At 35.4% G+C, this 72089-nt stretch overlaps 2 protein-coding genes across 2 annotated transcripts; one reads left to right on the top strand and one right to left on the bottom strand.

The window, feature by feature from the left end:
- Window positions 1-26643: 26643 nt before the first annotated feature.
- LOC113229261 (solute carrier family 46 member 3-like) lies at window positions 26644-43659 on the top strand. The gene is made up of 7 exons (XM_026462804.1): window positions 26644-27470; window positions 31886-32045; window positions 35619-35720; window positions 37146-37283; window positions 39052-39135; window positions 39897-40053; window positions 41196-43659. The coding sequence occupies exons 1-7, from the start codon at window positions 26784-26786 to the stop codon at window positions 41443-41445; spliced, it is 1578 nt and encodes a 525-aa protein (XP_026318589.1). The 5' UTR covers window positions 26644-26783; the 3' UTR covers window positions 41446-43659.
- Window positions 43660-45819: 2160 nt separating this feature from the next.
- On the bottom strand, window positions 45820-54661 carry LOC113229255. Its single transcript, XM_026462787.1, has 5 exons — window positions 54525-54661; window positions 52047-52391; window positions 49578-49789; window positions 47128-47277; window positions 45820-46008 (listed from the first exon to the last, which is right to left on the bottom strand). The coding sequence occupies exons 1-5, from the start codon at window positions 54532-54534 to the stop codon at window positions 45922-45924; spliced, it is 804 nt and encodes a 267-aa protein (XP_026318572.1). The 5' UTR covers window positions 54535-54661; the 3' UTR covers window positions 45820-45921.
- Window positions 54662-72089: the final 17428 nt, after the last annotated feature.

Below are 72089 nucleotides of genomic sequence, written 5' to 3' on the forward strand. Positions count from 1 at the left end.
CGCACACTCCCCGAAATGTATCTGATAGAAAACCGACAAGCAGGCTACTTTTCTGCGATGATCGAGACTTTGGAGCTTCGACTCCATAAGAGGATTATTGTTAATAAGTCTCTTTGCTTTACGCTCCACCGAGTCCAAGGCAGCTAACTATGTTTACAAACATTAGAAACGAATTTAACTTAGTAAAAATAACCTTAGTTTTGGCCATTATCGTATTGTAAATGCGTTTCCTTGACGTGTTTGGCTTAATGGGATACAAAATGATATTTTAATATTAAGTTTTTTTTGTAATACCTAATTATATCAAGTCTGGCACCTGATCGGCGTCTGCTCTCAGAGCTTCAAATCGTAAAGATCCTAGGGGCACTGCCACAGCGCCCGTCGCCCTGATATACAAGTTGACAAGTCCCATGTGCCTGTTATTTCACCATGTTTTTATTGAATATCACGATGTTTTACTCCATGACATTCAATTACTTTTTCGTGAAATTACTCCACTAGTTTGTTATAATTATTAAGTAATATAAATGTTAACCTTTGTTAACATTTATATTACTTAATATTTATCTTTATAAATCGAGAAAAGAGAAATGAACGATATTTTAATTCCATGTAGGTAAATAAACGATCCGATGGAAAAGATTTAATGGGCAAAATACACAATGAGCTGTGTCAAAAGTTGAGAGAGGACACTGACTCCTGTGATACATGTCATACTTTTTTTAACGTCATGAAATTGTCATGGATACCTTCCGCCCAGGGGAGGCGAAGGGTTATATCGGAATCCTACCGACTAAAACATGACGGTGTTCCATCTCCTCACCATGTGCCGGAGTAACGGGGACGCTTACACATTCTTCCGCGACTCCGACAGTGATTGGTCCAAGTGAGCGCCGAATCCTATCTCGCTTTGCGACAGCAATTTTGAGAGGCAGACGTGGAACACGTACGCCGCCTTCTCGGGTCCACCAGTAACGAGTGTCGGACTCCCCTAAGTCTTCCGCTCATGGACCCACGTCACGGGGGCTTTCGCCACCCGTTACCCACCTATATCGGCAGCTGGCGAGCCATAGCTCTCCTTCTGCGACCTACTCTCCGACGGTGAATCGGGTTAGGGTCTGCATCTTCCCTTTCCCTTTCCGCTGCCTTCTTCCGCACTATAACCTCCTCGCAGAATGCCAGGACTGCGTCACACGACCTTTTGCTCTCAACCATTAAGCGAACTATGGTCGGGAGAGAAAGGTCGCTCCCCACGGCAGCGACAAGGACATACATGCAGGACACTCCTCCAGGGTGTGCTGGGCTGTCTCTACGAGACCGTTGTCGCAGTGGTGACACGCTGAAGTAGGCTCCCGTCCGCCGAATACAGGTTACACCTAGCTCAGGCGCCAGGGACTTCACTACTGTGTTGTAACTATTTTGCAACGGAAAACATTCTTATTATTATTTTGAACATTGCAACGTAATGCCACTAAATAAAACGCTAATAACTTAGAACAGTTTTGTCTAGAATGAGAATAAAAAATAACTCTATTATTACCGGAAAAGGATGATTTGTACGTTTTATTCATAATGCCATTGCAATCAGGCCTTTTGTGTTACGCATTGTCAGCATCCCACATTGTTGAATTTATGTCGAAATAATATAATCCGTTTTCGACTTTATACAAGTATAAATAACTAGCTGGTGCCCGCTACTTCGTCTGCCTAGAATATTTTGACTACCTACATTCATTTTCATCGTTTTATTTCACTCCCTTTAAGATTTATATTTGTGACAAAAAGTAAACTATGTCCTTCCCCTACGTTCCATCTATATCTATATAAAAATTCATCAATATTGGTTAAGACTCTATATACTAGGTACCACAGCTGGAATAAAAATTTTTCCTGTACTAATACGGTTCATTTTGCTTGGGTCAAGCGGCAGGGTCACGGCTTTATTTCAGAATTATTTTTTTTACAATCGAAATTAGAGTCCTTTGAAAAATGTATATGGTACACTAAACGTCTTCTATTTAGTTCAGTTGGTTTATAAATAAAATTTGATGTAAATAAAATACCTATCGAATACAGCGGTTTTATTGTAAAACTTCGAGATAAGTTTGTGTTTTTTTTCTATCGTCAAAATTTTTAGGTATCGTATTTTCACACCATTTAGTAATCAGTGTATATCCTCAATTTCACTATACATTTTTTCCAAAATGAATGATTCAATATTTTCACTGTTAGGAGGAATCAACCAATGCCATTTAAGGTTGTATAGACTCTTAAGAGGTTTGGGCGTGAAAACGTAAAAGACAATAGTTATTATACTCTCGCATTTAGAATATTAGTTTCGATTATAAACATTTTTTTTCTACTCTTGTACTTTAATCTGTCAATTATAATTTCATAAACCATGTCATATAGGCGCTCTTTTTAGTTCTGAATCAAAATTCTATTGTCTATTATTCAAAAAAGAACGTCGTATTTTTGCTAATTAAAATATCTGTTAGGACGGACGCTACCCAAACGTATACTGCCTCCTGCATTGCTTAGCATGAGCCCGGAGACAAAAGTTATCACTTTTTCGAACTGTCAATTTCTCTAGATTTTCGAGAGAAATTGACATTTCGAAAAACAGATAACTTTTGTCTTCAGGCTCATGATTGGTTAAATTGAGCTAAATGTCTTGCAACCGAGCTTTAATCTTTATAAAAAAAAACGATTGATTAAAAATATGCGGTACCTAGCCAGTTCTATTCTATCTGTTTGGTTTTTTGTTTTGTAGTGTTGGTTTGGCTTTCAAATATATGGAGAGGCTGAATTGCCGAACAATTACTTACCCCAATAAATGGGTTAAAATTTATTTATTTATTTATAATTGCATTTGTTGTCATGGATTGTTAACAAAATATTTAAATATTGGTTCTGTTTCATAATATTATTTACTCGTAGAGAAAGTATTGTATGCAATCATTACATAATTAGGTTTTAGGCTGAACTCACACTGGCGTAGAGTCGAAGCGTCGCGTCGCGTCCTGTTTTTCAACTACAACGCTTGGCGACGCGCGTCGACACTCGCATTAGTGCGCGCGGATCACGGTGTGGTCGGCGTCCGACGCCTCACTGCGCTCAAGTGCCCGCCCGTTTTCATATTTGCATAACACACATTTGTACCTTAATTATGGGAAAATAGAGATGAATATGCTATAGGCGAAAAACATGACGCATCGCGACGCTTTGGCTCTGCGCCAGTGTGAGTTGAGCCTTAAAATCTCTTATGTATTACTTAGGCTACTCGCCAGAGCCTCGTGGCGTAAACACGGTACTCAACTTTAAGAAACGATTGCATATAATACTATTTTAACCCATTTACGGACAGTACTTAAATAGTACCGCGAACAAAAATGGCACTACTTTTTGTGCCGTAGCGCTTATAGTGATTAATATAAAATGTCCAATGCAAATAATTGATTTTTGCTAGTAAGTTGTTGATATTTCTCTATATAGAGAAACAGTAGGCGGCAACTACATGCAAAGCACTTGGAAATCGCACTGTAAAGCCTGTAGTTGGTTTTTTAAAATCCGTATAGAGAAACGGTGTACCCCGTACGTAAGTATATTCTGAAATTTTATTTTACGGTAAACGCCGTTGATGTTCATGAACGGGTTAATCTATAAGTTTTAGCAATCGCATTAGTTTTTTCTTTCAAATTTCCTAATAGATATTGGTCAACTGCTTTATCGCTGCTTTTTACGAGGAATTGACAATTCGGAGTTAAAATGAATTAATGAATGAAATGTTCTTTATTTCACATTAAAATTACAATGACAATACAGAACAATAATGTAAGTATTACAGAGTAAGACAATGTACAACAGGCGGCCTTATTGCTAAGTAGCAATTTCTTCTTCTTAAAAGTGCTAGAACATTACTTTACGTTTAAGAAGTACATTCATTTATTTATTTAATATGTTAACAAATTATCTATATGTGAAATAGTCTCATTTACAACCTAAAGATCAGCACGAGGCTTCGTCAATAAGTACTAAAACACAAAAAAAAACTGTGATTTATAAGAGATTTCGTTTCGTACGTTTCGTTTAAGAATACATTATGATCTTTTAATGTTACATTTTTAACATTTCAAACGTTAAAAACCTACTTCTTATATCTAATCTGACACACGTTTAAATACCACGTACAATTACTCGTACAAGTACCATATACAAGTAAGTGTCCATGCAATTATGTATTGCGCGGAAATTGTAAGTAGGAACTTGAATAGTTCAACCTTCATACTTTGTAAATTGAAACAAAGTTTTCGTACTTACGGACGACACTTTTAATAAACTGTTTCTAGAAAAAACATAGTTTGGCAAAAAAGTAATTTCGAACGCCAATGGTTAATGTTTGTGGTACGTGGTTCTTTGTTAATATTACCACCACCCTATTTATGCAAAGCAGGGTTCGAAATTATCAAATTATTTATTTTCTTTGATAATTATTATTGTTTAGTAGCAGTAGAGCACCTTGTGAAAGAGTTCGTCCAGGGAAGTATTGCCATCTTACTTACCTTTTTCTGTCGCCAAGCAGTAATTTCAGTTCAGTTTCAGCAGCAAGTTCAAGTTTTGAATGGTAACGGTGCTGGTACAATTAGAGTCACATGAGACTTGTCAACTTACGTCTCAGGGTGACGGACGCAGTGGCAATTCTCCAAAAATCTTTGTGATTTAAAGCTCTAAATGGCACTGCAACTGTTATGGACATGCTGTCGCTTACCACTAGACCCACTGCTTGTTCGTCTCGTCATATGGTATTACCATAGTTTTGTCTCAAGTTTTGACAAAAAATGACAAACGGTGAGAAAACTAAACAAACAATTCAACACACTTATAACGCAACACACTCATAACCTCGCATTAGGGAAACCCTGTGTCGCGGATGCTATGGACACAGACATAGACAACCACAAATTACACCCAAACTAACGAGAGAAATAAATGTAGGCCATACACATATTTCTCCCGGCCTGGAAATCGAAACCAGGACCTCTGTTCGACACTGAGGCAGTTAAAATACGTAGAAAAATCACAGGAAAACGATTTTGTTTGTGACTTTATTTCAGAGTGACACGTTGGGATACGTCTCTGACACAAAAACATGGCACAACAATGCTAGCGGCAGCTTTAAATATGCCAATTAAATTTATAAACATCGAGATAATTATGAAGGTGTATTTTTAACAAGATAATGATCGTGATAGTAATCACTACGTGTCTTGACACAAAGCACCACAGCTTTGTTCCAGAGCATCGAGTCTAGAAATAGAAATGAAGTAAGGGCCATCCATCACTGGCAACTCATCAGTCAAATGGTACTGATATCACTTTTAAATATCAACTATCGTTTGCGCTGAAATCACAAATTAGAAAGCCGAAATAGTACAGTGCCAACAACTCACCTGCATGTACGTCTTCGTATATTCCAAAAATATTCAGTATTTATTCTAATAAAGATAATGTCTTTAACTATGGGGAGCTGTTCCATTCGGTGGTGTCAGAAAACCGCATAACATCTAATTACAAAACAAACGGAATCACCTTTCAGCGGTAATTAAATATTAAATTATGTAATTTTTTAATTTTCGTCCATTATAGCAAAGCTCAATTTAAACTGGTCGTATTGAAGTGAAACAATTGACGACACTCGTCGATTGTTTCGAATTCGGGCTGGCCAATCTGAGCACAGTTGTCACCATAATGATATGGCAGAATAGTTTTCAAACAAATTAATAATAAATGACATTTCGTCTCTATTTCTGATTATATACTCGATGTGAAAGGGTAAGGATTTATGTCCCACGGCCAGCAATGAATTTACGACCTCGAGGATTCGTAGTATCGGATTTATGGACAGCGGTTACTATGCTGAAGGTCTGACTAATTGTTGACACAAAAAATGATAATGAGAATTTCATGCGGTGATTATGACGAGGAAATCACAAAATAAATTACCTAAACACTACACATAACTAAATTAAATAAGAGGAAACATACAAATGAAGAGTCAGCGAAGATGGTTTTTATAAACTAATCAAGTTAAAGTAACAGTTATTTCAAATAGTGATTAGAATTTGTGGATTTCCCTGAACCATCAATGAACATCATAATGTATGTATGTTGTATGATGTATGTTAAGCATAAGGAGAACATAGACACTGTGTTTCTGAATCTTACTCCGTGGCCGCACGGTTGTCATTCTGGGTCCCAATTCTGCTAATTTTAAATCACCTGAGTTGTGTGTCGATACAGTGTGTAAATGACAGAAATTTGTACGTTTAGTATTCTACTAAAACTTAAGACTTACTTACTTAGCTTGTCAGTGTAATAGCTAGCCATCGAGCACCTATAGAACTGCCATTGTAATTTTTTAATATTCTGCTTTTCAGTGGCGATTCGATTCTAAATTGTTTTTTTATTTTATTTTTATAACACCAAGTGACGGCACGATCAGCTCGTATGCCTGGTGGTAAGCGACATGCATATTCATAACAGTTGCAGTGCCACTCAGAGTTTTAAATCACAACGATCCTGAGATATAAGTTGACAAGTCCCATGTGCTTGTAATTTCACCAGCACCCTTCTAAATAATAAAGGTCTCCACACATATGACGTGTCTGGGACGTAGACGGGTCGTGCTCCGTCAGAGGCTCAAAAAAATATCGTTGCTTACATTTTGTGTGAACTCGTCAACACATGTCCGTGTACGGGCCGGCGCCGGGACGGACCCGCAGTTCATACAAACTAGCACGTACCGTCCACGTCTTGGGCACGGCCATGATGTGTGTGGATAGTCCGTAATGCAGACATTACTGCTTGGCGGCAAAAAATAGGTAAGGTAGCAGTACTTCACTGGAGGAACTCTTTCACAAGGAACTCTACTGCTAGTAAAATTAAACGAGATAAAAATTAAGATATGCATAGTGATTTCCATGATAGCTTTAATAAGTCAATATAGAACGTTAGTGATTGAATAAATTAATATCGTCACTGCCAATCCACTGACGCTGTGTTGAGACTCAACTGCCATTCCAACTAGACTTTTGTACAATAACAAATATTATCGTAATTGCAATGTTATATTAATGGAGAGACTCCATGGAGACTCAATGGAATTACAACGACGAGTGGTTTCAAGAAAATTAGTAGACGTAGTGGGATCCTAGTCGGTCACGCGTAGGTCCCGGGTTCGATTTCTGGGCCGGGAGAAATATTTGTATGGGCTACATTTATTTCTCCTAGCTGTAATTTGTGGTTGTCTATATGTGTATCCTTGGCATCTGCGATACAGGGTTTCCCTATGCGTTATAAAAAAAATCTATCGCATGTATTGTATAATCCCAGAAAGCCGCATCAACCAGAACGAAATTAATTCCGGGGCACTATTCGGAACACTCAGCGAGACTAATCGAGAAAAATACGTTTCTTGTTAGGCCACAGAATTAGGTAATTCTATATTATAATAGTCAAGGAAAATATATGTAGACGTTTTGACGCGTTTTTCGACCATATGGAAAAATCGGTTTTTCGACATTAAAAGTACGAATTTAATTTTTTTTGTATAAGTAATGAAAACAAAAGACACCGGTAGTGAACTATGGGGCCCGAAACACGATTTACTAAACCTCGCGGATTTTACTTGTGGCTTCAGAAAAAAATCATTCGATTGTTATTAGATATTTCAATTAAATTTTCTCTTCCGTGTTCCTTAATAAATACGTCAGCGGGTTATTAGCTTATTTTACGGTAAGAGAAGTATACTTTATTTCCAATAGGCAGGTGTTTAATTATCGTGCAATGAATTTCTCCGCGTCTACATTATACGCTTTAAAACCTACGCAACTACGATACCAATTCGCCTTATAGTACATTCTGATTAAGGGCGGCAATTAAGACATTACTAACAAAGAGTTTGTTAGAAGTCCAAAGCCGAAGGCTGAGGGTTTTCATGACTCGAGGTTTGGAATTTTTACCGCTCGTGCTACATACAATGTTTTTATCATATTTGCGAGGAAATAGATACAACGATAATTTATTTCTTATATAAATAAATATCGTTTCACAACACAACATTTACGGATTTTTTAAATGGCAGATTTTTTAAACAGATTGGCAGCTATAGATAATACAATTCGAATTAAAATGTTATAAAAGGCATAGACGCATGCAGCCACAATGTATTAGATATAAAATAAATAATTTCCAAATTCTAAAAAAACTGCAGTATTAGAATTCCAAAATAAATTTGTTAAATTACAAATGTTTAGTTTTTTTATACTTCAAGTTTATGCAAAATGTACGTTCAGATTTCTCGAGCCATAGGGCGATAATGTAATGAAAAAGCCCATGTGCATAATTTAGGACATTGTGGTCGACTTTGATTGCATGTCATGACACTGCTTACGACAAGTGTGATAAAAAATAAGTTATTGACAAGCTTGTGACATTGTAACACAGCATATAATAATAATGTGCCAGACAATCACATCAATTGTCTGATCTCAAACTAGGGAATTCCCTGTACTATGAATACCAGAGCAACGGAATTCAATCCGGGCCACTACCCGAAACGACCAGAACCAATTTAGAAAAGTTCATTCCCAAATTGGTCCTACCGGAAATCGAACCGGAACCTTCGCATCTAGCGCCTACAGTGCAAACCGTTAGGCTACAGAGGTCAACAAAAATAGTCACAATACTGTGTAGGAATTTAGAAACGTGTCGGTTAGGCTTAACGATAACTATAATATCATCAATGACCCATTTATACGCCCCACTGTTAAGCAGCGGTCTCCTCTCAGGCGAGGATATGGGCCATAGTCGCCTCGCTGGCCCAATGTAGGTTGGGGACTTCACAGGTTTTCCGTGGGTTCTGAACCTTCTTCGACGTGCAAGTTTCACCATAATGTTTTGCTTCACCGAAAGGCCCATGATACATTTCAAATTGAATTTCGCACATAAAGTCCAAGAAACTCAGAGGTCAGAGGTCAGAGGTCAGAGGCGAGCTCAGATTCATAGCCACGGCCTCTACTTGAGAGGCGCTAGTTCAAACCACTAGCTAGGCTAACACAGATTTCTAAACTTGGATGGTTACCCATTCGTCGTCGTAGGGACTTTCGCATTTTATTCCTTTTATACTCTGTTCTCTTCCTACCTCTCCTCCCAATCTCAAAGATTGTTTCGTGTATCATAGCACATAAACACAGCCGCACCTTACGGTCTTCTCTTATTAACTTAAATTAACTTATATATATATATATATAAGTTAATAAATTATATATATAATATATATATAAATATTTATTATATATATATATTTATTTATGTTGCGCCCTCAAAGGTTACCGGGAACAGATTGCTATTTAGCAATAAAGCGGCCTGTTGTACCTGTAATTTTTACTTTCTTTGTATTGTTATTATGTATTTGTCCGTGTGCAATAAAGAATATTTGTGTTGCATTGTATTGATTTCTATGAGATTTTAGCAGCAGTAGAACTCGTCCAAGGAAGTACTGCCACCATACCTATTTCTGCCGCCAAGTAGTAATGGAATTTGTCAACGTATGTCTCAGGAGGACGGGCGCAGTGGCAGTGCACCTCAGATCTTTGCAATTTAAAACTCTGAGTGGCACTGCAACTGTTATGGACAGGTGTACAGTTTACCATCAGGCGCACGACTTGTTCGTCCCGTCACTTGATATTATAAAAAACATGATTCGATGATATTCGTCTAGATTTTTCTTTGTACACAATATTGTTGTTTGTTTTGATACAATTATTATCTTTTCCATAACAATATGGCTCCAGCATCAACGTAACTGTTTGTTTATTGTGTTAACAAGATAAAGCATGAACGTACATTCCTTAATTTCCTACATTTATACTGATAAATAAAGTAAAATAGAATAGAAATTCATTTACGTGTTTGTGATAAAACAAACGTAACTCGGTATTAACAATAGTGAATCATCTTACATAAGTCCAATTGCTGTGCATAGGTCTGATATTTAATGAGAAGGTACACTACTCTTCCACGCATTGCCAATTGTTATTAAATTAAAAATAGGTATTTGTTATGCAAGGCTGCAAAGTTGTTGTTTGCCGCGAGTGCTTGTATGGAAACCTGAGCAAGCGAAGGAAGCTAAGAAGAGTGGTTCAAATATAGATTCCTGAGGGTAGCGAGGGTTTCAAGGCACGATACGCAAAACAACTTTGCTGCTGAGCAAAACACACAACTTTTCACCTCACTAAAGCGAGGAAAATGGTAGATGAAAGAAAAACAATTGATCAGTTTTTCAAAAGAAAAAGTTATCTTCGGATGCGTTCTGAATTTACACCTCATCAATTTTTATTCTTGCTTGTACTTTTATTTGTGTGGTTAAGTTGTTATTGAAAATATTTTAATTTTTCGACGATTTAAAATAATTTGATAAACACAATTAATTATCATTATCAATTTAATGTCAACAATAAGAAGAATAAAATATACAAACGGATTTATATCACATAAATAGGTAATGTACGACAAAGTACTTGAACGTGTCATTACCTTTTTTTTTCATTGAAAGAAAAAGTTAGTTGCACCACAGACTACCGTCAAGTTTGAATTTCAAAAACCTTTTCCAGGCTAGCGCGCAAAAAACGCTTTTGCGCGCAGATTTCTAATGAGAAAGAAAGCCTTTCCGAGATAGTGAGGTGAAAAATATATTATGCTTAACCCTTTCATGGTCTGTACTTAAATATTACCGCATACAAAAATTTCAGTACATTTCTTGCCGTAGTGCTTATATAAGACAACATCACATACGTTGCACCGCATCCAAAGTAACTAGGTAACAAAAGCACTTGTGTTATGGAAAACGGAAACAACCGTGAACACCCAGACCCGAGACAATATAGAACCGTTTGTACGATCGAACCTGGGACCTGAGAGATGGCGACCATGAAAACCGGTGCTCAAGCCATTTGACCTATTGTGTGACCAAAGTACATTAAAATCGGAACTCTGTGCTGTGAGATTATTGCTTGGCGGCTGAAATAGGTTTTTGACTACCCTTACCCTTCAAAACAGTAATGCTGACATTACTGCTTGGCGGCAGAAATAGGTAAGGTGGCAAGGCAGTACTTTCCTGAACGAACTAATTCAAAAGGACTTACTGTTAATAGGATATTCAACAGAACATTAGGTTATTAATTAGTGACGTAGTACTGTCACTGTGACTGACAGCATGAATACGTCAAACATATTTCTAGATTCAAGTAACTTGTGCTATAAATCACGTGCACGGGTCGGAGCTTTATCTTCATTAATAATTATATTCATTCAATATAAAATGTTCAATATGTGTAAATTATAGAATTTTGTCAGTACGTTGTTACTACTTCTCTATGGAGAAGCAGTAGGTATGCGGCAGCTACACAAAAAGCACTTGCAAACTACTGTAAAGCCCGTGGTTGGTTTTTTCAGATCCATGTCGCGAAACGAAATACCCCGTACTATCATATTCTAATATTTAATTTGACAGTAAACGCCGTTACTGCCCATGAACGGGTTAAATTATAGTTATGAATATAAAGATGGAACACCAAAAATTCAAATTTCGACGTAACAGGACACGAACCTGTGTCTATGCCAAACTAGGGCCAGAAGCTTCTTTTTTTGTCGCTTACGGCGATAAAAGCCGTAAATACACTTAAAAAATTCGTAAGATCTTCTGACTCAATCTGTAACTCAGTTGGTGGAGCATTGGCTGTAGTTTGACACAATACGGGTTCGAGTCCAGTCAAGTCGAAGGAATGTTTCTTTGTGTTCGAGGTTAGTATGAATGATAATAACAAACTTGTAGTAATTTCACGAAAACTAAATTAATATATTATGGCAGTAAAACAATCATACAAAAGCTCACGCCCTAGTCCCACGGGAGGGTTAGGCAGAGACCACGGAAAGCCACTTTACTATATCTTGATACAATTCACGAGCCTTACATACATCAACTACCCTTAACATACAACTTCTTTTATTCTTGTCGCTTCGGATCCCAGCCTTTCTGAGGACATCACTGATCTGGTCAATATAAGTTATTTTGGGACGTCCTCTTAAAACCCTTCCATCCACATTCGCATCATAAATCTGTTTGGTAATTCTTCTTACATCCATCCGCTCTACATGCCCAAACCGCCTCAACATTTCGTTTTTTCTTTCGTTATTCTAGTCACCACATCCCCTTTGAAGCCACATCTTTCACGTATCATTCTATCAGTCAACTTTACAACTCTACAAATTTTTCTCAAAGGCCTCATCTCCACTACATTAATTCTACTTTCATGCCTATTCTGCAATACCCAACTCTCAATCATGACATTTAATAAAAATCAATATTATACTCAATATTATACTGCGCTTGTACGGTCCAGCGCTATCATTCGATGTACTAATTTCTTTGTAGATTTGTTGATTTTCCTAAAATTATTCCGATCGATAAAATCCCGCAATAAAACCTTCTATCAATTGAAATTGGATCTACAAAATGTTCATAAAATTGTTATTATTATTGATAGATTTACTTTTTTAGATATTGAAGAAAAAATCCTTCAACTCGATTAAATTGTAACCAATGACTGTTGCCTCAACTTAGCTACATGTTACGTCATGTTACAATACGGCAGGTGGTAGAGCGGTAGCGACGTTTCGGCAGCAATCGCTGGTCCGAGTTCAGTCTGATTGAAGGAATGTTTCTTTATGTTTGTTCGATGTTTTCATCAATAATAACAACAAACTAGTGGCGTATTTTCACAAAAAATAGATAAATGTTATAGTGAGTAAAAACATTATGATATTAATAGATATAAAATATTCATAAAATTGTTAGATATAGATTGTTGAAGATTATTTTAAAATTAAATTTTCTAACAGCTCAAAATTTTCTTTCTTTTATTGCCAAGTATAAAAGAGGAGCTATAATTTTGAAAACAATAGCCAAAAAGGATGATAAAGTGCAAAATGGTACAGAGTTGCAGATCACCAACATAGATATCTAAATGGGTTGTTAGGTTGACATCCTATATAGTATCCACAATAAACAGATACCAATACACTTTAACAATGATTACAAAAGCCTACAGGTAACATAGAATACAAATGCTTCAGATAATGTGGTCATAAATGATTGTATCTTCAATTAATAGCTGCCGATGTCCTTGCAAAGTGCATTGTTGTAGAACCTATCATAGAATTAAGTTAATTCCAGAGAACTAATTGTCTGCAAGGGGCTCATGTGATACAATTAGACAACAATGGATTCTCGCATATTTATCCACAGTTTGTTTATCTGTCGTATTCTCTCACAGTTTTCTTTTTTGCGTGATTGTGTTCTTGCGTAATTATCTAGTTTCAGTAAAAAAATTATAAAAAACGATGAAAAACTCGCTAAAGAATTTATGTTTCTTTACCTGTATCATTTAGCATGTTTTAATAATGTATTTTATTTACGTAAGTTTTTGACATCGACAAGGAGGACATCGCATTAACTTAACAGGTTTAAACGATTTTTTTTTCTCAGTTTTGGTTAAAACCGATGTGTAACTTAGATATATTTCGTAACAATAGAGCTCTTCGTGAAAGAGTTCATTCAGGGAAGTACTGCCATTTAACCTATTTCTGCCGCCGAGCAGTAATGTGAGCATTACTGCATTCTGGTTTTGAAGGGTAATGGTGTTGGTAAAAATACAGGCACATGGGACTTGTCAACTGATGTCTCAGGGTAACGGGTGCAGCGTCAGTGCCCCTCGGATCTTTGCGATTCAAAGATCTGATGGCGCTGCAATTGTTATGGACAGGCGTGTCGCTTGCCACCAGGATCACGACTTGTTGGTCCCGTTACGTTACCCAATATAGTTTATATTTGTGTTATACGGTTTATTTGTGTTATAAGTGACGAGATAAAGGCCCGTCCACCCTCCCATTAGGTATAATTACGTTGGCAGTGTTCTCACGTGCTCTCGGTATGTACGAGGGTTCACCGCAAAAATTGGCTATATTACTCATTTTCTATAACACAACTAGAGTCGAAGTAATTGCCATGTCCGGACACGGTCGGATATACGTGGTTATTTGTAAAATGACAACAACCTCGCAAGAGTACATTACTAACATTATAAAAGAACAACGCTTGTTTCATGAATTTTAATAACAGTCATATTTTACTTTCATACAAAATTAAAAATATTTAACACAGTGACAACTCTGTGCAAAATGCGGGAGTTGTCGGAGAGGAAACACTTTCACGTTTGAACTTACTACCTTTCTACCAAATACAGATTCAAAAAGTGTCAGATAGTACAACAAAAGCCTTAAAACTTTATTTTTGGTAAATTTGTCATGTTTTGTCAAAAGTTACGAGAAATGTCGTTCTTTTTAGCAATCTAATTCTGAAAGGTTGTTAATACTTTAAAAATAACCCTATATAAAGATTAGGCATGATAAGATAGTTATAGAAATTTCGTAGTATTAAAAATATTACAAATTACACGTTAAATAACTATTCAAATCGTCTTTTTTTTGCAAAGATCAAGGCCTAGGCCTTGTTATTTATAGTTATTATTTATAAATAGTTGTTATTTATAAAAATATCATAAGGTCATTGGTAATTCACAAAAATGTACATAATTCCGCTTGACCCACATTGTGCGAATCATATGTTTTTATTATTATTATTTGTTATCATGATTACGATCACAACCTTTTACATCGTCGGATCTTTGAACTGTAAGGTTATTTCTTTTTACAATATTATTTTGAGTGCAATATAAGTTAAAACTTAATTATTTACTTGGTATTTAAGATTTTATAAACTAAACCTGCAATAGTCTGTGGTATGTTATCAATTAACTCAGTTTTTTTGTTATGACTTAACTTCATGCCTTTTGCCCATACCAGTGTACAAAATAATTTCCTCTGAACTTTCGTCACGTTTCAAACCCACCGCACCATTCTGCTTTTATTAACTGTGTTTAAAGCTTCTGTAGTTTATTTTGGTATAATAATACACCGAATATATTTAATTCAATTACGTAACACATAACCTCCAAAACTTCAAACTGGAATATCTTTAATTCCTGACTTTTCAGAATAGTAAACTCAAAACAAAATTGGTTCAGTAATTTCATCTCTACAGTTTCACATATTTTTCATAAGCAGACGCATACAAATTACGTCAACAAAAATGTATGTGAGAGTTTGCCATTGTCCTTTAGAATCATCGGTCAAATCCCGATTATCGAAAAAAATATCAGTTGAAATAGGATATTGTTATTAAAGTGCATAGAAATACATAAGTTAGGTAAAAAATAACTTATATCGATCGCATGTAATGTACACAATTTGTGAGTTTGAGATTTTAAGAGAGTTACGTAAATAATACGAATACGTCCATCCAGGTAATTACGCGCCATATTAGCGTTCAGTTAAGATCAATAGTCGATTTGTTATTAAAACATTTTCTTTGTCTTTCCATTGACAACAATAATATTATGTAGACACCCGGTGGAGTCTCAGGATCATGAATAGAGTAGTTCAAACTTTCTCGATGTTGTTCTGAATCAGTTGCGTTTTGTTGTAAAGTCTGAAGTCCATCGATTTAGGAATTACCAAATACTCGTATTAAACAAATTCCTTTGAAAGATAGCGTATCTATTTTACGTTAGAGGTTTCTGTTACCAGTTAATTTCGCTCATGTATAGCAAAGGTAGAGTTTGTGCTGTGCAAAGCTTTGTGTTATGGAAATCGATAACAACCACGGTACCACAAACTCCCAGACCGAGACAATATTGAAAACTTAGTTAATAGACCCGGCCGAGGTTCGATCCTCAGAGATGGCAATATCATGAAAATCGGCGTGCAAGCCACTCGACCACAGAGGTCTTCATACATTTTGAAAATCTTGACTTTATTTATGGATTAGGCCATTTCTAATTTGTTTTTAAAACATCAGAGTGAATTTTCACTCGCAATGTTGCTTTATGGAAGTGAATTGTAAGACACTAGCAAATATCCATCTGATTTCAAAATATTCTTCTTCTATAGTTTCAAGTGTTTTGTATGAAAATATTGTTTGTCCAGAATTGTTCTACAGTATCTTACACCAACACTGAAATTGCAGTCATTATCGTTTGACCTTCGCAGCATCTACTGTTGTGATTACTTCCAAATCAACAATCTGTAGAACCAAACTATAGTGCAATTAAGTTTATTCGTGACAAGGCCGTTCTTTAAGTCCTATTCAAGTATCTGAAGTGAACGTTTCCACATATTTATAAAAGTGCTCTCGGGTCTTTCCGTTATCAAGATTTTTTATTCGCGTTCTGCTCGCTGTAAACTTGCAAAAAGTCATTTGACGTAATTGACGCACTTTTTAGGAGCAAAGAACAATGGCGAATTAATTATAAAATTCCTTAGCATCTTCAAATATCATAACTACAAGTTTGAATAAATTTTATATCCTAAGTTTTTCAAATTATACCAAAGGCCAGTTTAGGTCCGGAAATACGTGGAGCGCACTATAAGTTTCCGGAATGAATAAGAAAAAAATACTATAAATAGTCAGAAATGAATTTATTGTTTCTCAAAATATTCTCCGTTAGCGTTAATACACTTTTTCATACGAATGAGTCAATTTTGAAAACATTTATGCCACTCCTCCGTGACAATCTCTGTAACATATTTTTCATACTCTTTGACAGCCTCTTCAGGTGATGAAAATCGTTGACCGCGTAACTGGTTCTTAATTTTTGGAAATAAATAAAAGTCACAAGGTGCCAGGTCGGGACTGTACACGGGATGGCTCATAAGGTCAACTTTGTTCACCTTCAAAAATTCATTTGTCTGTCTGGCTGTGTGAGAGCTGGCATTATCGTGGTGCAAGATGATACGGCGTTTACGGTTAATTTACGGAGTTTGTCAATAACTTCCGGCAAACAAATGGTCGTGTACCAATCACTATTCACGGTACAACGATTCTCCAAAGCAACAGGTCTAGTTTTTTTAAAAAGCGCGCGCCACTTTGGTTGATTTCGGCTCATCTCATTTTTTGGGATCGTAACTATAAATCCATGTTTTGTCACCGGTTACTATGTCGCACACTAAATTTGATGCCCCTTCGTTGAATCTGGTAAGTATGGCATTGCACCAAGTGACGCGATCCATTTTTTGAGCCTCATTCATATTGTGTGGGATCCACCGAGAGCACAGCTTTTTCACACTCAAATTTTTTTGTAGTATTGATTGTATTTAACTCATGCCTATGCGTTAAGATGCCCGAATCTCATGGTACGTCACATGCCTGTCTGTTTTGATCAGACGACGACGATGACGCACAGCATCGATGTTTTTGTTGTTCACTGTAGTGGACGGGCGACCATTACAAAATTCGTCACTGAGAATCAGACGACTGCGTTTTAATTCTACAAACTAGCTATAAATAGTCGTCTTGCATGGTGCTTGATGGGCAAAAGCAGTTAGAAGCCGAGCGAAGCTCCAGCGAACTGTTAAATTACACTTAAAGTCGTAGAAAATCATACTACGAAAATTTTCACGTGTTAAATCCTAAAAAGGTGTTTTAAAAAGTTAAAAAGTTTGTTAAAAAGGTGATTTAGACAACCAATTTCGAAAATGACGCCACAATGCAAAAACAAGTGACAGTCAGATGAAACAAACTGTATTCTACAACCAAAGAGTTACATTTTCATACGTTGTAATTACTTTTTAAATATCGTTTATGTAACTCGAATGACTAAGTAGTATGTAACCGGACTGATATCTACAACTGTCAGTTTTTTAGTTTCTTAACGTTGAGCGACATCTAGCCGCCAAAAAACGATTCTCAATACCTAAGTATACTGCCGTCCTTAGCATAAACAACGTAAACTTTAGGTGCTATCTCGAAAGTTACCAAAAATGCAAATGCGGTAGTTAAGACAAGGAAGGCAGTATGCATAGATCCACAATACGTTAATTCAATTAATATCAAATTAATGTACTGCTGATTCACTACTTTATTACCAAAAATAAGGTAGATAAGTCCTTCTTCAAATATGCCACGTGAGAAAGTGGTAAACAAAAACGTTGCCGACATCAGGAATATATGGCATGTTTCACAAAAAAAATATCTAATCTAATCTTATCTATCTGTTGTGTAGCTTGCCGAGTTAAAAGAATATTTTTTATCCTTTATTGCAATAAGGAAACAATTTTTTCGAATCTAAATAGTTTTGTTTGTTCAAAATGGTTTGTTTGAAAAAACAAATATATGCGGATTACCCTTCCGGATTTTCTGATCTTCCGGATAAAATACCTTCGTTTCCTATGAACTTTCAATAACTTTAAAAGAATTTTAAATATACTTTTTAGTTTTTTTGACAATTTGTCAATTAGACTAAGAAAATTTTAAGAAGAAACACTTTAGAATATACACGTTTCTCACGATATAGTAATCTAACGCATAAATACTTACGTTGGTTACAAACCACCACCTTCCTATTTGGGTTTTCATATTAGTATGTTCATGTTTGGTTTTTTAATTTATTTTTTTCTTTATCAAATTAAACATAATTTTACTTTACACACTTCAAACCTAAACAGATTCGACCCAACATCGCAAGGTCAGTAACTAAAATTCGTTAATTGATAAGTGGATTGAAATTTTATAAAAATGCTAATAGATTATGGTGGCTATTAAGCTGCAGATCTGTGAGTTGAGTTGCCTGTTTGTAAGTGTTTACCACATCACATCATTCCGCTATGCCCTTCCTATTTTTAACAGTAGTAGAGCTCCTTGTGAAAGAGTTCGCCCAGGGTAGTACTGCCACCTTACCTATTTCTGCCGCCAAGCAGTAATATCAGCATTACTGTGTTCCAGTTTTGAAGGGTACGGGTGCTGGTGAAATTACAGGCACATGGGATTTGTCAACTGGTAGAGTGACTTTAAAGCTCAGAACGCCACTGCAACTGTTATAAACAGGCGTGTAGCTTACCAGCAGGTGCACGACTTGTTCGTCTCATTACTTAACACTTCACCGACACACCTAGCGAGGGAGCCGACCCCACCTAGTTTCGGAACGAACAAGTTGTGCGCCTGATGGTGAGCTACACGCCTGTCCATAACAGTTATAGTGCCACTCAGAGCTTAAAAACGCAAAGATCTGAGGGCACTGCCACTGCGCCCGTAACATAAGTTGACAAGTCCCATATGCCTGTAATTTCATCAGCACCTTTACCCTTCAAAACCGGAACACAGTAATGCTGACATTACTATACTTGGCGGCAGAAATAGGTAAGGTGACGGTACTACCCTAGACGCACTCTATCACAAAGAGATCTACTGCTACTAAAATTCAAGTAAATAACAATTAGACGACAAACAGAAAGAGACTGATGATTGTTGACAATCACAATAAGTCAATTCATTTCCGATTCTCATTACAAGAATTGACAAAAAGTGGATCTTCCGTCCGGTATCCGTTCTTTGGTCATTAAACTCGTAACTATATGCAATAAAGACGTCCATCTAATCAGGCGGCCTTGATTCGGATCGTATAGTACAAAGGATTCTAATGTTATGTATTCAGCAAACGAGTACATGTCATAGATATATTATGTCGTAAAAGAAGCGAAGGTACATGTTAAGGTCGTAGCGGGTAAAGAGGACGAACAATCTCTGCTTATAACTGAGAGAAGGACGAAGTGTAGTGTATGTACAATTACTACAATTAATTCGTCTTAGTACAATGCGCTTGTATGATGAACGTACATGATCGTATTGCTGCCAGCATGATGGAACCTTCATGACTGGATAACTCACACGAACAGATGCTCGCAACCTTTTTAGTTTCAAATCCTCATTAAAAAAGGCCTCCAATTCTGATAATTTTGTTAACACAACTTCTCATTCCACTAAGATTATATTAATATCTGCCTCTGTGGCCGAACGGTTACCATCCCGGATTGCCACGCAGAGGTCCCAGTTTCGATTCCCAGGCCGGGAGAAATATTTGTATGGCTTACATTTATTTCTCTCGTGAGTTTGAGTGCGATTTGTGGTTGTCTATGTGTGTGTCCATGGCACACGCGACACAGGGTTTCCCTAGTGTGGGGCTATGTCGAGTGTGTGCGTTATTATTATTAATATTAATGTTTTTTTTAAATTAGTAAACTATGTCTATGACAGTTTGCTATTGAAGAACAGAATACGAAACCATTGCAATGGCGGTTGAATAGCAACCCAATGGCTTGCCACTACTCTTAAATTCGTACAAATTCCTACCACTGACACTCTAACGACACACAATTGAGATGATTTAAAATTAATAGTCTAGGTGCCAAGGTGTTCCATCGGTAATTTTTGAATTTTAAACTCAGAATAGTATCTTACGTATTCAAGGTGTTACGAACGTTTAAGCTATTTTGAGGAATTACTACATGAGCATATTTGGTACTCTAGGCCTAATATTTTAAATAATATTATTTTAATCAAATACCTAATGACAGTTACTCTACTACGTACCGGTTCAAATACGCAAATTATAGAAATCCCTTTGATCAGTCGACCTTGATTCTGAACGCGGAATCGGACGAGGCCGATGGATGACACTGCGTCGACTTTTTGTCCGCCAATGTCCGCCTGGACCGCATTGTGCACGCGTCCTTTGCTTATCATCAAATTGTTAGTAGTAAAATACGACTCCGACTCATAAAGTCCTTTGCTCTGAAGATGAATGGGATTAAGAGTAGCACGGAAGGAAATTACGGAAGGAAAAACACACACACACATATATAGAAAACAAAACATGTATAGAAAATCACAAGATATTATGTGCTAATAAATTATGAGCTATGAGCATTGACTTACAAATAAATGGACGACGGGTCTAATACAAAAACCACGAAAAAAATGTCCCAAGTCAACCTATTCGAAATTTAAATTGTTATGTCATCGCAGTATCGCGCTGTCCGTAGAACAAATGAAGACTAAAGCGGAGTGTCGCGCTCTGTATACGATTTTAGCTTACAAGTGCGGACACTTTTTAGCGCGGACCCGACGTCCATATAATTGTAAGTCAATGGCTATGAGTGATGAAAAGGACGAAGCCTTAGCATAGTGCTGTTATTCAGTCACCGCCTGTGCTCTCTGACGGAAATTGTCGGAACATAATTTTGAACAGAAGGTCTACAATAAAATAAACATAGTTAATCTAACTAAAATCTAACTTATCGGTTTTTGTTTAAATTTTTAACAATGTTACGCACATATTAACCACGAATGCGCCTCATTTTTGTAAAAAATCAAATAATAATAATAATAATAATAACGCACACACTCAACATAGCCCCGCACTAGGGAAACCCTGTGTCGCGGGTGCCATGGACACACACATAGACAACCACAAATTACACCCAAACTCACGAGAGAAATAAATGTAGGCCATACAAATATTTCTCCCGGCCCGGGAATCGAACCCGGGGACCTCTGCGTGGCAGTCCGGTATGGTAACCGTTCGGCCACGGAGATAGATATAACGCTCTTTTAATATTTTAACTCGGACTCAATACACTTCCTGTAACTTTATGTTATATAAATCTCGTTTGAAAAATTCACATTTTATAAGAACATTTTATATTTTCTTTAACAATTTATATGACAACTATTTTATATATTGTTAATTCAGATAATTTTACGAGGAAATACCTCGTACACGTAAATAACGTGTACCTGTCATGAGCGATACTCGTTTAGTAGGTTAGGTTAGGTTAGTATCATAGATTTAGTACATAATCTATGGTTAGTATATATGAAAAAAACGAGCCGAGCGAGCGAATCGAGCATCTCGCGGCAGCGGTCGGCGAGTGCCAAAACGGCTTTGTTTGTGACATATGTTAGGTAGAATTTATCTACCTATTACTTACTATCTATTATACTTATAATCTATTTAGTTATGTACATACCTAAACTGAGGTTTATAACTTACTTCTATAATTGTTATTTACAATGCGTGTTAAAGTAGTTATACAAGGCGACATTAAGCACTTTTAGCATGCGATTTATAGGCGATTGCATGGATGCAAACGCGCAACTGCACCGATACAGTCGCTTATGTTGAATCATTATGTACAAAAAAGGGTATAGGTTTATACACATTGTTTTGTTTTGTTAATTTTAAATTTAATAGTGAAATTAATAAATACATTAAATAAACGAGTTAATTAATTTAAAACGTGGATCGCATTTGCATCGCGTTTGTATCGCGATTGTATCGCGTTTGTATCGCGTTGGCATCGCTGCTTAAAGTCGCGCGTATATGTAAAGGTAGATGATTAATCGCAGTTACTCTAACGAACTTTCGTTACATTAACTGCGATTAAGTGGATCGTTATATGAAAAAAGTTTGTATTAAATAAAATTATATTAAATGAGCGTTAGGTTAACAATATTTATATATAGGAAATGAAACTGTTTTTCCGGATTTAAATCGCGTATACTTGTTTTCTCAAACAAACCTTTGTTTTGTTTGAAAAAAAAATTTACGCGATTAAAATCCGGAAAAATAGTTTCATTTCCTATGTGTAACAATCACGAAAACCTAACAACTCGAAATATTTGTATGATACCACATTACATACCGATTAAACACTGTTTATGTCTCGTAAACTACTTTCATAAAAACAATAACATATTCTACAATACGATTAACCCTTTTGTCAACTACTACAACTACAACTAGGTACATATGAACAGTGTACAGTCGAAGACGAAGTTAGCTTCCCTGAGGTGTTGCTTTCCAAGCAAAATTTTATATTTCACAACAATAACAGATTGCCTTGTACAGTATAATAACCTGTTAATGGAATTCTGAAAAATTCTGTCTTCGATTGTACATGTAGTATTCGTTCTGCTCTGTCGGTCCTAATAGTCCAACAAAGCCGTGTGACCGAGTACCAGTGACGCGCCATCGAATAGGCGTTAGGCCGGAATCACACAATCAATTCATTATGACACTATGTCATCGCTTCCAAATATGAACGATACAAAAACATCGCGTTAACAAACAATAAGAATCACTAGACCGTTTCGTAATTTTTTACTCATCATTTTATAGAAATTATCGGTACAATAGCGAAAAACTTAACTCTATTTATTAAACTCCACTTTATTGTACACTTTTAAAGATTCAAGTACAGTATGTATTTCATAATCTTTTTTAGATCGTGGAGACTTATTGTCTTGTTCTATTCATTCCTCAAGCAGATGCAACAGCAATTAATCATACCTGTACAAATACAGAATATTCTTTAAAAACAAATATTAATTTAATCCATTCAGCTCAATTTAATAATGCCGGAAAATGTACTATTACGGTCGATGTATCGAACCGTTAAATTAACTCTCGCTAAATTAAATCTTTTGTAGAATGTCCTGTAGACCCAGTCCCATTCTATCTTGGATTAATACAAAATATAAAAAAATAAACGTAAAAACACATAAAATCATATATTCCGTGCCTATTTTTTATTGCTTTGATCAAAAACGAGCGATTCGTTCTGTGTACCGTTTAGGTTCTCGGATTTCTCTCAGAGAAAAGTTTAAGGAGACTGGTATCATGACTGTGGCATCACAGAACATTTACTCAAATATTTTATATGCCCTTAAAAATATACATAATTTCAATAAGAAAGATATCCATAATATTAACCTTTGAGCTAAATCCAAACTCACGGTACCATGATTTCGTTTAACCAAGGTAAATGACTCTTTTATGGGGATCTGTATACGTTTTTACAATAAGATTCCGGAACAAATACTAAGATTATCATTTCCTAAGTTTAAAAGCTACATTAAAACTCATATTACAAAATTAAATCCTACGTGTTACATAAAGATGTATGGAAAGACGACATGGATTTAGATTCCACGCCAATTTGATTCAAAGTGTATTCCATAGCGTTTTAGTTTATTTGAAAAGAGCAATCCCTAGAGTTTCTTGCTCGTTCTTCTCAGGTTAGTCAGCGTAGTGAACGAGCAGTAGCTTAAATGTGACGTTTTCAAGTGTTAATTTATTTTACTCATGAAACAAATGATTCTTTGACTTCTTTGATTGATGAAAGAAACGTTTTATAACCTACATGTTTTGTCATGATGTCGGATAGACTTGGTTCAATGTAATGTCAATTCTCATATGCGACAAAGTCTCATGCTTAATAATATGATAACATAGAGATATAGGGATTTATAATTGCGCTAATGCATACTACAATTATCGTTAAACCTTCTGTGTGCTCGACCGACACCTCAAGTGAACCCGAGAGCCACATGGTGGTAGGATCCTCTCATCAGACGGGCACACCTGTTGCCAAGAGCGACGTGCAGAAGGTTGGGGCCCTGAGGCCCCATGTTGATCCTCCACCTTCCCCTTAGATCAACCCAAACCTCCAGCAAGATACAGTATTCTTTTCATCTATATTTCAATATTACCATATCTCTTTATTAGTACAAACACTCACCAGATTAGAAAACACTTCACCATCTGCTTCGCACTAACTACAAATCCTCTCACCATTTTTGCTACTCTAAAAACTAATCTCCCCCTTTTTTCTCTCTAACGTTCCTTTCCTTTTAAACATTCATCATTCCCCCAATTCCTCCCTCTGTGTTGCCATTTTTAACATTCCGTTCAGAAAGAATATAGGCACTCACCAGTAGCTGTCAATCGCGATCGTACGCGACACCCGTTACATTACCATACTAAATCTAAAGTAGACGTCTTTCAGTTGAAATGGTAATGGTGAAGATGACACCATTAATCGATTATATTGCAACTTTTCGGTCACTGGATACTTCAAAAGTTGCTCTTATATAATCGTATCTTGTACAATCTGGCCTTTCCACACATCCATCATAATATTCGAATCTCAGTTGTACGCAGTCGTTTCATGCTTTCCCTAATGACCCAACATTTTGATTCATACAATATGATAGGTCTAATACAATTAAGTTTATTGGATGTCACGATGTTTGACCACAATGATGTTCAATTGTTTCTGTGAATTGACTGCACTAGTTTGTTATAATTATTAATACGAAGAAACGAACATTTAGAAAAAATTCCTTCTATCCGGTTGGATTTGATCCAGCTGCTCCTAGCAAACCGTGCGAGATGCTGTGCCATCTATTCTAACTGCCTCCGTGGCCGAACGGTTACCATGCCGGACTGCCACGCAGAATTCCCAGGTACGATTCCTGGGCCGGGAGAAATATTTGTATTACTTACATTTATTTCTCTCGGGAGTTTGGATGTAATTTGTGGTTGTCTGTGTGTATCTATGGCACTCGCGACACAGGGTTTCCTTAGTGCGAGGTTATGTTGAATGTGTGCGTTATTATTATTATAAGCCATTTAAGCTACGGAACGAACCAGCGGACCTTACGAATTTTTCTATGTATAAGTCTAATACAGTTAGACCTATACATTATATACAAGTTATTAGTTTTTTTTATACATTCCTTTTCGATTTAAAAGTGGTCATATTGCTCTCATTGTGTATTTGTTATTTCATGCATTCTGTGTCAATATTTCGTTAAGTGTCTCGATCAACCGCTCTGTAGCTCTGAAAGAATGTATCCAGGTATTTTTTTAACTTGGTGATTGTATGTGGGCACGAAACTGGAGATACCGACAAAATTCCAGATTATACAGTCCGTTTAGGTTCTGCTGATTTCAAGTCAAATTCTCCAACTTCTGCTGCTATCTTATCCAACATGTCCAACGTCAAAACATCCGTTACCATCACGTAGAAGTACTAGTTTCAATTTCAAGCTGACGCTTAATGCAATCCCATAGAGATCGCTATTTTCTATTATCGACCTGACGAATATATCAATATGTAAGACATTGTAAATGCTTTACCCAGTAGAAATTAGTTATATAATATAGATTGAATTTATGCATACATACTTATTATACATACATGATATTATACTTCCTAGACACTCATCCTTTTCAGGCCCGCCACGAAACCTCGTTGGCGTGCCGTTCCAAGATCAACAAACATTATATGCAAATTCTCGCGGACACCTTTATCTTTTCGAGCGCGCTAACACTGTTTTTTAAGTAAGCTTATAACGCGAGATTGGGGTATAGCATAAGTAATAAATAGTTGATGTTTCAAAATGGTACGACAAACATCGATGATAATACGTCTATAGAACCATTACGTCTAGGTAAAGCTAATTTTGTCCACATCCGATGATTACCTCAGTACAGGAGCAATCATAGAATGATTACAGCATTAACCTCATTAGCGCATTTACTAATCAAAAGTACAAAAGACCGTGACATATGAACGGCAAGTTTAAATGCCAACGTATGTACAAAAATAATGACATGTGAAGAAAAATTCTTAACAAAAAGTTCATAACTACAACTAAAACTAAAATAAGTAAAAAATAAATAGTCTTGTTTTTGTTTTCAGATACATGTAATGCAGTTATGGCTGTTGAAGCAAAAAACACAGATATTTACAAGTCTCAAAACAAAAGCTACAATCTGAACGGAGGCAATGACTTAAATGGAACTAATGTAATTAAAAATAGTTTTAACAAAGGAAAATCATATAAAGGAAACGAAAAATTAAAAGCTACAAAGGATGAAGACAATTGGAGTGACTTAAACTTTTGTGAAAAGACGAGGAAGATGATCTCTCTTATAACAGTAGAACCAATTTTAGCGTGCTATGTTATGCCTTCCGTTCTATCTGCTTTGGCGTCACAGAATTTATACATAGAAAAGGCATGTCGAGTAAATTTAAGATTTCCACACCATGTGTGTGACGCACTGACTCGAAGGGAAACGTCCAATTATACTGCCGAAGAAGAGGCAGTACAGCAACTGGTTGCGTCCGTAACTGGATGGAAGACTGTACTGCAATCTTTTTTGCCTTGTTGGATCCTTGTATTTCTTGGAGCGTACAGCGATAGAGTTGGTCAGAGAAAATTTTGTATGCTGTTGCCTATAGTCGGAGAGTTTCTTACAAGTATAGGACTAATTTTGAATACTTACTTTTTCTATCAGCTGCCCTTGGAAGTGGCAGCCGTCACTGAAGCAATATTCCCAGCTTTGACCGGCGGGTGGTTCACGATGTTCATGGGAGTGTTTAGTTATATAGCAGATGTTACCACTGAAGAACAAAGGACTTTAAGAATCGGCGTTGTGAACTTGTTTTATTCTGTAGGAGTGCCTGTAGGAGCTGCTCTAAGTGGAATTGTCGTGCGAAAAATGGGTTTATACGGAGCATTCTCCATAAGTGCGACATTGTACGTTCTCAGTTTCTTGTACGGATTCTGGAGAATTAAGGAAGTGAAGAAAACAGATTCTAATGTTGTAAGTATACAAGATGATGCTATAAATAGTCTATTCTATCAACTCGTGAGTTAACATTGTTCATATAAGGTGCGCAATATCATCTTCCATATTTAGAATGGTCAATAACAGTGAAATGCATTTTATTAAGTCTCAAGGGATTATTGATCACAACAAGTGTTGTTTGTTCATGTATGATTACAGAGTAAATAATGATAAGATAGAAAATGGTGGTCTGGTTAACCTCCAGCACTTAATTAATGATCAAAGAGATGCTTCAACTAGAGTTGCGTGCTCTTGTTTTACTGATGGGGGATATTAATAAAATTATAGAATGATTGAAATGAGAGTTGTGTGTGATTAACATTATTTTTTGCTTAATTACGCTTACGTATTTAATCTGTATTTTGGGCAATTCACACGGTAAAGAAAACAAACAGGGTGAAATAACTATTTACAGAGAGTAATCGTACTTATATGTTATTTGGTATAATTACCAGTTAAAAAACTGTCGCTTTTCTAGGATTCGCGAAAAAATACAGCTTGCAGTTAAATTGGACGTCTGTAAAGAAAACTAAAATTGTTCACCCAATTTTGACATATATTTCGCGAAAGTTGTTTGTTATAATTTTATGTAAGTTGTTACACCATAAGCTGAATAAAGTTATGCATAATAATCTTATACTGTAAAAATAGCTTCCGAGATCGTCCATTCCGGTCTGCACTTTGATTTTCATACAATATAATATTCATATAGATAGCTGAGTAAGGAATTTCAATACTATTACCATTGCGATGTATTTGTTTATATTTTAACTCAGGTTAACCAGCAATTTAAACTTTTTGTGGTTTTAATAGAAAAATTTCCATATGCAACCTCGGATTTAACTAAATACAAAAAAATATCCGTGTAATAAATCCATAAATAAAAAAACAAAGCGGAATAATTAAAACTTCCGGCAAAAAGCGTTTAAAAGTATTTTTTGTGGGGTTATTTAAAGTACATTTTTGCGGAAAAAAAAAGTTAATTAAAATTAGTAATAAAATAGCCTTGGTTCGATGCTAATTATGTAATAGGTTAAAGATGCTAGTTCATTGGCTAAATCAGTCTAGCCGAGTATAAAAGGCCGTCAACTTGACCTAGATATAAGTCACAGTCGATTGAAAGTATCCTTCGATTATGGAAATTGAATTTATTTAATACAAACAAGTTCCTACTAACAGGCGAGTAATGTTAAACATAAGCCTGTAATAATATCGATATCGATACCAACTTAATTTTTGAACCTGTTCTGTTTTTATTTTGTTTTTTGTTTCTTTCTTTTTTTTTCACAATTTCGTATTTTTCCTTACTTTACTTCGGTATGGAACTTTTACCTAAGATGTACACAAATGAAATAGCGTGCAATAAACTGCTAAGTAATTATACAACGGGCCGCATATACGAAAAAAAGAAAAGAATGGAAATGGCATCAAGCAACATTTGTATCAAAACCGGTGCGCCACACGCATACATTTAAAAACGTAATCTTACATTAGTACTAAGATAACATAATTTTTGATTGGTTAAAAATTATCAAACGAAAATAGACAATAATAAAAAACTTTAAATAAAAAATGTTTTTATTAATTAAAAAACACAGTATTAATGATTTATTATACTGCCATCGTACTTTCATTGACCTACTAGATTTCAAGTTAATCCGATCACTGGAAGGGTTGAAATATTAAAACACAGTCATCATAAAAATCTTTATTCTCCCTGAAATATGATATATTTTTTTAACAGTTACCTCTTTCTGAACTGGCTGAACATGAGTAGTCATGTTCAAGTCAGTGTCACTTATAACGTCGACGAGCTTATCAAGAAAATGACGATACTTATTTCCGAAGGCGAAGAAGCGAATCATTTGTTTTATGAAAACTTGACGAAAAATAACTGACAATGCTTCAGAAATATTTTCACATTTAGATGTGGTCTATAATTTGTGAACGCGACTCTGAGTTTTATGTCCACCTAATTAACCAAATGATTTATTTCTTAATGATTTTTTCGGTTGTTATTCATATGTACATAATTTAATGTGATGTCATAAAATGCATATAGCAAATGGTGCTACATTTAGTGGGTACCCAGCTTTTACTGCCTGTTACTTCAGCCCATTTCTCCTTTAAAAAGGATCCGGCGGGAAACTAGAAAAAATCAATACAAAAACTGCAAATGTAAATCATGCCTGTGACAAAACTTAAAACTCAAACGGATGAAGGTGACGTATAATAAGCAAGTAGGGAGATAGGAATCATGTAGATAAGGGAAAAAATCTCCGATCTCATAAAGTCTTCATTTGATACGCCATGAGCTTGCGTGCAATGTAAAATTATCGATACTGTACCTCTTCTATCTACATTTCCTTTTTTCTCCATCAATGTATCGTTTTTACTTAAATTGAAGATTTAAAAAAAACTATTGCGAGTGTTGTGACTAAACATTCAAGTAATCAAAAGTGTTAGCTTTTAAATACCTGTAAACAATTCATGTTTACACATTGGTACCGCTATAATAAAAAAAAATGTTAAACTAAACCAAAACCGGGTTTCTAAATACAGAGTTTATACATATCGATAATTTGATTACAACACGCGGACCCAGTACCAAGTGTAATGCGATGCCAGTACAAGCAATTCATTAAGCGTCATTCGAATTGTTCTTTTGACGGCGGCGATGGCTAGCAACCTATGTATATTGTTATTACCTTGGTTGCAAGGAAATACTTTTCTTTCGAAATTATAGTATTGTATTGTTCAAAATATTAGAAAATACGGAGTTTTAGCACCTACCGATGAAATGAAATCACTCCCGGAGTATTTTTTAAGCTTTGGCTTCTTACACGACATGATATAATGGCACAATTCGGCATATTTCTATTTTTTCCACAAAATAATCATGTATCACATTTGAACGACGACTGACGCACTGTTGACACTCATATGAACGTCTGTTCATAAGCTAGGTAACGCGGACCCCGCCCACTAACCAGTCTATTACTAGTATTTATGTGGTCTGTGGTCGCATACTTGCAAGGATTGAGAAACTTGAGATTTTTATATGCAAAAAATAAAGAAAATCTCATTAACTTTTTGAGTTTAGGCAACTTTTTCTTTTTACTACTATCGATTAAGAAAAATGCATGTGGACATATCGATGCCTTACTTTCTCAAACTCGTATCTTATAAAGAGTGATTATTCAGGAGATGACGAAACTTTCTATTTATTTTAAATTTCTTATCAAGGGGGTTAATTTGGATGCATTACTTTAAGAATAGGTAAAAAAGGAAATGTGATGTGTAATCAGCCTGCAAAATTTGTATGTACAATCCATTTTTTGCACTTCAGCAACTTTGTGCTTTAAGATACGAGTTTGAGAAAATAAGGCGACGATATATGGAATTAATAGCAGCCTATAACCGTATAATAAAAAAGGTATTTCGTATGTGTGCATAAAATTTTACAAAGCAGGTAAATTTTGACCAACGGTCTTTGTCTAAAATGTACATATCCAAACTTTTCAATATTGCTAATGGTATAAAGCTCAATATAACCAGTTAATTTCTGACCCTAGAATATGGTGGCTGTAAATAAATAAATAAATAAAAAAATCTAAAGTTTTTCTAAATTTTGTGAAACAAACCAATGTTTTTTTTTGAATACCAAATAACAAAACAGACGAAGCGATACGCCTGTCCATAATTTAAATCTGAGGAGTTCTGCCATTGCGCTCGTCACGACAAACCTATAATTTCAACTCTTCAAAATCGAAACGCGATAATTCTCATATTACTGCTTGGCAGCAGAAATAGGAAAGGTGACATCTCTGGGCGAACTCTTTCACAATGAATAAGCGCAGTAAACTGCTACTAAAATGTTTCAGGCCCAAGTAAGAGTCAAAAAATAGTTTCAATTCCCTATAAATGTTCAAATTATCAATAGAGAAACTTCTTACTCCAATTTCCAGGTATAGCGAGGATAAAAATGTAATTAGTCAGTTTCTATAATAACTGCCTCAGTGGTCAAACGGTCACCATGCCGGCCGAACTGCCACGCTGAGGTACTAAGTTCGATTCCCAGGCCGGGAGAAATATGTGTATGGCCTACATTTATTTCTCTCGTGAGTATGGGTGTAATTTAGTTTATAAATTAGCTAGTTTATAATGAATAGATATAAGGTTAAAACCCTCGTAGTAATGGCTCCCGTTCAATACCATAAGGGAGTAGGCAGAGGCTGAAAAACAGCGCTGCACGTTACCATCACCGTTTCATCATAAGCTGAGCTTATACTTTTTGACTCAACTTACTTTTACTGTTTAAACTTCTTTGCTATGTATAAATTTAAAAAAAATGTTATTTATTTGTCTATAATGATAATTATGATTTACAGAAACCATCGAAGAATTGTTGCGAATGGATGCGTAACTTCTTCGATATGCGTTACGTAAAGGAGACATTGATGGTGGCGTTTAAAAAAGGGCCCAATAACCGACGCCTGCGCGTCGTCATGCTAGTCGTTGTGCTCTGTGTTGTCATTGGACCCATTTATGGTGAGAATCCGCTTCTACCTAATATATAATTATTATTATAAATTAAAGACACTGGGATAAATGTTGTTGCGTCCAACTCCAAACTAACTTGTTGCTGCTATAAAGTTATTCTAAATTACGAATAAATGAATCCCTCGCGCGTTTTTTATTTTAGGGGGATTAATCAAAGGAATAAACATTATATGTAGTTATTAATCAAAGCTTACCTAAGAAATAAAAATATTTTTTTCACCTCACTAGCTCGGAAAGGCTTTCTTTCTCATTAGAAATCTGCGCGCAAAAGCGCTTTTTGCACGCTAGCATGGAAGAGGTTTTTGAAATTCGAACCTGACAATGGACTGTAGTGCACCTAACTTTTTTCTTCGGTGAAAAAAAAATCATAATGACACGTTCAACTACGTGATTTGTCGTACATTATTTATGTAATTTAGATCAGTTGGTATATTTTATTCTAATTATGGTTGATATTCAATTGACCACGATAACTAATTTTGTTTATTAAATTATATTAATTCGTCGAAGAACTAAAATAATATCAATAATCACATAAAATTATAAGTACAAGTAAGAATAAAAATGTATGACATGCAAATTCAGAACGCATCCGAAGGTTAAACTTTCTCTTTTGTCTAAAAAAAATTGTGACGCGTTCCGAGACGCGATTCGTCATATATACTTTAAGTGTTTATATAATATTAATCCGTTGGTATAATTTATTCTTATTATTCTTGATATTAAATTGACAACGATAACACTGTAATTTTGTTTTATTGGATTATTTTAATTTGTCGAAGAACTAAAATAATTTCGTTAATAACATAAAATTATAATACAAACAAGAAAAAAACGTATGTGGTGTAAATTCAGAACGCACCAGAAACTAAACTTATGTTTTTCAAATTTTCATTTTTTATTCGCTCTTGGCATTTTGGAGGGAAAAGTGTCGTTTTTATTTTGACTTTCAATTATTTTGTGAAATCTACTTTAAAGTGGAATAGGATAGTGCTCTGTGCCTTAATCGAAGAATAAAATGCGAAATTATACGAATCTCGAACTAAAATACCCGTATCGGTCCGTTCTAAGGAATGCCGAGTCAATCCAAGCACGCGGCCTCAAATTGCCTATCCTCTTTGTGGCGGCCATATTTACAGAAACATAATTAAACGAAGACATGGCTCAATGGACTTGTATCCAAGCCAAAATTATTAATAAAAAAAATCATTTTAGTGACTCCAATTCAATACTTTGGATTGAACTGTACTATAATAAATTGAAAAGAAACAAAACATGAGCGAGTCTGAGTCTAGCGGTGATGAAAAACTGATTTGTTATATTTCAATTGTTTTTCTTTCATCTACCATTTTCCTCGCTCTAATGAGGTGAAAAGTTGTGTGTTCCGCTAGGCAGCAAATTTGTTTTGGGTCTCGTGGCTTGAAACGCTCGCTAGGCTCAGGGTTCAATTCCAGCACTCGCGCCAAACAACAACTTTACAGCCTTGCAAAACAAATAACTATTGTATTATTGCATTAGATAGAAACGCACGTAAGTAAAGACTTTTAAATTACTTTTTATAAAAGCCGTCATAACATTCCGGTGGTTAATAATGTATGGTTCTGGTATTATTTTCTTTTAACTCGTTTATCTCCAGACAAATCAGAGTGTATTTTATTGAAATTTGGAACTAAATTGGCACATAAAAAACTAATTTTGCACTCAAATTTTTGCAGAAGTTTAAATTTTTTGTGGAGATGATGCCATAGCGGCAGAATAAGAATTATGCTTATGCCTAAAATAATATTTGCGTGTCATTATTATTTTCCGTTTCTCGAGTGTAAACTATCGACTTTTGAACGCACTTTAATTATAAAAAAAATACTAACGGCTAAGTATATTTAGTTTTTTTTATTCAATAATTTTTACCATTGTCCACAATTAATCATGACGTTATTTGTTTGGTCATAAAGTCCGTGCAGTATCAAAGTATAAATCAAAAAAGTTTTTAGAATATATATCAAACTTTAATCAATAATGTATTGGCCACATACTACAATCTTATCCTACAATCTTTTGTCATCTTTCGGGTAATTTTAGGATTTCCCTTTTAATAAAAAATACTGCTCAGTTTAAAGTCGTTTCATGAACTCTGCGTCTAGGAAAGTCGTGTCTCGAAATTCAAAGAATTTTGTAAAGACCGCAACAAGTGAAAAATCTGAACTACCGCCCTTATCATAAACTAACGTAATTAAGTGTTTTATTGAATGTCAAGATGTTCACCAGCATGATATTCAATTATTTTTTGCGACATTACTCCACTTATAACTCCACTTAGTTTGTTATAATTATTGAAATACAAAGATCGAACACTCAGTAAAAATTCCTTCGATCCGGCTGGATTCGAACCGACGCCTGCTAGCTAACCGTGTCAGATGCTATCCCAACTAAACCACTGAAAGAACCGGCGAACTTCACGAATTTTTCTATGTGCTTGTTTGTGGGATTATTGTATATGGTTTTTAGACACTTTTTAGCTATAACGCCATCTATGAGAAATCTATGAAAGTATTTCGTCACCTAACAAACTAACGTAATCAACATCAACAGCGAAATTTGTAATTAGCATACCTGGGATCAGCGAAACGAAATTTTCAACTCCATCTAATCGATTTTTAATATGTTATTTAGTTTCAGTTTTATTCTTACGCAAAATCAGCGTAACTGACATTTTATTAGGAGACTATAAAACTTTATGTGCCAATCTCGACCGAAATGCATGACAAGGAGGGCAGTGAAGGGATATTATACCGCGCGAATACGGATAAATAGGTAACATCTTAACCTAGCTGCAATTCGCATTGCATGCAAATCGATATTGTTTTTAAAATGATCACAGACAATATAACATTTTAAAAGAAAAATGTTCTGTTTTTGTTTAAAGTTAGCTAGTGAAAAACCACACGGAAAGTTTGGCCAAGCCATTGCCTTTCTCATAATCGAAATTAAGTTTTTCATTGAATGTTAGGAAGTTTCACCACCATAATATTCCATTATTTTTTGTGAAATGAATAACCTAATTTCGCTAAAAATGTCGGTTACGTTACTTATGATAAGGAGGGCTGTATAGTACTGTAGTTCGTCTGTATTTATTGACGTCACAGTCATTCTAATGTTATGAACGTAGCTATCTGAATGTGACGCAGCTCCTTAATCGAGTACAACTTCCTGCCATTGGTGTGGCGTCTTTCTCTCGGAAACCAAATTGTTGCCATTGAAAGAACGTAAATAGTCAACATAACTACTTAGTCCTTTGTTATGTTCCTTGTTTTTGTTGTTGTTGTGATTTTTATATAATTAACAACATAATTTTTGTTGCTTGTGACTTAATATAATCAATGAAAATCATGTTGAACATAAGTATTGTGTTAATGACAAAATTAATGCTGTGTTATTTTTAGCTACTAAACATTACAATAGGAAGAGCTGCTTATTTTGAGAATCTACCTTTTTAAGCTTTTAAATTCTGTTCATCGTCTTATCGAAATATTTTTTTTTTAATATCTATTCTTTTTTTTTCAGGTGAAATGGCGGTAACTTATCTTTTCACGAGGTATCGTTTTAACTGGAACGAAGTGGACTTCAGTATGTTTTCAGCGTACTCCATGTGTACTTCATTAGTAGGTACGTAATTAAGAAAGATATACAGAAATTACCATTAAGAATTAACATTTAAACATACGCTCGATTAAACTACAACAAGTCTTAAAACTGGAAATGACAGTGTAAATCTTGGAATTGATTTTATTACAATATTTCGTTTTTGACACTATTTAAATTCACGAATATTGTAACAATCTGTCAAGTATGATTAGCAGCTTATTTCTATTTATTTTATCAACTGCCTCCGTGGCCACTGCCAGCGTGGCGGTTACCACGCTGGACTGTCATGCAGACGTCCCGGGTTTGATTCCCGGGCCGCGGGAAATATTTGTATTTGTTTGCCGTCAAACCATAGTAGAATAAGAACTAAGCGGTATTTTGAGCATTTTTTCTACTGGCTAAACTATTTTTTTAATGATGATAGTGATAGGATGAGCAAGTCGTGCGCCTGATGGTAAGCGTCATGTCAGTCCATAACAGTTGCAGTGCCACTCAGTGCTTTAAATCATAAAGATCTCAGGAGCACTACCACTGCGTCTGTCACCCTGAAACATAAGTTGACAAGTCCCACGTGGGTGTACTTTCTCCAGCACCCTCATCCTTCAAAACCGTAAAACAGTAATGCTCATATTATTTACTGATTGGCTGCAGAAATAGGTAAGGTGGCAGTACTTCCCCGGACGAACTCTTCCACAAGGAGCTCTACTGCTACTTATTTATGCAAGATTTCGGGAGTAGATGCTTTACAATAATCCAAAGTAACAAACATTTTGATAATCAAGTCTTTAAAAAAATCATGATTCGTGCCTTTGGACATTCTTTGTCGCCAGGCGTCGTTCAGTCAGTTTATTGTAGTGTTGGAAAAAAGTTCGTTAACCTAACAGGCATGACTCGCGTCATGGAATGACCGAATAGTGAAGTGACGGAATGGTTAAAGCCCACGATCAGGCTGATTCAGTTTAAGAAAGGTTTATTATCTGCTTCGTTATTTCAGTGTTGGATAAGCCTTATAACGCAAAATCAATGATCGTTATAAAAGTCTGATAAATACAGATGGGTATTTTTTAGATTAGTTTTCTCTACCTAATTTCGGTGGCAATTTTTATTATTTAAATATTCTAGAAATTATCATGAAGATTATTTAATATTCGACAGCAGTATCATGAAATATTACTTAACATTACACGATAATATACACGAATACTCAAATAATAAAAATAGCCACCGAAATTACGTAGAGAAAACTAATATGAAAATTACCCAGACACAGTATGAAAAAATGGTTGTGATATTAACTCGATCTACAAAACCAAAAAAATACTTTCAATTAGATGTTTCGGGATTCAAAACGTTGCTTATTGTAACAATGTCAATAGAAATTGCTTATTTACATCCGCCTTTTGAAAATATTAAAATCTATTATTTAAATCTGTGTTTCTATTTCAGGGACTTTATTTTCCGTTGGCGTATTTAGTCACCTGATGAAGTTGGATGATGCTATAATAGGAGTTATATCGTGTACCAGTAAAATACTAGCTGGCTTTATGTACGCCTTTGCTACAAAAACTTGGCAAATATACATAGGTTTGTATAATAAAAGTTTTGTGAATGTAAGGTCACTTTTTTGTCGGATTGTTGCCGTGTGCTAACAATTTACGTCGTGGAGTCATTTTCTTAGTATATTTAGCAGTGTGACGGCCACGGCGATCCAATGGTTTGCACTATGAGAGTTGAATGTGGAAATGCCGGGTTTGATTCCCGTCAGGATCAATTAGGAAATGAGCTTTTTTAGATAGTCCTGATTTGGGAAGGGATCAGAAGTGAATTCCGTTGCTTTGGTGCCTATAGTTTGAGCCTAGGTTGGTGCTATTATTATTATTGTGTAACAAAAAGGTGTAATAATAATTTGGCTGGTGAAAAATGATGAAAAGTAATAACGTTTCGAGTTCTTAGGTTTTCGCGATTGTTACACATAAGAAATTAAACTTTTTTTTTATTTAATCGCGTATGTCTGTTTTTTCAAACATACATACGCGATTTATATCTGGAAAAATAGTTTCATTTCTTGAGTTGTGTCGCACCACACATTATTGTGTCGACCCATATGATCATAGTTCTACGAACATGACACGCAAAGATGTTTTCGTTGTTTTTGATAGTTCTAAAATTTCTAAAGTGTAATTATAAAATGAACACTTTTGCTATTGATACTTTAGGAATAATGGGTGTTGTGATATAATACTATCCATAATTCCCGAACAACAACAACAAGCACAATAGCAAAACTTTTTATAAGTAAAGAAGGATGGTGAAGCTGCCCCAATAACGACGAAGAGCCGTTCACCACACAAGAGCAGACTTTGCTAGTATAATTTTGCGTTTTAGTTTATGCCTAGTTATCAATATATTTTTTTTATATTTTTAGATGTCAGGAATAAAAAAAAATCTAAAACATTGTATTTTAGAATAGATGCAAGAACACAACGTAATTGATTAAGTTCAATCATAGATAGGATAACGTTCTTGTACGTATGTTTCATTTTAAGCAGGATTGAATGTTTACCTACCTGAAGTATTGGTTATTTTATAGTACACACATAAAACATTAAAGCTATATAATACCCAATGAAGTAATCAATTAAACAGTAATTATATAAAGCAAAAAATAAAACACAATATGACAAAAATATTTAGACAATATTTAAATGAGAGATAATGAAAGTTGAAAGAAGGAACGTTTTGACAAGAGACGTCTTGCCAATGTCAAAGTCACATTGATATTGAGAACAGTGTGACCATTTGTGGCAGATTTAATTTTTATTCATTTTCATTGCTGCAGAACATTGCAGAACATGATAAGTTATATTAAATGTGGCAGAGTTTGGCAGATTTGGGAATATTCGGGAAATTCTTTATTATTTTTGGGAACAAACTAAAAACTTGTTGTTTTCCTCTACTACGAGCAAACATCTGAAGCGAAATACAGGACAATGTTATAAACATAACCAAACACTAAACAAAATATTTTTCTTTTTGAATAACTATCAAAAACAACGAAGATATCTTTAAATGTTATTTTCGCAGACCTATGATCATGTTGGTTGATACATTATTACTTATCAGCATCCAATTATCTTTTAGGTGGACACTGACAATGTTACGCACTAATATACTATATTGTATTAGATATTATTACATTTTCGGATAAAAGGTAACGGTAATACTTATGATCCATAAAGCTGAACTTCACTATTCAAATTCTTCTATTCCATTGATTTTCGTAAACAAAGACTACTCAGAAATCCATTGACTAGAAAATAGGTAATCTCATTTTAATATTTTTCATTTTCAGCACCTTTGATTGAAATCTTCAATGGAACGTCATTTATTGCGATGCGTTCAATGGTGTCTAAATTAGTAGACAAGGATGAATTGGGTAAGGATTTGAATTATTAATTATTTTTAATAACAGGGAAAATATGAGGAGGAAGGAGCACAACAATGTAACCGTGCAGGTTAATAAAAAAAATCATAAATTTAATGCGGTAGACGTGTGTTACCAATTTAAAATTTATAAGAATTATTCAATTTATGTTAAAGATATATTCTCTTTTAGGTCGAAAATTACGAATTTATGAGCTCGTGCAATTTTGAACCTATAAATAACGGGATACTAATATATCACGAGTGATAATTTCTAGATAAATAAAACGCGTGTTAATAATAATTATGAAAAACCAACCCGTTAATTTGGTTCTCCGTTTATGCTATGTTTTATTTTAATTGGAATTACATTTATGTGCCAAATTTTATTAAAATCGGTCAACGTGAAGTGTGTGAAATTGGATAAACCGAATTTGTCCTCTAATTTGCTACCTTTAGAGGTTGAATATTTTCTTCAATTTTGAATGATTGGAATGAGGGACTACAACGGAGGTACCCCATTTCCAAAAAAAAAAAATCGTCGAAATCGGTTCACAGATGTCGGATCAATCGCGTAAAGTAAACACAAAAATAATATAGACGCATTAAGAACCTCCTCCTTTTTGAAGTCAGTTGAAAATATAAGTTGGGGGAAAATGTTAATGATCAACAAGTATAATCAACAAGTCGACGCTCTAGATTAATGATTTTTGTTTTTTAATTACTCTTCAAAATCATTAAAAAACCCTTTAACATACACGCTATAATTTACAGGAAAAGTTAATTCATTCTTCGGGGTTGCTGAAGCAATGATGCCTCTAGTTTATGCACCAATGTACACGACGGTTTACTCGGCGACCATAAAAACATTCCCAGGCGCCTTTTTTCTTCTTGGGGGCGGCTTGACGGTGCCAGCTGTCGTTATATTCTTGTAAGTATTTATTGTAAAGGCTATATTTTAGCATTATTCGCCATGGGGTTCTGGGGTCGTTTTGGTTTGGTACTTTTCCGAAAACTCTATTTTCCGCAAGAACCAAGCAGCAGCAGAGCTCCTTGTGAAAGAGTTCGACCAGGGGAGTATTGTCGCCTTATCTATTTCTGCCGCCAAGCAGTAATGTGAGTATTATAGCGTTCCGGTCTATATGGGTACGGGTGCGGGTGAAATTACAAACACATGGGACTTGTCCACTTATGTTTCAAGGTGGCGGGCTCAGTGGCAGTGCCTCTCAGATCTTTGCGATTTAAAGTTCTGAGTGGCTATGGAACTGCTATGGACAGGCGTGTCGCTTACCAGTAGACACAACTTATTCGCCACGTCACTTGATATCATACATCCACTTTCCCTAATAGACCGTAGTCTTATATAAATACTTTCCCCAATAGACTATATTCTGAAATGGACCTTTTTTCGGAATGGGTCGCTTTCCCGAATTCGCTACAAAAGTTCCTTTCTTATTACACACATATATATGTGTCGCGAGTCTGGTTGTTTGTGGTACAGGGTTAGGAGCACGTCAAGCTTCACACTTAAGGTTTAAACCCAACTCAACGAGACAAGATCGGTCCGAAGTACAAAGTGTCAAGCTTGATGTGCTCTTGACTTTACTGACGTTGTTTCCAACTTCCATAACACAAGTTCTTTAGTTACTTACTTTGGGCTCAGAGCAACATATGTGATATTGTTTACACAAAAACTGTGCGTGTATGTATGGGAACTTGCGTGCGTCTGTGGCTGTGTGTTTGAAAGCGCCAATTTAGGACCAAATCTATCTGACTGTATCTAACAATTACGGCAATTGCTGTAGTAGTAAGGTAGTAAGAGTAAAAAGCGAAAGAATCATTCCATTTTTTATATACCAACATTTTATACGACTTAATATTATGTATACGCATTAAAGACTTAAGTATACCATAATAGTTGGTTTTTATTGCAATTGTACTCTGTACAAAGTTTTCTTATTCTATTGACAATTACGTATTATTAAACAGACAGGTGTTTTGTAATGTGTGCTTGAACTACGAAGTGCTTTATCTCACAATATAAATAACGTTGCGTCTTGTCTAACTTTACAGGTGGTTATACTTAGCAAATAAGAAACAGGAAAGAGCTGAAAACAAAGAGAAAGAAATGACACTTGGGGATAAGGCAACAAAACAAAAAATGGGTATAGAAAATAAGGCGTTTGAAGCTGAAGAGAGTAAAATTAGAAAGAACAAAGAATATGCAAACAATGCTGGATCGGACTTAGACAAAGACAACGTAACACAGTCTCAAATAGAAATGGGATTTACAGAAAGCATGGTTTGCAGCAACAAGCTATAAATAACTTGTTTTACTACAAGGAATCAATGGCAGTATCTAGTAATAATGGAAGCGTGTTGTACTAAACTGATTACTTGTAAGGTTTAAATCTAAATATGGTGTCTGATCAAATTTTATCAGAGAAAACGTTTTTAAAGGAAATTGTATATAATAAAGCCACATACGATAATGCGTCAAAAGTAATTTTACCACATGAATTACTTGAAACAAATTATAGATATGTAAAATTTTATAAATATCCTGTTGTCCTTCTCCTAGTGTCCAATTTTTTAATAACAATAGAGCTCATTTTGAAAGAGTACGCCCAGGGAAGAATTGCCACCTTACCGGTTTCTGCCGCCGATATTACAGGCTCATGGAACTACTCATGTCTCAGGTTGACGGGCGCAATGGGAATGGCTCAGGACTTTACTGCTTAAAACTCTAAGGCTCAACTCACACTGGCGCAGAGTCGAAGCGTCGCGACGCGTCATGTTTTTCGCCTATAGCATATTCATCTCTATTTTCCCATTATTAAGGTGCAAATTTGTGTTATGCAAATATGGAGTCAACTCGGCTCCAGTGGAGCGGTTTGAGCGCGATACTTGAGCGCAGTGAGGCGTCAGATGCCGACCACAATGTGATCCTTGGAACTGCTATGGACAGACGTGTTGCTTACCATCAAATGCACGATTTGTTCGTTCCGTCACGACATATAATGAAAAGAGCATAAAATAGTTATCGACCAATTTCGTACGTAGAATCTTAAACCTCTCTGTTAAAAAGTTATCATTATTCAGATGTGGTCTTATTATACCGAGGGGGCGATTTATTTTCAAAATTATTATTATTTAGAAACACATGGCGACTTTTAACATTGATGCAGTATCGATGCAGTCGCTAATCTTCTAACTTTATGCTCAGGCCACACAGAAACGGCCGCGGAAGCGATCCGGGCGCGGGATTTTTTGTAATGTACGAGTTCACATGAACCCTGCCATACTGAAACGCCGACCGCGTTTCAATGTGGCAAGGAATGCTTCCGCGGCCGCCTCCAGAGCATTACACTCGCGCGAATTTAATCAGCGACGCAAAAACGATGCAAGCGCGTGATTTCATCGCTACACTTGGGATTTATAGGCGATAGCATTGATTGCAATCGCGCGTTTGTAACCACTCTTGCTGTAATCAGTTCCAAATTCCTGATGATAATAAAAATAATAGACGCTCCATTCAATGGTGCTGGCGCCAGACGCTAATATGTATGGGCAGAGCGTCTGATTAAAATCTCATCGTTCTAGAATCTCATAGAATATTAAGCCAGGTTTCATAATAATAATGAAGTTTTGTAAAAGCGAAATTATATTTTGCTTCTATTTTTTTAAATTTTGTTTCTTAATTATCCGTATAATATGTGTGCTGTATTGTGTAACGTAATCTAGAGTAATAAATTGGTATTGTAGACATTGATGAAACACTGTGATATTTACAATTTGTATCAAAACAAGGTGAAAAATATTATCAAATTTAGTATTACTATTGGTCTTGTAATTGGTCCTTGACGTATTGCTATTAATATACTGATTATTTATGTCAGGACTATTGATGTAGGACACGGAAGTGTCGAAATGAGTAGTTTTTATTTCATTAGTACTTAAGGAGACAATACACTCATGAATATATTTAAAAGAATGCTAAAAATAGGTTGAATTATAATAAAAATGTTCACGTGAACCACTGGTCACATGTACAAGAACGTTTAATTTGAAAAAATAATGTCTCCAATCGTCTTTTGATGTCGATTAAACGTCCTTACCTCTACCACGAGTTAAGTGTGACAGTTGTCGCTAGCGATCGCGTTAATTACTTCACAATTTTGTATGGCAAATTATACAGCGCCCCTAGCGGTCACAGAAATAACATTTTGTATACAAACATTTTACGCAGTCGCTAGCGCTGTCACTGTAAACTCATGGTAGAGGCACTGATATACATATGTGGCCACAGGTTCATGTGTACGTTGTCATCATAATTCTACATTGCTTTTAGATTCCTCTAAATATGTCCATAAGTATATTTAGATGTGTTGTAGATTTAGGTAGAGTAAGTTGAAATTATATGTGTTATGTACTTATAAATGATTATTTTGACATTTAAATATATTCGAAGTGAAGTTTTATTATGACTGGTTGTTTGTTTTTCAAGCCCCGCACTAATGAAACCCTGTATCGCGGATGCCATGAACACACACATAGACAACCATAAATTACACTCAAACGCATGAGAGAAATAAATGTAGGCCATAGAAAACTTTCTCCCGACCCCGGAATCGAACTCGGGACCTCTGCGTGTCAGACCAGCATGCTAACCGTTCGACCACGGACGTAGAAAGAGTTAGGCTCAATTTACATAGCTGCGGAACGGAATGGAAGCGCGCGAGAAGGCACGCACGGTCAGCATTCCAGCGACCGCGCCTAGAGGCTGTTTTTCGTTGACGTTTGACGTCGCACCTTCGCGCCACTTCCCGTGGATTCGCCAGGCGTCGCCGATGGCAGCTGCGGAATTCTTTGCGAGCATGCACGAGAATTCCGTAGAAGACGCGCGACGTGATTTTTTGCTCCTATCTAGATTGTATTTTACACAATTGACCAGAAAGTCAATTACGCTAAGTACAATAGCGTTACAAAGATTCTCTTCCTTTCCGTTCCGCCTCAATATAAATTGAGCATTAACTTATTTCTCTCCATACAAATCGCCATCCCCGGAGAACAAAATGATAATTACAACAAAGTAATATTGCAGGAAAAGTCAAAACATGTTTCGTTGAGAAGTCTTAAATACTGAACGGGTAGGTAGATTAATAGTTAGCTTTAGGGAAAGAATATTTTTTGTGCATTCTATCATTACCTTACAATTATATGGACGTCGGATCCGCGCTAAAAAGTGTCCGAACTTATAGGGCGTTAAAATCGTATACAGAGCGTCATTCACGCTTTAGTCTTCGTTTGTTCGACTGACAGCGAAGCAAGCAAAATTAGACAGTACTGCGATGACATTACAATTTAAATTCAACGTTTTAGCTTTTTCATATTCCTTTACATGTCACTACGTTTAAATATTGTACCTATTTAATTATAAATACAACCTATTTAAACGTAGTGACATGTAAAGGAATATGAAAAAGCTAAAACGTTGAATTTAGATTTAGGTAGAGTAGGTTGAAATGTACTTATAAATAATTATTTTGGAATTTTATTGATTTGGTTTTTGTTTTTCATTACCAGATTTTTTTTGCGCACACACTCAGCGCCCCGCAGGGAAACCCTGTATCGCTAATGCCAACAAATTGACGACAGGTCTAATACAAAAAACCACGAAAAGTGTCCGGAATTACCTATATAAACAACCTAGTAATGGGTCTCTTTGTCTTGTTCATGCAATATGTAGGAAAAGGACAGTTAGCTACAATTTGATAATTTGTATTGCTTCTGTAATTTCTATTACGATTAATTTAAATATATAAATAAAATAAATAAAAAATACAGTACAAAACAACACTTTTAAATAATAGCTATGATTATACAATACACTACGTAATGAAAATATGATACACTGTCAACAATATCTATGTACTACCTTTATACCTACCAACCTGTTTTTTTTTTTTCATTTTACTTTTCTAGAAGTTTTTATTATACCGTATGGCATGATTGCAAGCGCGCATTGTCATTATTTTTATAGATTTAAATTTAGCAGTATTTTTAGTATTTTGAAATTATTTATTTTAATCTAATACGTCATGGCTGCATACATTTCTGCCTTTAACATCTTTTTGAGTTGTATTTATCTATGGAAGAAGAGCTGGCCATCTGTTTTATATGAAAAAAGAAAAAAAAAACCCAAACCCGCCATTTTAAAATCCGTAATTGTCGAGTTTTACATAGACATCGTTGGTTGTGAAGCGATATTTATTGTTACTGCGTTTATCTTTGTATTTATTATTTCCTCGCGAATGTGTGTGACACGGGCGGTCTTCGACTTCGGGCTTCTAATAAAGTCTCGTTTGTAATTCCTTATTTATCGCCCTTAGTACACGATGTACTATTAACACATTGTAGTTAAAATTGGCTGTGAATTATGTGAAAAGATTGTAAAGAAAACACTGCATAAAATCAAAATTTATATTATTTAGCTTGTAACAAATAACAATAAAATTCCTAAAATAAATGATACAGTAAAATTATTAGTCACTTTAACTAGTCCTAACATATTATTTTTAAATTAAATGCTATAAAATTTACCAGATCTTTTACAGAACTTTTACGTTGCAAAGTACAAATAATATCTAATAATTTTACTGCATTGTAAAAATCTACATAAAAATACATTAATATAAAGATACTTATTAAAAATAATTAAGACAAAATATAAAATACACTTGAACAGTCTCTAAAACGCGTTTCGTATGAGATTAAAATTACCCGCAAAAAAAATACATTACACTGTACACAGCACCTCATAAGAATGGTGTGGTATCTCTTGTCCGCCGTAAGAAATGTACAAACATTTGTGAGATGGGTGTACCTGCAATGAATATCAAATCAAGGTCACTCAGTCGTCACGTCATAACACAAGCTGCCAAATGTTTTGTTGAAAATTTGTTCCTATTAAATTTGTTCTACAGTGTTTATATTATTATTTTGAAACATCAACTTAAGCCCTTTTATACGTCCCACTGCTAGGCACGTACGACGCGCAAGTTTCATCACGATGTTTTCCTTCACCGAATAGCTCATAGCAAATTTTAAAATTTCGCACATAAATTCCAAAAATTCAATCCTTCGACCCGGATTCGCACCAGCGGCCTCTGCTTGAGACGCGTTGGGTTAAACCGTTAGGTTACCACGGCTTTTTTCATATTCAACAACTAATATCAAATTTACTAGGTAACTTTTGAGTCACGCTTACAGAGGTTACTTGTGGGGGTTACGTGGTATGTTTGTCACATTTTGAAGATGTCGCTGGCTTAATCTCCTGAACAACCACTGTAACATATATTTTTTGTCCAGCCTATAAATTATAGATCCATTTTGCAATTTTATCGAAGAGATGAATATGCGTTTTGAAAGAAGCGCGCCTCTAGTCAAACAATCGAGTGGAGTCATAGATTTATAAATGGGAAGCAGACTAAACACACTTCATAAAACTGCGTGGTCTTATCACATTATTGTTGCCAACTTCCATTTCACAAATTCACCAATCTAGTTCTTAAAATTGTATTATATAAGTTGTTACGTTTGAATTACAAAAAAATAAATAATACAATTAATTATTGTATCTGCTGATATGGACCAGTTTTCAGGTCGCTTAAAAAATGGCGCCACAAGGGTCGGTGCGCCAACACAAGTGAAAAAAAGAAATAGACACTACGTTTCGTTCTTGGAAGGAAAGCGATACTATAACTCTAATATAATTACGTGTAGGTATGTGGGTGTGAAATTATGTTGTCTGCTTCATTTTATAAGTGTGTGGGTGAAGGTGACGTACTAATTTCATAAAGAATATTTCCTTCATTCATTAATTTCCGTATAAAGAGGCAGTTAAGCGCGATTTAAAAATAGTCTTGTGTTATCCAAAATTTTGTCTGTTATGTATCTTAGAAATCAATTGCAGGTAGCATCTTAAAAGTAGATTTTTACTAACCTTGCCGGGAGTTAGAGAGCCTTGATGTTTAGCTCTACCAATATAGAGTGGTTCTCCATTTGAAGTGTTGCCGGCAGCTACTGCATTTGGCGGTATTAAACCATTTCTTGCTTCGATCCAACGGATAGTCTCAGGTCTAGCACAGCAGACCTGGAATTTGCAGAGACAATAATTTAACACTTATGCATGAAAATATACAAAGCAAAGTAAATACGAAAAATTCAATGCCACTGTCCATTCTATTCCAGTTTTAAATGGATTGGAACAGACTTTATAAATGTAGTGATTAATATTCTGAATAAAACATATTTTTTTTACTGTCGTCTGTCTGTTTATGCAAATTACAGTATGGTAGGTTATTTCGCTGACTGGTGAACCAGTCAGTCCAATCATATCAGTAACCAGTGATGATTGTAGTTCTTTATAATTATTAATACAAAGAAAGAATAAATAAAAGTTCCTTCCATCCGACAGGTCTAGTGGACATGTCAGATCGAAGGTGGAGGTGTCCGATCTTTGTATTAATAATTATAACAAACTATAGTGGAGTCATTTCACAGAAAATAAACGAAAATCATGGTAAGTAGTAAAACATAACATTCACTACAATCAATTTTAAGATTATAGTTCTTATATGTAGGTGTAATGAAACTTTCAAAGGATCGGCTCACAATCATCACCCCCGCAATAGCCTGTTTCAGTTGAAAGTTTCCGAGGTTATACAAGTAATACCATTAAAAACCGTACCTAAACATAACATAGGTATATACAGTACGTTTCATCGTGGTATCACATGACATAAATAGCGGTCTCTGTGGTGACTTAAGACTATGTGCAAATTTTTTTTCGGAACAAATAGTAACTGGCATATTAGGTTTTTCGGTTATGTTTTATTGAAGTGAAGTAAATGCTACTATCATTTCACTACCGGTGGTATTTTTTTACTGTTACGGCTAATGTGGAGTAGGCGAACTAATTGATCCAGGTTTTGCGTGAATTTTCCAAGGGTTTTCTCGCATTATAAAGTTAATGATTAGGTAATCTTACAGAAGTCACTCTGCCTTCCTTGTCAATTGTCATAAGCAACGCATTTTGGGAACTTTCGAGATATTGGCCCTTTTCTTTGCAATAATCGAGTAATTGACCTTTTTGAAACGAAATCTTTAAAAAATGTCAATTGCGCGGATTGTGCTTGTCACTAAAACGGTTATTCTCGGACTATTGTTCACCACCTAATTTTCGTGGCAATTTTTATTATTTAAATATGAAATATATTATCATCTAATTAGGAAATAATATTTCACGAAGTAAAACTCTGATATTCAATAATATTGCACGATAAAAAAATCGAATACTTAAATGATAAAATTTGCCACGGAAATTAGGTAGTGAACACTAGTCCTAGAACGACCGAAAACTGAAACTAAATAAGATAAAAAAAACCGCTTAAAAGGGGTTGTAGATCTCGTTTCGCTGATTCCAGATATGTTTCATTTAGCTAAAAACGTTTACGTTGTTTATGTTAAGGACGGTAGCACTGTGCTCAGAATACTAAGTACAGGCTCCCATACTAATTAGTTTTGTTTTCACTGGTTACAACCCATAGCTCAATCTATAAGTATTCCAAGAGACAAAAATTAGACTGTTTAACGTTTAGAGTGCGCCATCTATTGAGAATAGTGAGAACAAAAATGAAAACAAGTAAAGACTAACCATGCTTGCTGTCCTTATTTTTCCCATAATCTGCCTAACATGTGCGAGTGAGACTGCAAGCATTTCTCATTCACACTACATTCCAACGTTGCCGTTCCGACCGTGTACATATTCACCAATTCAAGCGAACCTACACGCACGTTGTTCGCATTCAACTTTTGACAATACACTTTAACGGTTAAACTTGCAACATTACCTAAGTAAAATAATGTGTAAACTGCCTCCGTGGCCGAACGGTTACCATGCCGGACTGCCACGCAGAGGTCCCAGGTTCGATTCCCGGGCCGGGAGAAATATTTGTATGGCCTACATTTATTTCTCTCGTGAGTTTGGGTGTAATTTGTGGTTGTCTATGTGTGTGTCCATGGCACCCGCGACACAGGGTTTCCCTAGTAGTAGGCTATGTTGAGTGTGTGCGTTATTATTAGTATTATTATTATTGTCTTAATTCATTATCATGGTAACAAGAGGTTTATAGAAATGGTGAAAACAAATTCGGATATTATCATCATGTCATGCCTTTAACGTGGGAGAAAACAAATCGAGCAAGTATAAGAAAACGTCGTGCAATTTTAATGTAAATGGAGTATCATACAAAGCGTGACAAAACACAGAACGCTGTATCTATAGCAGCAAGTGCGCAGCCACATGAGCTACCTTTTATCTGCATTATAATGCAAAATAGCAGTAAGACTAATTCTATGTTTGTCTGTTTTATGAAAAGCATTAATGATTACCTCAAAACTATGTACAACATTTTCCTTGCCATCCCAAGGGATGTATGCGCCGTGGTGTTTGATAGCTAGCTTGCCGGGTATCAGTTCGCCTTCGAGCCGGGCCCTAATCACCCATAGAGGACTACCATCATGACCTTCGTAGCCTGCTACTACCGCTCTGTTTGTAAGTGACGTAGCACTGCTAGTTGTCGCTGGCACCCATTCTACTGTAGCTGGAATTTCAAAATGTATTAATTAGCGTGCGCGAGTTACTCATTACTCACATTTATTGTGACTCATTAAATTATCTACTATCATGACTATATTATGTATATTTCTCAAACATGCTCGGAAATGTTTGCGTCGCTTTCAAAAAACGAACACGGAAAGTTTGTCATTTATGGACCGTGCGACTTCTTCCCGGCCAAGGCCTGCAAAGTAAGTATGAAAATCCATTACTATGCACTTTTATAAATTTTTAAATCCTCTACTAATAATTAACCGACTTCAAAAAAGGGAGAAGGTTCTCATTTCGACTATATGTTTTTTTAACTATGTAAATAGGCAAAAGAAAAAGTCATACAGCCCAGTGTTCACAGTTGCGAGAATTGAAAATACCTACTAGCCCAGCTTACTTAAAAAAAAAGAAAACGACACTAACAATTAAACTAGTGTTTTTGTATTTTTTATTTATTAGTCTCCTATTATTTCTTCACACTGTTTGAGAAAATCAATATATCGTTATAAGCCTCGGCGGGAACGGGGATTGCTTGACTCGTATTAATACACGGCCTCGCTGGCCCTGGGCCTTGTAATTCATACTCGTCCAGCAATCTCTTCCTCCCCGGTCTCTGAATAATGTACAATTTCCTCATTTTAGGGTAATGAATCAATATAGTGTATTTGTCATTAACTTTACGTTAATTTCAGTGACTGACGTCATTGGTAAGGAAGGTGTCTATTATCACTGAATCATAAATAGCAAAAACATTTCACAACACATTATTCATAATTAGGTATCATTATTATTGCTACCATTTGTTTACATAAAAATTTGTTTTAAACCATTTGCTATTGAGAATAAAAGGCGCAAGTATGAAAGATGTTTATGAGTGTTGCAGCGTATTAGTACTTGCAGGTGTAAGGATCGCAACATTGGTCCAATATTCGCCCTATGTGACGTATGTAAAGAATTTTATGTTTGGGCAATTAAATACGATAACAAAGCAATTAAGATATCATTGGACATAAAAAACCTGTTAGATGAGACATTTTGAGTAAACCTTAGTAAGTGATGCGTTGAATTATTAAAAACACAAAACGTTGTGCTTTTGTCCATGCTTTTTTTGAAAAAAAAAAAAAAAAACACTTCAATGTTTTTTGAAATATTTATTAACTGGTACTTAAAAAAACTATTTATGTAACGTTTCAAAATGTACTCTGTACTGAGAATCCCTTTATATATCAAGTAACGGGACGAACAAATCGTCGAGCGCCTGGTGGTAAGAGACATGCCTGTCCATAACAGTTGCAGTGCCAATCAGAGCATTAAATCGCAAAGACCTGATGGGCACTGCTACTGCGCCCGTCATCCTGATACAATTTGACAAGTCCCATGTGCCTGTAATTTCACCAGCACCCTTACCCTTCCAAACTCCAATACAATAGTGCTCACTTGTTGTTGCAGTACTTCCCTGGACGAATTTTTTCACAAGGAATAGCTCCTTTTGCAAATTGCAAAGAATTTTAGAATATAGGTAAATATGAATACTATTTTGAGTACCTACAAAAAAATTACCTGTTAATTCCCTGATATTATGGATAGGATATTTGCGATACCCACAATTTTGGTGAGAGTGGAAATTTTAGAATACTTACTATAAAATATCAATAAAAACATAAAAACAAAACAATTAAATTAAAATAATATAATATTGGAATTGTGGCATTTCATTGAAAGCAAAAAGCGAGGTATAAAAATCAAAGACCTTTGAAGTAAGTTTTCTTCAAAACCATTTTAAATTGGCACACGGAAGTTTTCGTACTGCGTTTGAAATATTAAAATGCACCACTTGTCAGTGTTTTTTCAAGTTTTCGTCCAAAATGTCTAACCTGACAACATTTTTGTACACTATGGCATGGCACATTATTATACTTGTAAGACAAGCTCGTTGTGTGGAGCTCTATAGTCACTATCTAAGGAATATGGCAATAGGTAAACGAGGACCGTCTACCAGCAGAGGTTGCCAGACCTTCTTATCTCGTCAACTCGCGTAAACCAAGTGTGCATCTTTGCTTTGTCAAGGAATACAGTAACCCTTGCAAGTGGTTTGTGTGGTTATTGGGACAGGTAAGTACACAAGTACTTGGCTTACGCTAGTTTACTCCCGCTGAAGATTGACCTTGATCCCTAAGGCAGTGAATGTGCTGATAATTTAGTGAGTATCAATAATTTTGTAACAATTAGCGTTAATACTTAAGAATACTTACTCGACGTAACAGAAACACCAGCGGCCAGACCAGGGTAGCTCACATTCGTTACGCCAGGGTAGCCAGGCGTTCCAGTAGTTACACCGGGGTACCCGTAAGGTGGTCCTGACGGTAGCGGTGCTGTCGGTGCTATGCCTGGATAAGACATTGCCACAGGGTGCGAAGCTTGACCGGAGCCTGGTTGAGGGTAAGGGTACGCAAATCCAGGTTGAGGGACATACTGTCCAGGGGCTGGGTAGCCTGGAGCAGAGGGTTGGCCAGGGACTGGTGTATTATTAGTGTTGTAAATTTGAGGGTAGATTGGGTTTTGTGGCGAGGGGTATTGTGGGTGGCCTCCGTATGGATCTGAAACAGAACAGCGATAGTAAGTTACTGTACTCAGCGACAGGTTAAGCTTACAAACTGTCTGGTTTTTTTAATTATAAACGCTAACACTATTTAAATAATATGAGGTCAATAATAATATAAGTACTTAAATAATCTCGCTATAGAGTACCAAGGAAACCGATCTCAAAAGTTCGTGGGATTCATCTATTTGCAAAGTGTTATTGAAATCGGTTACCGGAAAGTGCGCGAAACCGGACTTATCCCCTAGTTTGCCACCCTTAGAGGTGAAATATTCCACCTCTCTTCAAAATTTAAATGGGTCCAATAACGAGGTTACGTCTTTCTAACAAAAAAAGAATCATCAAAATCGGTGCACAAATCGTGGTCAATCATCGCGTAACATACTTAAAAAAATACAGTCGCATTGAGAATCTCCTCCATTTTTGAAGTCTGTTAAAAAGATGATAAGATCACCGGTACAGTCTATTATACCTGACACCTTAGCCGACGGTTTTGCTTCTATGAACCTTCTTACGCATTCCACAGAAAAGTGTAAAGGAATTCTAGATTTTAGGTTGAAATTTGTATTTATGTAATGTAATTAAAGATTAAATTGGCTTAAAAAGTTTCTTGAAAAGTCATTCACTAATGATTATGAAATAAGGAAGTCATACCAAAATGAATTTTAAATATCATAGGTTAAAGATAAAGTTTGTTTGACCTACTCAGAACCAAATAGACAGGGGGTCAGATATCTCAGGGCATCGACTGTGCAATTTTCCATAAAGAATTTTAATAGATTTATGTCCACTTGCACTAAACTTAGGTACGTCTTACAAATGTTTGCAATACAAAAGGCACTCTTAATACATTGTGTTAAGTGAGTCTTATCAATTTAAGCACTGGTTTAAGACATACTTAAGTTTAGTGCAGTGTAATTGTTTTTTTATATGTATGTACTTAACACATTTTCCCTTTACTCACTGGTTGTGTTTTTCTTTCTTTTTTTACCCACGAATTCGTCAAGCCATTGCGACGTGACCGAGTAAACCTTGATTAAAGTACTTTCAAACAATTATTAAAATAACTTATTGATAATGCAATGTAAATCAATCAAAATCGAGATTTTTATCTTTCATAAAGTTCAATCATCTTAATCTATTTTTGCAGTATTATAATATTTCGCAACAGCGGCATTAAACGAGGCAACTAAATAAACTGTCGCTTTTCGAAATTGCAAAATTGAACTCTACATAAATACCGTAAGGTACAATTTTGCAAACAAAGAATACATTGCCCCATGGTAGGTATATCATTGTTGCATTATCAATTGTATAATACAAGCACAGACCACATGCTTCCGTGAATACAAGCATACTTTACAAAATTGAATTCATTTTCATAAAGTTTTCAAAAACAAGAGTAGACATTTGCTAAAAAATTAAATAGATATAGGCATTAAAAAATTAGGAGTTATAAAACACCGCAATTTTTTGTGATGTCACACCGCAATGACGTCATACAAGCTATTATCGTTTTCCTAAATCGGGACTGGTCTCGCACCACTGACTTCAACCGTACATATACATATTGGCCTTATTTGATTTTTTTTTTTATTTAAAAAGCATTGGCTTCAGAGCCATCAGCTTAATGGTAACAAATAATCAAGAAACGCACAACGTAATACACATAAACTAGAAATTAATTCGTGTAAAAAACTACTAAAACCCGCCTTTTTTTTAAAGACTCCTTATTTGAAATATGGAGCAACGAATTTCAAATTCAATACGGGTATGTTCATGTGAATTGGTGAAGACAATGAAAACATTTAAACCAAATACCTTGTTTGTTTTGCAAATACAAAGTTAAACAGGTTTGTTTGTACAATTACGATATACTTTAAAATGTCTATTAATGGTGTTAGTAAAAAGTATTAACATTACTGAACATTCGGGGACTTCTTCATCACAAGAACAGTTATTTTTAGCAAAAAAATTACACATCAACAATGTATAGGTAGGTGAATAGTTTCCCCGCGCGCCGACTGCGTTGTTAGTAGACAGACACTTTCTACAAAATTTAGTTTATAAATCGGTAAATTGTAATTCAAAATCGTTTTAAAGTATCAAAATAATACAACAGGCTACTTACATCCCGACATTTTGGTTGATTACTTTGTAAATATCACAGAAATTAAGTGGAAATGGCGTACGATGTACAAACACACGTCCACCCCAACGAATACTTGCTATAGACTAAGCGGACGTGAAGCGGACCGGGCCCACAAACTACGCTGGTGGGGCGCGTGTCGTCATTGTAAAGTGGCGTCTCTCATGGCAACTTATACGTGGCATTCATTTTATTCACATCTTACTACGTTCCATTTGTCTGTATTAAATCTTCGGTATTGTTAATAAAACCTATTTTGTAAATAAATTGTAATTCCTATGGTAACTTAAAAGATTTTCTTATTAATACTTAAAATAATTTAATAATAAATTGTACTCTTTATTGAGTGTAAATTTAAACATTTTTGTTAAGTCTTTCTTAATGTTTCCGGAACGCTAGCTACTAGGTGGCATTCCGTCCATAGTTATACTATAACAGCGGTGGATACATTGCTGCTAAGTTACGAAGTTTAATAATTAAGTAGTTAGTAAAGTTTACTATAGTCCATTTGTTTAGTTACTTACCTAATGTAAATAATCTTGTTATTACTATTTAATGAAATATACATGTATAAAATGATTTTTACTTACCTTCAAATACAAATTACAACTATTTAGCTTCATATGAAATTGCGTACCTATTAAATTTATTAAGTATAATGTTTCAATAAAAAGATGTATCAAGGCTGTTCACATTTAGTTAAGTCCCTAAACAAATGGACTATAGTACTAGTTATTATAATATCACTTCGGTTTGTTTGATTCATTGATGTTGTTCACTTTCTCAACAGTACCTATTCGGTATTATAAAATAATTAGATAAAACTAAAACCCCTGGATTATCAAATAAATTACGATTGAAAATATGTGAAAGATATAACTGCGACTTTAACACTTGTTAAAATTCCTTATTTTTATGGAAAAATGTTGATTTTTGTAACTAGTTTTCTCTCACCTTAGTTTAATTTACATTTAGTGCCATCTATGGAGTTTACCGCGTACTAATACGAGCTCCAGTAGACTAGATGCACTTTGTTACTTAGCCTCAAAAGAGCTAGCTGGTTATCGAGCTAATTCATAGAGGGCAATGTACAATTTTCTACAATAGCCATATCGGATTATTATTGTTTTCTTTTTTATGTTTCATCATTTTATTCAGTTTTCATAATTTTAGTAATTGATTAAATAAAATATAGATCTTTGAAATATATATTGGTAGAATAAATGTCAAAAACATAGTATAGGTAATGAAATCGATGCTTAGTTTTCTCTATAGATGCGGCGTTTCATACATACGCTGTTTCACTGATGTGCGGTGAAGACATAACACTTCAATATCATAGATTGTTATGCAACAGTGTTCAGTGTTCTGTCTACACAATAACAGAGTAGGGATAATATGAATAAAATAGTTATGTGGGCCATATTGAAAGTTCTTGAACGGAACTGGCCAATTGTGACAGAAACTAAAAAAAATACGAAATTTTAAAAAGGAACTCTCTGAGTAGGTAACTTTTTACACTATAAAACTGCCATTTGAGTCGCTATTACAATGAATTTCAGTCGTGAAAATTTTCCGTCCGATTTTCTACGTTTGTGACTTAAAGTCAACAAGAGAGTTGTCAGAGACTTCAATTGGCATTTGGTGATGAAGCCCCATGTCGTAGTTCTGTCTATTCGTGTTTCAGTGCATTTAGACGTGATCATCTTCATGATATACATATATGTACGTGAAGGTCGGCCGGCGATTGCGGTTACCGAATTTAATATTGATACCGTAAGACAACTGATTGAAACTGACAAAAAAATTACTTGTCAGGAAATTCGTACTGTATTAGGCATTGGAATGAACCAGGTGCATGTGCATCTGAAGGTTCGGAAACTTTACACGATGGATACCTCATGATTTAACGGCGTACCAGAAACGATTGCGTGTAGAGTGGTGCCACAAAATGATAAAAAAGAAGAAGAAGAAACCTGGGTGTACTGCTTTGAACCGGAAAGAAAAAGCCAGTCCGCAGAATGTGTCTTTCCTTTTGAAGATTTACAACGAAAGTTAAGAAAAGTCAGAGCACTGGTAAGAAAATGGTTGCTTCTTTCTTCGGCAAATCAGGACATTACACTACTGTAGCGGTTGAAGACCAAATGATAGTGATTGCAGATTGGTATGTAAACACCCGCTTGCTCAGAGTGTTAGAAAAATTTCGCGAAAAGCGTCCTCGAAGCAATATCGTCCTTCGCAACGATAACGCCTCGGCACATTCCGCCAAGGTAACGAATGCGTATTAAGGCCTCAAATGTGGATATGATAACCAATCCGCCATACAGCCCAGACCTTGCAATGCGAGTTTGTGTTATGCATACCTTTAATGAACTACTAGCAAAAACCACGATAACATTTTTTTAAAAACATAACGGCTCATTTCTTTCGTTCAGGGAACAAAAATCTAACAAAAAAAAGAAGAACGCTCAAAATGAAACAAATACGAAAATATAACATACCAATTATGGAATAATTCATATTTAAGCTATATTAGCGTTATTTTATATCTTTGATATCGAGGTCTGTTGGACTAGTCGCAAATTCTTCTTTCCAGCCGTAACCTTTGAACAAAATTTGTTGGGGTAAACTGAAGAATATGTTGATTACGTTATATTTGTTTCTTGTGCTTGGGTCGTTTTCTATAGTCTGTATTTTTGAAGACGGAGTAAAATGACAGTTCTTTGCGCAAGAGTGTCGCCCGCTTGCGAGCAGCTAGTGATTGCAGTCGATAAATATTCTACCGACCATCGACTAAATATTGGCCACGCTTATGAAATAGGTAAATAGCCGAACTCGTTTCATTTGGATCATCCTCGATACGTTATTCAACTAATTACTGAGCACAAGATGACTTGAATTGTCAATTTTTGTAAGTTCATACATCCATACACACGTGAATTGTCAATTTTTGTAAGTTCATACATCCATGCACTATGTTTATGAAAAATACAAACAGGAGATATATTTTAAAGTTTTTCATTCTAATACGATATACATAGATAATCAAATCCGAATAAAAATTGATCTCGATACTAGTAGGCCAACTGTCAAAATAAGAATAAATAAGGCAATGACGCAATTAGTAATCATTAGAACGTTCGTAACATTCACAATAATAATTTAGTCATTTTTGGTTAAATTTTATCTTATTTCACAATCTATCGATAACAATTACATAACTATTTAAAATTTTATGAAAACTAGCAACATTACAAATACCATTTTACTCCGTCTAAGGGTCTAGAACTCTACTCAATGTTCAAGTCAGGATTTGACTACGATTTATAGCACTAGAAATCATAAGCAAGTCCTTGCGATTAGGGTCGTATTTCCAGTGCTTGAAATCATAATCATGTCCTGACTTGAGCATTGAGTAGAGCTCTGGAATACTACTCTTAAAGACAGACTTTAATTACACGTTTATAGAGGCGCGACAGTGGTGCTGCGACTGCGCTTCTAGATATTGAATGAAAATTAGCACTGTTACGCTACAAACGCGCTACTGCAGCGCTTCTATAATTTGAAGGCGACTTTATACAATACTTTGTATAAACGTATAAAATCGAAATATCTGTCGGTGACTTAAAACTTGAGACCAATATTTAAGCTGGTTATGCTATTTATATGATATAATTTTGTTGTAGTCTTTTAGGTACGTTATAGGCACTTAAGTAGCAGTACTATTTCTGCCACCAAGCTGTAATGTGAGCATTACTGCTTTCGTAAGGATGCAAGTGAAACGGCAGGGTCTTCTCACCTTTGTGTCTTAGGGTGACGTGGCAGTGGCAGTGCCCCTCAGATCCTTGCGATTTAAAGCTCTGACTGTCACCACCACGTCTACGACTTGTTCGTTCCGTTACTTGATGTTATAAAACAAAACTAATTACGTTTTCATTAAACATCATGCAGAAAAGGTATGCAACGGGTGTGTTGTTATTATTTTGTATAGAAAGGCGTTTACTTGTTTTTTTTTATTTAAGCAAAGGGAGGTGCGTGTGTACCCGCGCTTATTGCTTTAACAATACCATATTTTTTTAAAGTCATGTTTACAAATTGTTGATGCAATTAAAATAATAATGGAGCTGGACTACTTATTATACTATGCCACAATACACAGATCAGAACAAATTTAGAAAAGGTCGTTTCCCATATTGCTCTTACTGGGACCTGCCCTGGAATTTGTACAAACTCAAATAGTAACATGTCTAGTATGGTCAGTACAAAAATAATATTAATTAATACAAAATTAATTATTAAAATTCCACATCACGCATCTTCCAGCCTTAAGTTACTACAATATACCGGTATCCCAATGGACTAGGCAGAGATTACGTGCCTGAAATTCTACTGTCGCTTTTTCTGTTTACGTATTTCTTTATTACGTAGGCTGATGTTCATGCCTATGGTAGATTTGTAGAAATATTCTTTTTGTATAAGGTATTCGTTACTTTTCCTACGCTCTCTATTGTCTTTAATAACCTAGCATACAGTTTCTATCTTTTGTGTGAAAGTTTACGAGTTTTTGGGGACCTTCGAAGATATTTGTAGAAGCGCTGCAGTGGCGCGATTGTGGTTGCGCAATCTGCGTTTCTGTAGCGCTTTAGTAATTTTTAGTTCACTTATTGTGCCTACAAAAGTGGCGTGACATGCCACGATACGCTAAATATTATATGAAAATAAGTAGTGGTGCGACTGCAGCGTCACAGTGGGGCCACTGCAGTGCTTCTATAAGCGACTTATTTGAAAGCGTCTTTTGAAACCCGGTATTTTTTAACTAATTAAATTATTTATCGGAAAACTGAAACACGATTTTCGACATTAAATTCTAATCCTGGATGGGAATTCCGTTTTGATCGTTAATATCTAAATAGGATTAAACTTTAATTATACAGAACGCGTGCGTAGAGGTCACTTTTAATCTCCTAAGACCCAGCAAAATAGAGAGAAAAAAGCCATGTACGCACAATGTACAAAACGTTCTTAAATTTTGAGAAGCGTCAGAACAAACCGATAAAACCATTACGACAATTATTTCAGCAATTGAAAAAAGTGTATTAAGTGTATGGTTTAATAATGGAGAATACAGAATTAGACGAGTTTGCGAAGATTGGGAGGGCGGTGTCACAATTGGTAGCACCAAAACAACTAACCTCCGGTATGCAGACGACACGATGTCGCTTGCTGCCAACGAAACTGAAATGGTTGAGCTCATGAACAGAGTAGAGACGATCAGTTTAAAACTTTTCTTCACGATTGCTACCACGATCAACCATACCAAGACTATGGTAGATCGTGGTAGTTCGGACAGTTTGGAACTGACGGGCCCTTAACCTTGAAAGTCTAGAAGATATAATTACACATTGAGCGCGAACATGAACAACCCGGGTCGTGCGTAAAGAAGATTCGAAGGTGAATAGGAATGGCTAAAGGTGCTATGGCCCAACTACAGAGAGTATGGAAGAATCGTAACAATGTGCTTAAAACCAAAACGGTGGGCTTTTTGGTGTTTTCCATTTTCAACTATGGGGCGGAAACGTAAACACTAAAAAAGGCGGAACGTAACCACAGTGACGCCTTCAAGACGTGCTGATGTAGAAAAATGTTGCGAATTCATTGGATTAATTTTCGCACCAATGACTAAATTCAGCGGGAGTTTAACGTCTAGACCAGACTATCCACCTTATGTAGGATACTTGATTTCTTTGGTCACATTGCCAGGAAAGAAGGGCACAACCTGGAACAGCTAATAGTTACCAGACGGATTGACGGTAATTATCCGAGGGGTGACTGACCAAGTTCGTACGGCTCTCGGTATGGGTCTCCATGATATGCTTCACTTTGCCAAAGACCGCCACAGGTGGTACAGCGTCGTCATGCAGAAATTGTTTTCGCGGGACACGTCACGACCCTCCGTAATGAGGAATACGGCACGAGAAGGAGGAGATGGTTTACTAACTTAGTGTTAAATGTTAGTTTGTTGACATTAGTAACACTGTCTCGTAACCTAAATATCGCATTCGGGTGTGCACTATCTGTCGAAATTTAAAAAAGAAACATAATAAAGTTATCTGTTTTTGATCAGACTTCAAGGACTAATCGCCATTTGATATGACCGTGCAGGTTATTATTTTAAAAAAACATTACGTTTTTCTTATATGAAAACACATTTATTCTCTAACTTATTTACGAAATAAGAAAGGCTTAAATTAATAGTTATATTTCGGTTTTCAGCGCAATCTAGGTAAATAATAAAGTAAATATGAAAAATAATAAGGATTTATCGTTGTCTGTTCTGATCGTAAAATTGTTTCCTAAAATTAAATGGATTTATAAGTTTATGTTTAAATCATGTATATCTGGCAGGTTTTTGAAGCGGATCTACCGTTTATTGGTTCGAACTGGTTCGATTGATTAGGGTAAAAGATAAGTACAAAAACAACACATTATCATATTTGCAATACACAATGTCCACAGTTTTGTATGATAAACGTATTTTCGGCATATACATTTACTTACTAAATTTGAAAACAATATTTTCATTATAATGTACAGTAAGTGTTTACGTGATCATAGGAATAATATTGTCGGGTCACATGTATATATATTATGATTTTTTTTATTATACCATGTGGCGGGACGAACAAGTCGTGCGCCTGGTATAAAGCGACATGCGTATCCATAGCAGTTGCAGTGCACTCAGAGTTTTAAATCGCAAAAGTCTGATTGCCACTGCCAGTACGCCTGTCACGCTGAGACATAAGTTGACAAGTCCTATTGTGCCTGTAATTTCACCAATTTTCATAATACAATTTTCAAATCAAAATTTTCAAAAATTTGTATTGTCGCCTTAGGACTTTAGGAGGTTAAGGTAATTTTGGATATATTGACTTACAAGGTACAACGTCTATGACACATAAGATAAGAAAGGTGACCATCGCAATTAGCAGCACCACGCCAATGCGATATCCCGTTTTATAAAACTGAGTGAATATATCAAACGCTTGTCGACTGGAATATAGGAAAAAAAAATTCTTATTCAAATCTTCTGAAAAATAATGTAATGTAAATAATGTGCCAGACAACAACATCCATTACCGTCTCAAACAAGGGAAATCCTTGTACACTGTAAGTACAGTCAATGCCATAATATAGCTGACACACTAGCCAATGTTTTGCTTCTGAGAGCCTTCTTACGCATTTCACAGAAAAGTGTAAAGAAATTCCAGCTTTTTGGTTGAAATTTGTATTTATGTAATCTAATTAAAGATCAAATGTCTTAAAAAGTTTCTTAAAACGTCATTCACAAATGATGCAATAAGGAAGTCATATCAAAATGTGAATTTTGTCTCACAGGTAAGAGGTTAAGTTTGTTTATCGCCTTTCTTCACACTGATCTACTCAGAACCAAATAGTCTAGGTCTCTTGTGGCAGCGTCTGTACCAGAGCAACAAAATTCACTCCGGGTACAACCCGGAACACCCAGACCAGAACCAATTTTTGAAAAGTATTTTCCCCAAATTGGTCCTATTGGGCCACTGAGGATAAGTGACTGTTGGTTGTTATCTCGGGACACTCAATTCGGAAAATTTTGCGAATCTTTTGGCACTTGTAATACTCGAAACGAGACTGATGTTTTCAGTCTCGGATGTATCGAGACCTTATAATTTTTTATAATAAATTGAACAATATAAAAAAATCTACTGAACCAACGGTCATATTATATTCTGTTAACGTGGATCTTAAAACATAACCTCTCTATCATAGAAACAACATTAACGACCTTTGTTTCCTACGTATCCTCTATATAAATGAAAAATGATTCAAAAATAATCTTTGTATTGCTACTTGTGTTAATAAAGAACTTGATTAAATTATCATGTTTGGACTACCTAAACGCATAGGCTATAATTATGGAAACCTATAAGTATTTCATATAGTCAAAGCACCTACGCTAGTACATAGATATCTTTTGAAACACAAAGCCTTTTTTTCGATATTTTCGAGTCTACACCGAGCTTGACTTTCCGGGACTGAAAACCCTTGTCACTATTATCATAATTTCTATTAGTGTTGCTTAAAACGAATGAACAAAAAGTAAAAAAATCTTACGCGTATCGTGAAAGCTTTTGTTGAAACGACAAATCCATATTGTTTGGTTTCGTTTACCTACTTAAAACTCTCTTTCTTATTGCGAGTTATTTTAAAATCACTGGAAATAACAGTAAGCTATTGGCAATTCATTATCAAATAAATACTTTTATAATGCTTAACACAATAAACTTGTGATTATGTAACTTTGTCAGATTTATTTTCACAAAATTACACTTGACAATACGAATGACACTTCCATAAAAATTTTAAGTGCAGCCAGCGTGAAAATGATCTGAATCACCGTGTGGCGGCTTTAGACGCCGCCTATTATCACCGGCTGGCTGTGGCAGTCTCTTTGGACGAGAGTCGCCAAGGAGAGTGTCGCAATTCCGGTAAATGTTTGACAGTTTACAGTTACGTAAATGGTCATGTCAGCGATTGCAAATTGTTTGCCCCGTTTGATAAAAAGCATTTTGTAAAAACCACGAAACTTCATAATTATATCGCCATTCACGAAGTTCACGAGGTTGTTTTATTGTTCGTTAGGGGAGCGATAAATTCCCCAAAACCAAATGAAAATTTGTATGTCATGCATTGACTTACAAATAAAGTCAATGATGTCATGTGTAGTAGAGAATTTTAAAATAATTATCAAAATAAGATCAAACGTCTTCACGACAACACGCTTGCAGTAATAACTTTAAAGACATTTACCTTATGGAAAGATTTTTTTTTTCATCCTCTAAAGGAAAGGCGGACGGCTTATGGACGGACGGCCTGAGAAAGTTGGCCGGCATCGACTGGATGCGAGCAGCACAGGACTGGAAGAGTTGGCGTGCCAACGGAGAGGCTTATGTCCAGCAGTGGATGCGAGTAAGCTGAATGAAATGATACCTTATGAAAAGACGAGTTTACTTACTGGTAGTGTTGCCCAAAAGTAGTCTTGGTCTTGCAGTCTTGGTCTTGGTCTTGCAGTTTTGCAACTTACCAAAATGCACCATATGTAGCTTGTAGTGAAAAGTACTTGAACACAGGTATAATGGAGTAGCCTTTATTATTTATAAATGAATTTTATATGTAAATGTTGAATTTTATAGAATGCCATTCATTACGAGCTAGGGGTGTCTGATTTTTTTTCTTGAGTTTCGAGAATTCTCGTACCCGATTTCTCGAGTTATTCGAGAATTTTTTTTTAAAACCGTAAAAAATCAGCTCAATCAACTATATAACTAAATGTGAACTTTTCGAAAGTGGTTTTGGCCTGGGTGTTCTGAGTTGTGCCCCGAAATGAATTCCATCGTTCTTGGTCCCAGGTTCGATTCCCGGTAGAACCAATTTGGGAAATGAACTTTTGTAAATTGATTCTGCTCTGAGATTCTGTTGTTCTGATACTCATGGGGAGTATGTACAGAGAGTTCCCTAGTTTCAGACCAGGTGATTGTCTTATAATAGCATACCAACACCAGAACCATTTAGAAAAGTTAATTTGTTAAATTGATGCCGGTATCGAACCCGGGAACTTCTCATCCAGTGCCCACAGTGCAAACCGTTAGGCTGTCAAGGTTGTACTATTTGTATTATTATGCATTGTTTGCATGTGAAAGCTACAAATTGCTTAAACTTTAAAAAAAATCCTATTTAATTTACAGTGTCAGTCTGCTTCAATTACCTTCTTTGTTTCTTAAGTTGGTATATTTTGTCATTCGTCCAACTTTTGATTTTTAATGCATTTTGGCGGTGTAAGATGTTCTCTGTTAATACTTGTCACTTTCTCCTTAAGTTCAAGCTATGTTTACTGGATAAATTCCTGTATTCTCTCCTTTCTATGCACAGTTCACTCATTGATGTAATCACATACCAAAGCTTTAATATAAATTTAATATAATGCCTAGGCACCAAAAACTAGTTCTTACTAGCAATGTTGGCAAAGCTGTTTTTTTTTTAATTTTCGTAAGCCTTTGCTGGTTATGTACATATCCGATTGTCTGAAATGAGCCGAGCAAACAAATTTGTATATTTTCAGGATAAAATGTTTTTCTCGTCGCGATTCAGTTATTATATTTCTCCATAGTGAGAAAAGTATAGGTAAATATATCTCGAGGAAAACTGAAACAAATACATTTATTATGCCATGCCATAAGAAATGTACCGATGTTTCGATTTTTTAAATTTAAATTCAACGTAAAGCCAAACTTTCATAATCCTGAAAACCGATTCATAATAAAACCGTTATGCTTTAGGGAGTTTTGGATGCTTATTACAAAGAAAAGACTAAGTTAGCTTAGGTTTGTTTTGTAATATTCTAAAAAAAAAACCTAAAAAAATACTTTCGCGATTATGGAAATTAATGCAAACGTTATTTCGGGCAAATGTATTTTCGGTATTCTGATTCGTAACCCCAGGCCGTAGAAAGAGTACAACAATATTTGAAAGTATTACTAACATGTATTAAAAAATATTTTAATAATAACATTAGCATCAAAGCGACTCTATGAAATTTTTGTTCTAAATATTTCAAACGCTTGTGTTTGAAACAATTGAAATTGACGTGTTGGGTCTCGTTCAGTCTTTTACGCAAGCCGTGAGTCGGAAAGAGACAGTTAGCTATTTGATTAGTTTGATTGCTTTTGTAATTTATATTTACGATTAATTTAAATATAACTTAAATACTATATATACTAGTGCATAAAATAACACTTTTAAATGATAACTATGATAACACAATGCAGTACTTACTGAAAATATTTTTACTGCCTCCGTGGCCGAACGGTTACCATGCCGGACTGCCATGCAGAGGTCCCAGGTTCAATTCCCGGGTCGGGAGAAATATTTGTATGGCCTACATTTATTTCTCTCGTGAGTTTGGATGTAATTTGTGGTTGTCTACGTGTGTGTCCATGGCGCCCGCGACACGGGGTTTCCCTAGTGCGGGGCTATGTTGAGTGTGTACGTTATTATTATTATAGTGATTTTTCGGGATTTTGAACAATTGTCATTGGCAACGCTGATTGTATCGAATGATGTGACTTCTTATCCAAGGTTTACCACCTCCACCAGATCTTTTAGTGTTCTTTACTTTATCCATTTTGCATGAACTCTTACAACGCCCAATAGAGTAAAAACCCTAATTGTAGTATGTTTTTAAATAAAATCTACTGAAGACGCGCTATAACGTGTTTGTCAATAAGTACAAACACTACAGAATGTCTCTAAATTAAATATATCTAGAATAAACTTAAGAACACTAGTTTTTAGAGTATTAATAGGCTTTACTGGATGTGTATAGAACAATTTTACTAAACATAATCAGTTGTTCTACAGATGAACTTAAAATAATGACTATAAGAGTAAATCTTAAGAGAGATTACACTTAATTAAGTTGTTTGGTATTGAGAAGGTTTTAAAACTTGGACTTGAGTGAAATAAGTCTATAAGAACAACTTCTTTTTTCTAAAACCATTTATAGAAAACTATTATCTAAATCTATATCATATTAAGACTGTTTATAGATATATCAGTTTTAAGGCGTGTACTTACCTAGTTTGAGCACTAGTCTTCCACATTAAAAAGGATACACTGTATTTTATGTACCTAGATATAAGTTTCACTGTGGAACAGAATAAACACATTATTATAATATTATTATTATTATAAATTGTGTCTTTAAGATTTGTTACTACATAATTGTAACTTTTTTTAAAAAAAAACACCTCTATCGAGTTACATCTATTTGCCAAGTTTTATAGAAATCGGTTACTAGAATCGGATTCATCCCTTAGTTTGCCACCCTTATAGGTGGAATATTTTCTTCAAATTTAAATGGGACCAATACTGGGGTACCCTCTGTCCAACAAAAAATAATCATCAAAATCGCTTCACAAATGCGGAGGTAATCGTGTAACATACATACAAAAAAAATACAAACGAATTGAGAACCTCCTCCTTTTTTTGAAGTCGGTTAAATAGAGGCCTTGTAGAAAGCTATCGTTAACTACCTCTGTCTGCCTATTAATATCTCATTACAGATAAGGTGGATGGACGATGGAACCTACTTTTTTTCCGTTCGCTCCATAGATCAACATAAGGCCAACCTCGATAAAATACGATTAGATAAAATTAATTGAATTACCTGATTTGCAAAGATCGTGTTGAATGCATTGGAGTAGTATAATCTGAGTACAGAGTATTAAAAAAACCGTCCTCAAAAGTCATTCATCCCCTAGTTTGCCACCCTTAGAGGTGAAATATTTTCTTCAAATGAATGGAACCCCTTTTGAGGTATCCGCTTTCCAACAAAAAAGAATCATCAAAGTCAGTTCACAAATTATTAGAGTTATCGTGTAATATACATACAAAAAAGACATATAGTCGTAAACGTCCTCCTTTGTTTAAAGTCGGTTAAAATCCATACGTTCTTTAAAAGCCTCTTCTTCGTAGACATCTTGTACGAGTTTTGGAGCTATTGTCTATACTATACATACGGTTTTTATTCCAGAACATTACTCAAGCGTAGAATCTGTAACTACCTTAGAGGATGGAAAAAATAAAAATTACAGTTCACCTAAGTCATGTCATAGCAAGTGACCGTACGCTGTCACCAGTGTTGGGCGTTAATCAATTAAATTTCAATCAATAATTCAATCCGATTAAAAAATCAATTCAATTGAAATCAATTGCAGTTAAATCAATTGCGACGCGTCGCAATTAATTTAATTTCATTATCATATTTTATTGTTAATTTCATTATCATATTTTGTTGTCCCTAGCTAACACCATATAACAAGACGCGAAAGCCTAATCTAATTAGGACTAGTGAATTACAATGCGTTATAATGTGCAGTTTTATATATAAAACTGCACATTATACCATTATGTAAGTTTAACGATTCAATAATTCCACTTTTGACTTTTACAAATTAATAATAATTGTATAATTATTAATGAATTACTTATAACATCACATTAAACTTATATTAATCAAATTGTGTAATATTAAAAAAAAAATAGATTATGATTCATAAATAGGCAGATAATTATTAACTAAAATTTACAGGGAAAACGGACACAAAATTAATGTCACAAAGGTGAATGTTTCACCTGCCCCATACCGCAACCACAGCAATTAGGGCGATAACAATTGTACAGTAAGTGTAAAAGTGAATTTAGAGTGTACTTTTCTGTATATGTAAAAGATACTTTTTGCAATTGATTTTAAACGTGTGCACCGATTTCGGACTACGGAGTGATTGCGGCAGCAAGACGTTCCATATCTTTGCGGGAGCAAATTTGAAATTGCCGCGAAATGCTGTAGCACGATGGCGCGGCAGGACCAGTGACCATGCTGACACTCTAATGAAGACAGATTTTACTTCGTGGGACTACACCAATTTCTCAGCCAGATAAGCTGGAACCCTATGTTTAATAACCCCAAACAGAAGTGTAGAAAGGTGCAGGTCTCTTCATGTAGATGCATACGCGGTGGTATATTAAAGCAGAACATTGCACAGGTATTCTGCACGCGTATTAATTGTTGTGTACGCGCCAATAGTCGCGGCCCGTAAACAACGTCCATATAATTAAATTTTGAGAGAATCAGTGAGTCGTATAATTTTATACGTGTGTCAACATTTAGATAATTTCTAATTTTGTATAATATCCTTAATCTATAAAAACAATTTCTAATTATACACGTAGGTACAATAGTTTTAACCAATGCTTGAGGTTCATTTTCGCTGTGCTGGTTGCTAAACGTTATTGAACTGTAAAATCTGGTCTTGAGTGTTAATGTATTAGATTAGCATAAACAACTTGTAATCAAATATTCCTAATAGAAAGAAGATTCTGAGAAAGGCTTACACTGAATTTTAGTGAAAACTCGTCGCTTGTCAAAAATAGTGCTGCCACCTGTGCGCTAGTAATAAATCTAAGAGCTATATATACGAGCTGTCAAAGTTGGAATTCACGATTAGAGCAGAGGCGGCGGGAGTTTTAAAGATTTGCCGATAGATGGCAGGGAATTGAATAGGTCATACTGTCCCTCCAGTCTCCTCTGTAACATTCTGTTTACATTAATCATGTGGTAATAGTATGGGTACAGTAGTGTATAATAATATAGGTGGTATACCACCTATAGCAGTAGTAGCAGTGCCACTGAGAGTTTTAAATCGCAAAGATCTGAGGGCACTGAAACTGCGCCCGTCACACTGAGAAATAATTTGACAAGTTCCATGTGCCTGTAATTTCACCAGCACTTTTACCCTTCAAAACCGGAACACAGTAACACTAGTGCTGGGCGGCAGATGTAAGTAAGGTGGCAGTACTTCCCTGGACGAACTCTTTCACAAGGAGTGCTACTGCTACGTAAATATATATAATAAATCTTCAACACAATCACGTCAATCAATCACGTGCAGAGTCAAGTGCACGTCAAACTTGACACTTAAGATTTGAATCAACTCTATGCCGCTTGCGATAAGAATAGTCCAAAGTACAAAGTGTTAAGCTTGACGTGCTCTTAACATTTTAGTATCACAGAAACTTAAGCTCAGCTTACTTTACCGCAGGACGGAAGGGAAGCGTAGTATTGTAATTATCATGTATCAAAATTGTGCGTAACATAATGAAGTTTATGTCAATTGTGTAATGTACAAATTCGATATGATCCACGAATTCTCTTAAATTTTGATGTAATTACATTACATTTTTTCGGAAAACACGCGGCTCATTTTTTTGGCTTGTATCTATGTAGTTTGTACGTTACTTAATTGATGTAAAGTTCGTTATGCTATGGTTACAAAAATTCACTTCAATTCCATTCCGAAGTAATGTATATAAATTGATTAATTCAACCCTGTGTTATAGTTATTTAGTATTTTGTGATTTAGGCTGTCATGATAATTTTTATGCTATTAAAATCTTTATATTTATTCGAAAATATTTGCGTGATATAAACATTATTATATTTTATTATACAAGAAATTACTATTTTCAATACCACTCAACAAAACGACGGCGGCGTGGCACAGGTGGCAGAAGAAATTGTCTCCCATTACGTTCGCTTTACTGGACTATTTCATAACCACCGATGGGAACGAAGGGAAACAATCTCTTAAAATTCATGTCTCGAGGAGATCTGCAAGACCTACGATACATTGACTTAAATAACATACATTTTTAGTGGAAGTAGAAAAATAACCTTAAATCCTTTTATACGTTTTTACCTGTGTGTGGTGCTTTGAACAGCGCCGTTTGACGTTAGAAAATATAATCTGCTTCACACTGCTCATGGTTGTGTACAATGAATATTGTACGCGGAGTTAGAATTTAATATTATAACAGAATTTTTACAATTTTGTATGGCACATCGTGTAGCATTCCTAGCGGCAATATCTGTAAACAATGTTTTTGCGTGGTCGCCGACAACTTTACTGTCACTGTACGTTATGGTAGAGTAACAGAAGTGTAACGTATGTCATAATGGTCTTATATACTTAAAAATAACTTACAAAATAATTATACAGGTTGCAAAATAATTTTCTACAATAAATGGAATCAATCAGGAGTAAGATGTGTTTTGTGACAGAAAGATAAAACTTATACAAGGGACAACAAAATAAATAACGTTGCAAATTATTTCCTTTGCTCTTCTTAGTTAAAAAAGGTTTAAAAAAAAAACTGACACAAGGTTTTAGAAAATCGCGCACCTCTTGGTCGAATCAGGTGGTTCAAATAAAATGAATGTTATTAGTTGATCGTGCTACTGCCGAGAGGTTCGACGTGGGTCCCGACACGGTCTAAAATGAATCATCCTCTGACCTGATAGTATTCAGGGACACAAATAAATAAGGGCATTCTCATGTGCGTATTTCTAGCCGAACCCTTTGACTAAATCTTTTGATTCAAATTCAAAACACGTTTATTAATCGAGTTTCTTTTTTATGTATGTTTTTTGTTCTATGTGAAAGGTCATAGAAATACAATCCTTGATAAAATCCGCAACGAATACGTCTGTGGCATATGCTATAAGCTGAAGAGAGTAGGCTGAGATGGAACGGAAACATGAGAAGACCTCCCGGCTACATTGAAAATGTCGTGGTGGATCTGAAGGACGCTGGATCGAAGATGAGGTGCCTGCTGCCTTGCTGCTGAAAACGATACTATAACGATACTATAACGTTGCTCTTCGACCCTTGTTGTATCGACCAACAGAGCAACGTGAAGGGAAAGTACCAGAAAAGCAGAACACACCATCACTTTAACCTTACATTGACGAAAAGTCAATGTAAGGTTAAAGTAATATTGTTTTAAGAGGTTGTGGTAGGCCCCCAGAACTTTATTATAAGTCTATCCTCATTAGAAATAGTGTTTTCAAAAATAGTTCCTTGTCGTTGAATATGGCCGTCCCAAAAATTTTATTACATTTCTATTAAAGCGATTCTATTAAATTTCATGTAATTTTGAACTTTTTATGAAATATATGTTCACGCCATCATGTTGACCCCCATCAATATCAAATATCAAAGATTTACAATTACGGTTCCGCATTTTTCAACTCCGGTATTTATGAAACTATTTTCATGATTCTTTTTTTTGTTGGAAAGGGGATACTTCCATAGTGGTCCCATTTCATTTTGAAGAAAATTATCCACCTCTAAAGGTTCACGCATGAAGGTTCATTTTTATAAATAGCGCCTAAATTTTACTTAAGGAGCAATTCTTTTAATGGTTGATTTTGCTATTTCTCCAATTCAAGGCGTTTTTCTCTCAATATACTTTGAGTAAAGAAAGATTAAATTGGAGTCACCACATTGACATAATTTGTGGAAGGGTAAGAAAGTTGATATATGTTTTCAAAAATCTGCGACACTGTGTTAACTCTGATACGCTTCTTCTAGTGTACCGTTCCTTGTGCGAGTCTATAATATCGTATTGTATACCCATTTGGGGTGGTGCAGGTAAGTCGCACCTACTGTCCCTTGAACGGGCACAAAGAGCGGTGCTAAAGACTATTTTATTTAAGCCAAGAGACTACTCCACTGCAATGTTATACTCCAATGCACAGGTTCTCACGGTGAGGCAATTATTTATATTGAAATGTGTCTTGCATCGGCACTCAAATCTACCACTCGACCCAATCACTCTTAACAGGCGTCGAGGTTTTCCTATTTGCGATACCAAACGACGCCATACTGCTTTTGCTGGCGGACAATTACCTGCACTAAGTGCGAGACTTTACAATAGAATTAACAAGTCCTTAAACATATATATATTAAACAAGTATGAAGTCGGAAATAAACTTAAAAATTGGTTGCGGACGTTATCTTACGAGACGACAGAAGAGCTTTTGGTCAAAATCTCATAAATTACTTATTTTAATTTATATTATCATATCTTGACTATCCTTTTATTGCACTC

This window comes from Hyposmocoma kahamanoa, unplaced genomic scaffold (assembly GCF_003589595.1).
Source record: "Hyposmocoma kahamanoa isolate Upper Pololo Valley unplaced genomic scaffold, ASM358959v1 296, whole genome shotgun sequence".
Lineage (NCBI taxonomy): Eukaryota > Metazoa > Arthropoda > Insecta > Lepidoptera > Cosmopterigidae > Hyposmocoma > Hyposmocoma kahamanoa.

Excerpts from the sequence above, each read along its gene's own strand:
- LOC113229261 (XM_026462804.1), top strand. The coding sequence starts at position 26,784 with ATGATCTCTCTTATAACAGTAGAACCAATTTTAGCGTGCTATGTTATG. Across the intron at positions 35,721-37,145 it reads CATGTGTACTTCATTAGTAG|GGACTTTATTTTCCGTTGGC; the intron begins GTACGTAATTAA and ends TTTCTATTTCAG. Across the intron at positions 40,054-41,195 it reads CCAGCTGTCGTTATATTCTT|GTGGTTATACTTAGCAAATA; the intron begins GTAAGTATTTAT and ends CTAACTTTACAG.
- LOC113229255 (XM_026462787.1), bottom strand. Across the intron at positions 49,790-52,046 it reads TGGTGTTTCTGTTACGTCGA|CTACAGTAGAATGGGTGCCA; the intron begins GTAAGTATTCTT and ends TTGAAATTCCAG. Across the intron at positions 47,278-49,577 it reads ATGTTGTACATAGTTTTGAG|GTCTGCTGTGCTAGACCTGA; the intron begins GTAATCATTAAT and ends TGCAAATTCCAG.